At 40.2% G+C, this 71,897-nt stretch overlaps 3 protein-coding genes across 8 annotated transcripts; 1 reads left to right on the top strand and 2 right to left on the bottom strand.

Moving 5' to 3' along the window:
- The first annotated feature begins 8,432 nt into the window (after positions 1–8,432).
- On the top strand, positions 8,433–41,959 carry LOC116320029 (myocyte-specific enhancer factor 2D homolog). 5 transcript variants are annotated; one of them, XM_031739528.2, is made up of 13 exons: positions 8,433–8,618; positions 16,207–16,558; positions 19,951–20,154; positions 20,800–20,937; positions 24,479–24,695; positions 25,615–25,671; positions 26,216–26,397; positions 28,024–28,053; positions 31,504–31,624; positions 31,761–31,941; positions 34,568–34,636; positions 36,066–36,116; positions 36,630–41,959. In XM_031739528.2, the coding sequence occupies exons 2-13, from the start codon at positions 16,505–16,507 to the stop codon at positions 37,105–37,107; spliced, it is 1,782 nt and encodes a 593-aa protein (XP_031595388.1). In that variant the 5' UTR covers positions 8,433–8,618; positions 16,207–16,504; the 3' UTR covers positions 37,108–41,959. The 5 variants fall into 5 exon arrangements, with proteins under 5 accessions (XP_031595388.1, XP_031595390.1, XP_031595389.1 ...); XM_031739530.2 differs by lacking the exon at positions 36,066–36,116; XM_031739529.2 differs by lacking the exon at positions 28,024–28,053.
- A 2,643-nt stretch (positions 41,960–44,602) lies between these two features.
- LOC116320018 (neurofilament medium polypeptide-like) lies at positions 44,603–56,070 on the bottom strand. Its single transcript, XM_031739516.2, has 5 exons — positions 55,920–56,070; positions 51,254–52,060; positions 50,147–50,341; positions 49,811–50,033; positions 44,603–46,065 (listed from the first exon to the last, which is right to left on the bottom strand). Exons 2-5 carry the CDS (start codon positions 51,966–51,968, stop codon positions 45,873–45,875), a joined length of 1,326 nt encoding a protein of 441 aa, XP_031595376.1. The 5' UTR covers positions 51,969–52,060; positions 55,920–56,070; the 3' UTR covers positions 44,603–45,872.
- Positions 56,071–60,789: 4,719 nt separating this feature from the next.
- Positions 60,790–68,976, bottom strand: si:ch211-288g17.3 (origin recognition complex subunit 4). Of its 2 annotated transcripts, none has more exons than XM_031739540.2 (2): positions 68,879–68,976; positions 60,790–65,254 (listed from the first exon to the last, which is right to left on the bottom strand). In XM_031739540.2, the coding sequence occupies exon 2, from the start codon at positions 65,212–65,214 to the stop codon at positions 63,775–63,777; it is 1,440 nt and encodes a 479-aa protein (XP_031595400.1). In that variant the 5' UTR covers positions 65,215–65,254; positions 68,879–68,976; the 3' UTR covers positions 60,790–63,774. The 2 variants fall into 2 exon arrangements, with proteins under 2 accessions (XP_031595400.1, XP_031595399.1); XM_031739539.2 differs by having other exon boundaries at positions 68,814–68,954.
- Between the last annotated feature and the right edge of the window lie 2,921 nt (positions 68,977–71,897).

Raw genomic sequence — 71,897 nt, forward strand, 5'->3', positions numbered from 1 at the left:
TGTGACCTTTGCATTAAGATATTATGTTGTAAGTATAACCATAGAAGATTGCTGAGGCAGTTTGTTATCATCAAGTCTCTGCTCAAGACATAGTCGGTATATGTTGGTCTGGGTTTTTTTTTTTTTTCCAACAATCTGATCAAAGAGTAAACGTAATTATTCTACCAGATGTCAGAGGACCTCACTACTTTTCTGTGGTTACATCACTTATAATATTCAGCAGGTTTTCCTGGATTTCATTCGCTATGCTCCTGCCTGATCCTCTGAAGAGCCACTGGAGTCATGCAGCACTTCCTTCCTTCTCTTTTTTATAAATCAGATTTTTTTTTAACCAGTTTATGTGTGATGGCTTAAAAAGAATATCTGGAACACTGCAGCTGAAAACTAAAGTCTCAGGTCTTCTTTTGGAGACAAGATTAATAGTAAAAAAAAAAGAATGCATACAGCAGAGCACTGTGTTGGTACATGCAGACTGTCAGACTAACATTTTGTTGTAAACATGTTTTTGGCCTTCTAAAAGCATGTGAAATAATCAAGGTGTAAAAGTTATGAATTATTAAAAGATAATGAAGATTTATTCTGGCTGTCCTGTCAGATGCTTTTGCTTTATTTTGGTTTATGTTCATTTGTTTTTGTTTATTTGTTGACAGCTGAGTCCTAATGCTGTGTTTTTTATCTTGTGAAATCACTTCTGAGCTATGAGATTTTTCTTTTTGTAGAGTGGCACATTTATGGGTGCATTTATCAGTGAAAATACATTTATGAAAAACACAAACTCCCTGCAGTAATATAGTGAGGGCAGGCTGGAGGAGCATATTATGTTCAGAGTTACCTAATGGTGTCATTTGTTTGGGCCTCATTACTCAGAGCAGGGAACAGTCCACCATGAGGAGAAAGAGCATGCAGGCAGAAAAAGAAAATCTGAAATGTGCCGGGCTGTCTCTCTCTTTGTCTGAGACCATTTTCAAGTAAAACTGGTTTTTGGGATTTTGTCTTAATACTTTTGTCTCCTGACATCTTGAGTAAATTACTTTTTACTGTTTTTCAATCCAGTTTTTTAGATGTGACAAACACCCTCAAAGTAGACAGTATTTCATGGCACTGACCTTACAGATAAAGTAATTAAAAACTATTAAAATATACACTTACCTGCCTCTTTGTTCGAAACACCTGACTAACTGCGGTGTTAATGCAAATATCTAATCAGCCACATGGCAGCAGTATGATGAATTTAGTCATGTTTGTGTTTGATGAAGATGATCTGTTGAAGTTCAAACAGAACATCCCAATGGGGAAGAAAGGTGATTTAAGTAACTTTGAATGTGGCATGGTTGCTGGGGCCAGATGAGTTTCTCTGAGTATTTTAAAAACTGCTAATCCACTCAGATTTTTCCACACAAATATATCTAGAGTTTACAGAGAATAGTCTGAAAACTTGACTCCAGAAGTCAGAGAAGAATGGCCAGACCCAAATAACCACTGCTTACAACTAGAGTGTGCAGAAGACTATCTTTGAACACACAACCTTGAAGCAGATGGGCTGCAGCAGCAGAAGACCACACCAGGTAGACACTGCTGTCAGCTAAGAAAAGGAAGATGAGGCTACAGTTGATTTCTGCTCTAACTTTTGGATGGCAGGTTCGGGCTTGAGTCCTTTTATATTGTCCTTTATAACCACAGTGCTCCCATCTTCTGATGGCTGCTTCCAGCAGGATAACACGCCAGGTCACAAAATCTCAAACTAGGTTCTTGTACATAACAATGAGTTCACTGTACTCAAATGGCTTCCACAGTCATCAGATCCAATCCAATAGAGCACTATTGAGATGTGGTGGAAAGATTCACATTATGGATGTGCAGTCAACAAATGTGAAACAACTGTGTGATGATGTCATTTCAATATGGACCAAAATCTCAGAGGAATGTTTCCAGCACCTGGTTGAATCTTTATTATGAAGAATTCATACAGTTCTGAAGGCAAAAGGGGCTCCAACCCAGTTTAAGGTGTGCCTATTAAATTGTCAGGTGAGTATATTTAACAAGAAGTGGTACTTAGGGAAAATGAAAGGATCACTGATGTTAGTTTGGTTCATCCTGAAGGGGAAATGAATATCATGGAGTAGCACTGGGACTCGTACCAGATGTTTATTAACAATATATTCCCGTAATAATGAAAAAAGAATTTTTTTCTTACTTTTTTAATAAGTAGGCATGATAACTTTTCACATGTCGATGTGTGATAATAGTATTTAACTTTAATCCTAGCTGATTTAGCTCAATACTAATCACAGCAGATACCTTAAGTACAGTTAAAAAGTAATTGCCTTGTTCCTGATTTCTTCGTTTTTTGCATATTTTTTGCACTTAAATGTTTCACATCACCAAACGATTTTTAATATTAGATAAAGATAACCCAAGTAAAAAGAAAATTTGGTTTTTAAATGATGATTTTATTTATTAAGGGAAAAAACCTATCCAAGCATATCTGGCCCTGTGTCAAAAGTAATTGCCCCTGAAACCTAATGACTGGCTGTGCCACCATTGGCAACAAGAACTGCAATCAAGTGTTTGTAATGACTGACAATGAGTCTTTCACATCTCTGTGGAGGAATTTTGGCCCACTCTTCCTGTTTTAATTCAGCCACATTGGAGAGTTTTCAAGCATGAAGGTTGTGTTTAAGGTCATGCCAAAGCATCTCAATCAGATTTAAGTCCAGACTTTGACTAGACCACTCCAAAACCTTTGTTTTTCTTTTTTGAGCCATTCACAGATGGACTTGCTGGTGTGTTTAGATCATTGTCCTGCTGGAAAACCAAAGTGAATTTGATCTTTAGGGCATGAACTGATGACTGCACTATCTCCTTCAGATTTTTCTGCCAGAGAGCAGAATTCATAGTTCCAGCAATTACAGCAAGTCATCCAGGTCCCGAAGCAGCAAAGCAGCCCAAGACCGTCACACTACCACCACCATGTTTCACTCTTGATATTCAGCGTTAGTGTCATGCCAGGTGTAAAGGGATTCAAACCTTGCAAAAAGTTCAACTTTTTGTCTCATAAGTCCATAGAATATTTTCCCCAAAGTCTTGGGGATCATCAAGATAATTTTTGGCAAGCCTTTCTGTTCTTTTTGGTCAGCAGTAGTTTTCTTCTTTTCTTCTTGGTGCTCTTGGAGTAATTTTGGTAAGCCGGCCACTCCTGTGTGGGTTGTTCCAAGTTTTCTCCATATGTGGCTCTCACTGTGGTTCACTGGTGTCCCAAAGCCTTAGAAATGTACGCCTTCAGGCTGATAGATGTCAATGACTTTTTTTCTCAGCTGTTTCTTAAGATCATGGTATGATGTGTTCCTTTCTGAGATCCTTCCTCACTTTGTCAGACAGGTTCTATTTTAGTGACTTATTGATTCAGTAGGTCTGGCAGTAATCAGGTCTGGGTGTGGCTAAGAAATTGAGCCTTGCTTTCCACAAATGTGGTTAGTCACATTTAATTCATAATTTAACAAGGGGACCAGCTACTTTTTCAAACTGGGCCAGGTAGGCTTGGACATTTTTTCTCCTTGATAAATGAAATAATCATTTAAAAACTGCATTAAGTATTTACTCATGTTATCTTTATCTAATATTGAAAATTGTTTGGTGATGTGAAACATTTAAGTCTGACAAATATGCGAAACACTAAGAAATCAGGAAAGCAAACACTTTTTCACATCATTACATTCTGTATGTCCATGTATGTTTGCACATTTTCCATTTTCCTCAGAAAATATAAAAGAATAAAAGGTGGCTCAAGACTTAAATCTTTATTTTTCTTTGTACTGACAAAATTGATCAAACTGATGGAAAATAAATCTAAAGACACCTACACCATAGTTTTATTTTATTCTATTTCACAACACTATTTTTAAAACGACTTCTTTTTTTGTTTCAGGTGACTAAAATGTTTTCACCCCTAGGTTAAGTTTTGTCACCTATAACAACCTTGGTGTGGTTGCGTGTTGATATTTATATCGGTCTTGTTTTCCATGAAAACAGGCACCTCATATTTCTATGCAACAGAACCAAGAATTGCACCTACTTCTCATCACAGCAATTCAATCTAAATTATAGCGAGTACTAGAGAATACCCTTGTGAATAGCCTCCATGCTGAAATGAGATCATGAAAGAGTAACATGATGGCAGAGTGGAGTGTGTGTGGGAGGGAGAGAGGTGCGTGTATGTGTGCGTGTGGGCGGCGGAGTGGGGCAGACCTGCATGGAGAGCACTTTGGCTTGTTTTTGTCATTACCGCGGTGAGAGTAAAGCACATTTCCAGGCATGCTGATGGGATAAGATGACCCCCTCCGGTAAACTCAGATATATGTATGGAGACGCGCTTGTCAAACAATAGGCTGGCTTGTTATGGTGGCCTTTGCTCAGGTTGCACATGTGAACACTATGGCTTGTTTACAGCGTGTACCGCACTGTGCGCACGCTCAAATATTTGCTGAAAACTCGTGGATTTATAACCACAGATTCGATTTAGGCTCAAGGACACTTGGAGAGCAGAAGCTGGAAGATCAAACAAGCATCCAAACAATTAACCCGCTCTACCAGTGAATGTGCAGCCACTGTAACAAAAAGTTCAAACAGTTAATCTAAGCTTTCCTTAGCTACTATGGGATATTTAATGGATGCCTACATGTTTGGGTTTTTTTTTTTACTTCTTTTGGAGTCCAAAGCCTTTCTACTTCTGAATCTTTCCTTCTCATGCAGCCAGATCTCTCTGCCCTGTGCACTGCATTTCATTTCTTACATCTGTCTCTGGACACTGTTATGCTGCAGACCTTGAGCTTCTACATTATCCAGGTAGCTTCTATGTGCTCCTCAAAAGCTGCAGGTCATCACAGGATTCCTGCAACCCCCTGTCTGCTTTTCTTGGTGGATTTAAGTCCATTAACATGCTGTCTTTTCTCCATCCGACTTGGCATCTCTCATCCTCCTGCGGCACAGCTCTTCTGCTTTTCTCCTTGTCCATAGTGATGGTCAGGTCTGTGCTGGTTCTTGTGAGATCTGTGCGTGATGCTTGTTTGAAGTTTATGGCTTTGAGTTGAACAATTCATCTCAGCCTTTGATACTGTGTTTCTAATCCAAAATGTCGCTTATGAGGCATTTTTCCAAGATGTCAGTTGCTTTATCTCTGTCATCCTCTATTCCCTGTAATCCCTCAGCACTGGGTCTGATACAGCATATGTTCTTAAACTAGGACATGAGTTTGCCTAGAAAGGCAGAGGAAAGAAGACGAAGAAGGATGTGGGCAGCACATTAGTAGAAATGCTGATTTTTTTTACTCTCTAGAGATCAGCATGCACATCAGTGTGATCTGACTTACAGGATGAACCTCACCCACTGGTTTGCCACTGGCAGCATATATATTTGCCAACTGCCATGACTGGGTTAACACATTTGTAGGCCCCAGGGCGAAAATTTGCAAATGAGCTTCTGCTGACCTCCTCCTACCTAGGTTTGGTGTTTATGTGCTGTTTATGTCACCTCTGAATCGCTCCGCCAGTAAAAACGTTACAGATTCTCTTACAGTGCTCGCTTTCGTGTTTTCAGTTCTTTCTTGAGAGCAAAGGTAGAGACCAAGACAGCTTCATCATCATCCAACCAGACACCAGTGCTTGTGTAGAGGTACAATGCAGCGGCACTTCTGTTATATATTTTCAAACGTAGTCCTCTTTTAAAAGGTTCAACAGCAGTAACATGTCAAGAATAGTAGGTTTCTCCTCACCTGTTCTGAAAGACTTACTTAAAGAGCCTGTCAGGATTTTTCATTGACAAGAACAGGATGGATACGGCTGCCAGCAAGCTAACAAGCTGCTGTTGCTTGCTGCCTGCAGAACTCATTTAAATGAAGCTGGGCATGGTAGTAAGCTGTTTTACACCTGTCAAAGACAGCACAGAAGATTTTTACTTTTATGTAACAAAGTGCTTAGTCATTATGATTCAAACCCCATGTGTAACAGAGGCTTTCTCTTTGAAGGTGCCACAGTAAAACAACTAAAATTCAAAAATATAAGCAAAATGCAGGCAACGTGCAAACGTGCAAAGATGTGTAAATCATAATGTAACTGTGCAGGGCATGCGAGAGTCCTTTGCATTTGCAAAGAATGCTCTAATAAGTATTCAGGGCTTTAAATGGAAAGTGGACAGCTGCTGCGCAGGGAGCCCAGGAGGCTTGCATTGCTTAGCAATGACTTTGTGGTAATTTGATTAACTGACATTTAATTCAGAAATATGCATCTCTAAAGAACTGAAATAGCAAGAGCGCTGAGTATTATTGAGGGGCCCTGTGACAGTATAAAAGATGTATGACTTCTGGCTCTGAAAATAAAGCCAATGCTGAAGTGCCTTAGACCTGCATTCTTTTTAGTTGCTCCCAGGGGGCGACACTTGTGGTTGCATAAATACTTATGCAGAGGTCCTCTTAGTTCCCTTCCTCTGTGATCTCAGTAACACAGAACACAGTCAGTTTTGAATCATTTTGAATAAAACATGAAGTCCATTTTGTAGTGGATTTTCCATATGCCCACTGGCTAATGCCTTGTCAATCACAAGTCATTAGCCAATCAGTTTGCAGATCCACTGTGGAGGCTTAATAAATGGACTTCACAAACCAATGGGTGAATCACGATGGCTATGTCCACATCTTATACTGTCTTTTGTTAGAACTCAGTATGAATACATTCACTGCCATGCTTATGTTGTGAAGAAGGTGGAGATTGGCTGGGGGATGACATAGGTACCCAAAGGTCATGAGGCCCCTCAGCCCTCTAATGTGTCAGCTTTGCCCTGTAATACTGTACACCAGAAATTACTCTGCACACAGAAGTCCTTTTCTTTCCAATGGATAATTTAGTATGTGTACACTTCTTACACATTATAAATATGTGCACTAGTGCATGTGTGCTGGGCTATAATATGTAGTCTATATACTCACTGGACACTTTATTAGGCACACCTTGCTTATATTGGGTTGGACCCCCTTTTTACATTCAGAACTTTAATAATTCTTTGTGGCATAGATTCAACAAGGTGCTGGAAACACTCCTCGGAGATTCTGGTCCACATTGATGTGATAGCCTCACACAGCTGCTGCAGATTTGTTGGCTGCATATCCATGATGTGCATCTCCCGTTCCACCACATCCCAACAGGATTGAGATAAAGTGACTGTGGAGACCATTGGAGTACTGTGAATTCATTTTCATGTTCAAGACACCAGTTTGAGATGATTTGAGTTTTGTGACATAGTGTGTTATCCTACTAGAAGCAGCTATCAGAAGATGGGTACATTGTGGCAATGGACATGGATTGACAGTCAGCCACATTACTCGCGCTGTGGTGTATAAATGATGGTTAATGTGCCAAGAAAATATCCCCCACACCTTTACACCACAATCAGCAGCTTGAACAGGTAGGATGGATCCATACTTTCATAGCAAGTTCTGAACCTACCGTCTGAATGTTGCAGCAGAAAATGGTCTAACTGTGAATTGCAGCGCAGATTGTAGCCTGTTTTATGTTTTCAGACCATTCTCTGTAAAATCTAGAGATGGCAGATGGCAGTATTCCAGCATTTCAACAGCCCATCTAGCACCAGCAGCCATCCCACATTTGAAAAAGTCACTTAAATCAAATTTCTTCACCATTCTGATGCCCAATTTCAGCTTCACCAGGTCATCTTGACCATGTGTACATGTTTAAATGCACTCATTTGCTGGCACGTAACTGCCCAATTAGATATCTGTGTTAAGAATCAGTTGAACAGGTGTACCTTATAAAGTGGTCTGTTATATACATATATATATATATATATATATATATATATATATATATATATATATATATATATATATATATATATATATATATATATATATACATATATATCACTGATTTAACCGCGTGTCCCTTTATTTACTCTTAAACAATACGTGGACATTTCACCAGTCTGATATCAAAGCGTCTGGTATACCGTCAGAAAAGAAGCGCTTGAGGTGAAAACAATTTAAGCGGTAAATGCCTCACAACAGTCAACATTTCCCACTTTGACAGCCTTCACATGCCGCAGCAGGCGGTTATTCGCCGCTACCAGGGCCGTGTTGATTGCAGACGTGAAAAACAAATGGGCTAGCGGGTTCTCTTATGGAAAGCAGGCAGGGCACAGTGGGGCTACAGTGACATTTTCCCCACATGCAAAATCATGCAAAAGGTAAATACTGAGGCGGAGGGATACCAACACTATTGCAGAACATGGCCGTCACCTCCGTCATGTCCTCTCCCGCAGACCGACCCACTCGTCTGCAATTGGACGAGAAGTTTGCACGTCAGCTTCCAATTGGACGCGCGTCACGTCAATCACGGGCTAATGTCAATGACGTCGATCGTACACTGGGTACGCTGTGTCGCCTGGGTGGATAGTATAGTTACATCAACATTAAAGGGAATAAAATGCCGCGGATTCATGTAAATAGAGACTTCGCTTCAGCGCTGATAATTAATGTTTCTTAATTAACACTGGTCACCTCTGGAGCGGGTAGTTGCAGGCCTATTTTCGGTGTTTATCAGCAATATTTCAGGGTAAGTGGAGTGATACATTTCCTTCCTGCGTCTTTTTTCCTTCATACGGGTGCAGACCTGCTTGCTTTATTATTTAAATACAACAAAGTAATACGCGAGACTACTGTGTTATATCACACAGATACCCACTCTTCACGTGAACATGAAATATCCGTGATATGATTAAAAGTAGTGCGTACTCCAGCTCGCCCTGCCGAGTTATATGGAGAGAGTGAGGAAGGTAATGGCTGTCGGTCGGACTCGTAACTAGAAAATTGTGAAATGGCCTGTGTAGAGTAACGTTAGCTCGTCCTTTGCTTTGCATGTCGGCTCCGGTAGTTACGGTGTCCTAAACGGCTGTTTTAGGCTTTTAAAAATCACGAACCGAGGATCTGACACCAGGCTTTGCCTCCAACATGTCAGATTAGATCCTGTAGGGTACCTGTCTGCCGTCAGTGGGCCTCAGTATCCAGACTCCCATCTGTCATCATGGTTAGAGGATACAGTTTGGACTCCTGCTCCCACTTTGTTAACAAAAAAGAAAAAAAATCCACTTTAACCTAATGTGGTCTTCGCATACCAGATCTCACACGGTTATTAGTTTAACGCCATTAAGGAGAAAACAGTCCAAGTGCACATAAAGGAGAGCTATTGTTCAAAGCTGTTCACCCTGCTGCTGGATTTTTTTTAGCTCTTCACAGGAGCCTGAGGAAAAAAAATATATTTCACTTTCCTGCACTGGTTTACGTGTGTGCAGAACAAGAACAATGCACATAATATTTAAAAGAGCTAACAATCAGTGGTCAAACTACAATGTCCATGTTTGTATGGTCTTTTTTGTTGCGTTGTTTATTAATACTTAAAAGTAATTCCAGTTAAATTGGGGCTCTGATGTGGTTTAGCAGAGAGGCTGGCCCGTGCAGCCATGATTTTTCTGTGCCCTCCTATGGTAGATACCAGTGCTGCTGGGCTATAAGTAGGCCACTTTGACAGGGTGATCCACCGCTGTGAGTCGTCCCTGCAGATGGATTCATATCAACATCCCTCGGTAGTGCAGCCCCACTGACCATCAGCACAGATTTTACACATAATTTCTCGTTTATCATGATGTGTACTGTATGCTGTGGATTGAGCATAAAATCCTCATGTTTAAATGTTTCAAAATGTCACCTTATTATTTGGATTGCAAATTCTTCCAAGTCCTGGTCCTCTGCTGGCCTGGCAGCAGGATCAACATGCTGGCAGGCCAACAACTTTACTATCTTCAAGTGAAATATCTGATTAAAATGAGGAAAACAACATTGATATAGAAGCATGCTGCCACCTCTGTGTTAGGATTTAAGCTGACAAAGCTGGTAATGGTTGCCAAGATGAACAGAATAAAATAGTTTCTTCACAACAACAAGTCATTAAGACAGCATCGTGCTCTTGGATTATGAGCAGCCTTTGGGCTGTCAGAGTGTAAGCTTTTGTCTCCTAGATGTGGTAAAGATGTGACCAAACAAACAGGTAATGGTGGCACATAAAATTAGGCAATATCCAGTTTTTTTAAAAAACCAGGTTGAAGTGAATCTAGGAATTTTTCCAGTGTTAAATATAATACACAGTGATTGCCGACATGCCAAGTTTTGTCCTTCTGACCTGGCTGAAATAGTCCATCCATGTAAGGATAGTTTTAATTTGTTTCCCTTTGTGTTAAGTGTTCCTTGAACTGAAATCTCATTAAAATTGCAATAATTTTCCACTCAAATAACACCTCATCACATTGAATTTATTAAGGCTTGAGGCAGGTCTAAGCAGTTTGTATGTTTTTGCTTTAGAAGCATAATTTGCTGGAGTAATGAGATTTCTTTATATCTTCTTCCGACTTTATTACTTACATGTCTAATGCTTTTTTTTCTTAAACAGTAATATTAATTGGAAGGTTAGACATTGACTTGTTTGGTAAAGTTCATTTTATAGGAGGACACAGTGTAACACTGTCCTAATGCACAAGGGTTTAAACTGGCAACATATGTGAGTCCTTAGTAATATTTTTTTGCTTTTAAAATGACAGTGTCTTGTTTAATGTCGTTCAAAAAAATCAGCTTTTTTTTTTAATTCGAAAGCTTGTATTCCTAAAACAATTAGGTGGTTAATTGAGGAGTTGATTTATGAAAAAAGGGAGACAGATATGCAAAACACTCCCTGAATTCAGCTCCCTAAATGGTGCTTTTTTTCTTGGTCCTATATGAAACCTAAAGATGCTACGTTAGAAATTACAGAGAGATTTTTCTCCATTACCTGAGATTTTCTATGCAGCACCTTAATAATCAATGTGTTGTTGCCTTATGTTGTCAGGTGGATGCAAAGTCACAAACTGTGAGTGCAAATCAATGCTACCAACCTTTTGGCTGTGGGAGATTGAGCCATTAAGGCCATCAAGTCCTGAACCCTTGTCTGGGAGCCGGGCAAACCCCATTGCTAGTCATGTTTGAGGCTCCGACCATTTATCTCAGGGCTTGGCACATTTCATTGGGCAGTGCGTAATCCGCTAAAGGTCACTGCCACTAATTACACTACTCCAAAACAGGCAGATGCCTACCCTGAGCTTGATTGCGCCACCCTTCATTAGGAGACTATTCAAGGGTTGCATAAGCATCACTTGGATGATTCGAATAACATATGTGCGGCTCTTTTTCTTTTTCTTAACCAGAGTGACCAAATGCCTTTCCTCCTAAGATGATGAGGCACACCTGGTCCAGCTGAAAGTCATTCATTTGCCACTGTCACAGACTTTTTAAATTGTCTTTTAGATCGACTTGCGCCTTTTCTGGCTGATTGGCTTCCTGCGTCTGAGCGAGATTGGTTCGACTGGCTGCAGGGCTCAGTTTTAGCCCAGCGGTGATCTCGTTATCTCAGTGTCCAATCAGTCCTCCAGCCACCTCCTAATTGAGCCATCAGCGCCTTAAGGGGGAAGAGGAGGGATGAACGTGTCAATTACAATAATGAGGGGGCAGCCATGCAGAGGGCAGTCGGGGAGAGGAAGGCTAGACAGAAGCCTTGCAGTGTCGCCCCGTTATGGTCAATTCACGACTAATCAAAGATAATATTGTAGCCTGACAGTGCCAAAGTTAGCAGAGTCAGTAGGGAAGAGCATTTTTTTAAATCATTTTCCCCTCTAGCTGTGGGATATTTCTACATGTCGTGTTGTGGTAATTGTTAGAGCCGCTGAATGATCCATTAACACTGCCGTGGATATAGATTTAATATACAGAAAGCTCGGTCTAAGCACAACTCAAAGCACCTAATGCTCGTGCATCTGTGTGTGTCAAGTAGCTTTTTGGGCTCGAGGGTTATTGGATTAATTGTTAGCCTGTATTTATAAGGTCCTCCATAAAATGTTGTTTAATAAAGGACACCAATACAGGAGGTTATCATTATTATTGCTACGGGCTTTGTGAGCAGAGGACTCGTGCAAAAACATAACATTTTAAGCACTTTTTATGACTTGACAATGATAATAATGCTGATGCTACTCAAAAAACTAGTAGCTACACTCATGAAGGGATTCACAGCTAGTAAGATGAACCTGTGTGTCGATACGGCAGCCACTACTGCTGTTTATACACATAAGGTACTTGGAAAGATTTAGCTCATTAGCAGCTTAATCAATCAGCTCATTAATTGATTGGTAATTACTCTGTGTTTTCCCAGCTTCACAAAGCTGCAGATTTTTGGTGTTGCTGTAAAAGACTTTAAAAGCTCTGATGGTCACACAAAACATGATGATATGAAGATGTCAAATTGGAGGCTGATGTGTCACATTGGTTTGATTGACGTTATGCTGGTTATACCAGTGTTAATTTCCTGTTTTTATATGTGAATTTTCCATGTATTGCTGTAAGTGGCTGTTATCATTTCCATTGCATCAAATAATTATTATTTTTTTTGTCATTACGGGTCTTTTTCAGTATTAGTGCCTAACGAACCATAGAATCTGTTGAGCGATACACTTAAACAAACCATCATTATTCAGTTGGTAATGCTAGTGTTGTGAAGGGGGTTGTATTTTAACTCAAACCACAATCTGTAACGCAACCGGACAACATAGTTAATGCTGTCTAAACCTAACTAGTGAGTGAAAGCGAAAGCAAAAAGCGAGTGCAAACAAGCTGATCATCAAGTGAAAACAAAGCACAAAAGTCAAACATCTGAAATTTCGTAGCTGAGTGTGTGTTAAAAAAAGGGATGCGGCTTGTGATATCTTTATCTATGAGGAATCTGCATTATATCAAGTAACAATTAAACACTTACACTTCTGTATAAGCCAGAATTTAAAAGTGATTGGAATCATTTTTATGCGAGCTGACACGAGTGCGGGGGCACGTCACGGCCTGCTGTGACTAAATGAATGTAAGTGATAGTGAAAATACACTGTATGGCCACACCTGACTCGCTCAGTGAGATTATTATTTTCATCTCCAGAGAAAATTGGTTGGCTGGCGAGCAGAAAAGTCATAATGGATAAATGGAGGGAAAAAAATGATAGCAGCTGCTGTGGGTTCAGGTGGCGGTAGAAGAAATTCAAAGTTGACTGAACAAAGTAAAAAAAAAAAAGACCAGTTTAAACATTTAGACAATCAGGACGTCTTGTATGAATTCATAGGTGCAGCTCTGGTTTGGGTTTTCACCAGTTAATTCTCAGTCTGGACATTTGTTAAAATGTGGGTTATTTTTTTGGTAAGCCCCATGTGCACTCCAGTGGCGTTTTCATTTTTTCCATCTGGCCTAACAACAGTCCCACAGGAAAGCTCGGATGCGGAGGGTCAAGACTGGAGGGAAAACTTAACACAATTGCCACAGAGCCGAGCCCACATGTAGGAAAGAGAATGGGGTTTAGGTAATGTGTTTAGTAAAATGTGAGCTGAAGATAAAATTGGTTGAGGGAAAAAAAGTAGTTTTGTTGTCAATTTTCAGGCCAGTAAGGAGATTAAAGCAGGTTAGTTTTGGGGTCCATTTGAAGTCTTTTCACAGGTGTGATGAAATCCGTTTAGTATATTTTTTTATTACATAAAAGCATAGATTTTAAAATAACAGAGATTGCTGGAACTCGGTCCATTGACGGTCTGTTTTTGTCAGTAAGATCACAAAGAAAAGCAGCACGTTCTGAAATACCAGGATTTTCTGTCCTTCCACTAATAAATAGACAAAACAAATTTTCCTTTCAGCTCAAGGGAGCGCTTGATTTAATGTACCACACCAGGCAGCTCCCATAAATGCAAAGCATCAGCATTGCACCTGACTGAGTTTAATGAAATGTTCTCGCTAAAACTGTGATTAATGTATGATTAATTGTGCATCCCGAATGTAATATAGATTAATTAAAAGCTCTCGCTGCAGATAGGATAAGTGCACCTGTGCAGTATGTGACTGTTAATGACTTTTAACTCATTATCATGCAAAGTAAAAGTGGCAAACTGCTTATGTATTTTACTTTCTAAATATTTGTAAGTACTGCAGCTGTTATAAGATTATGAAGTTTAACCTTTAGCAAAGCTGATTACCCCGGGTATCCCGGGTACAATCGCAAAGTGCCAAGTCACTTCATTCTCAAATCTATATTTTTCTCAAGTAGCAGATTAGAGCTACAGTGGAGTTGTTAAGGATTTCTGCCAAATGTGTGTTTTTAAATGTGTGTGTGAAAGAAAAACTAAAGTACAGTTTTCAGAGCCTTGTAAACCAGCCAGTAAATGTCTTAATTAGCCAATAATAAGCCCAAAGGCCTGCTCTTCAAACTAAAATGACTTTGATTATTTCCATGGTGTCACTGAATAACCCTGAAAGGCTGAATCGTGTGGAAATCATACTGACAATTATCTTGACTGATGTCACGTTTACGTTTTTAGTCCTTTTGAGGGCTGCATTAAATTTGTTTTAAGAATGAATGAATTTATTAATCTACTAATCACAGTTCAATAGATTTTAAAATATTAACCACAGGATCCTTAGTGTTCTGTTTTGTTATGCACTTATAAACCACGAGTCACTAACTACGGGTGACTTCTGATAAATGTAACAGTTATTACTTCATGCATTTTGGGGCTTTCAGTGGAAATTAAAAGCCCATTTTTACCGTTGTTGCAGGCTGCGTGTAGTCATAGTGTTGAATTGGTTGCAAAGAGGTATACAGTGCTGCACCAAAAACCTCCTTGCAAATGCTTTGATCACCTGTATTTTGCGTGGGAAATGCTGACTTGTCAGCTTTTACTTTGAGGGCTAATGCTTATCATTCGGGGCTTGCGCCGCAGTTTTTCAAGTTTCACTACTGCTCCGTGAGTAGTTAACAAATGTTTTTGGACAAGTTTGCAAACTAAGGGTGACCATGGCAACCTGCTATTGACCAAAGCAACCACAAGGAAGTTTTTGGTGCAACACAGTATACCTCTTTGCAACCAATTTCACAATGAGGCTGTTAGCAACACTCTCTAACTGGTTGAGGAATAATCATTTTTTGGCTCTAATAACTAGAGGTCACCAAGGGGTTACTGATCAGTCTATAGGCCTGTGTGACTTGGGTTAACTGTTTGGAAGTAGAAAATCTGTGATGTGGTCTGATCAGTCAAAATTTTATTTATTTATTTTTTGGGGGAAATCATGGGCTCTGCCTCCAGGTCTAAGGGAATAAGGACCATCCAGCTTATTATTAATCAGCGCACAGTTCAAAAGCCGGCATCCATTGTGGCTGGAGGCTTTAGTGCATATTGCATGGGTAACTTGAACACCTGAACTGCTGCAGAGAACATCCATTTTTCAGGGAGGACCTTGCCTATATTAGCAAAACAATGTGCTTTAATTCAGACCATTGAAACCATTAGTTGAATTATAAAGAACCAAAAATAGAGCAAAGCCTATATGTAGCACAATTTTGCCTTCAAAATAACAGCGTGAAATTTGTAACCTTTAAGATAGTACTAACACGTTTAATATGTCATTTGATTAAATATGAAGTTTAAATTATTTACAAATGAGCTCTTTCTGCTTGTATTTACATTTAGCACAGCATCTCAGCCTTTGGAACTGGGGGATGGACATATTTTTTGCTTTAGTGCTTGCTTATATCCACAAATTTTGATTACAATGATTAAAATAAGTCCCTTCCTCATTTTGACCTGCTGAAGTGAATGTGAACAAAACACAAAACATCTGGCCTATCTTAGACCTGATCTGTTAGCTGTTACTTAACACTAAGGGTGACAAAAAATCTCATCATCAAATTCAGTCTCTGGGAACATTTTCTGAGCTTGAACGCCTTTTCATATTTTTTAATGCTTTGCCCGAAGAGATTGAGACAATGGCAGCCGATGAATTTAACCTATCGCAGTGGTGTCGTGTGTCGCTTGGTGCCCCCTGACCTCATAATCAGACAGCATTGTTGCCTCGGTTGTTTTCAGGTTAACTACAGTTGAACAAGTGGGGTTAGTCATTATTTTTTTCAGACAAGTGAATGATAACTTACTGATTTATGAATGCATGATTCCCACCATCAGATATCCATTGTTTTCCTTTCCTCTGTTTGTGTCATACATTAGGAACGTTCCAGTAACGTCTTTGTCTCTACTTTTTACAGGAGAGGAGTGTCGTCATCCTCACCACAGCAGCTGGGGGGGGAAGTTTGTCACTTTAGTCCCCGTTGAACAAATGACGAACTGAGAACCTTCTCAACCTCAAGCATCTCCGCAGCACCCGCTCGTTGAAGGAGTCGACCACGTTGCCTCACCACACTGGACAGAGAAATGTGTCTGTGCGTGTCCTCGAGTGCATGACCTCGTCTCAGTGTTTTCTGGCTGCACTTTCTCTCTCACCTTCCGAGAGACACTTCTGCACTTGACTGACTGCAACATTTGTCTTCACCACAACAAAGCATCATGGGTAGGAAAAAGATTCAGATCCAAAGGATCACCGATGAAAGGAACAAGCAGGTGAGGCTTAATTATCTATTTGGTTGCTCATCTGCTGAAATGAGTCATTGAAGAGACCGGAGATTGACCGTCAGTGCATTTGTCTGTATGTAACACTGTGATACATATCCGATTTTTAAAGCACGCAGCTCCAGCTTGGGCATTAACCTCCAGAGTTAAGACGTTATTTCAAAATAAGGTTCTCGTTTTTGTTACTTTTGGCTCTGACTCTGCATGTGCTGAGATTTGCGCCCGATCTACAAATTCAAATGTCATATTAAAAGCTTATTTTTCTGCTAAATCCACTAAGAAGGAGGACACTTTTTTCCATATAAATGGAGCAGAGCTGTCAGCCAGTTAATTAAGAGCTTTAATCACCCGTCTGGTCAGGAGTTATGTGCAATTTTCTTAGTTCTCATGGTTCTAATTGTGACTGCTTTTCTTACTTGCGTCCTTTGTTTTTTCTCAGCAACACATCGTGTTTGCTTCGTACGCTCCAGTGCACTTTATCAGTGACATTTGGCGCTTGTTGCCTGTCCCTGCTTTGGTTAGTATGATGATATGTAAAACATGAAAAAAAAAAAAAAAAGGATCCGTATGAAAAGAGGAAGGAAAAAATGAGCAATTTCTGAAAAATGTGTTTATTAAAAGTCTCTTCACAAGCTGTTCTAGAGCTTTTGGTCACATGACGTGACTTTTATCAGCTGGGGCAGTTTTTCTTGTAATCATAAAGTCACATCTCAGGCAAATTTGCTTAAAAGTTCAGATAAAAAAACCAAACAAATAGTTTAATCAATGAGTTAATAAAACATAGCCAGTGATAAGCTCACTTACAAGTAAAGTCTGCACATGGTTGTAGATCAGTTTACTACATTTTTTTTATTATAGGTAAAGCAAACGCACCGGGTCACCCCATTTTCGTTTCCTTTGAAAAATCACTTGTGAAGTGTTCTAAAATAGAGCCAATATTAATTTTAATGGTTGACTCAAAAGACGAGAGCCCAGTGAGGCTTTATTTAGAAATCCAGCTGTTTTAGGTATTATTCAATACTGTTTTATAATAGTGTTTTCTTCCGTGAGCTGTTTAATCCAAAAATGGTGTTCTCCAGGCAGTACTTTGTGAGGACTGATCTGATCTTAAACAAAAAAAACTCCATGTTTTATTGCCAGAAGTGGCGAACGTTGTGGTTTGTGTGGTCATAGAAAGGGTCAGCATGCGAAACAAAAAGAAACCAAAAACATGCATACTGTAACATGATAAGGGCTGTTTACTGCTCATAGGCACTGGGACAGTTTTACAGGGTCAACATAGCTGTCTAGATGTCACAGATTTCAAATGGCAGTAAGGTCATTATTTTGGGCTGGCCCCGCACAGCTTTTTGATGTTGTCTGGCGTCCAAATTCAAGTCCTGCAATGAAAGGTCTCAAGTACTAAATCAGGCTGTACCCCAAAATCTGCCTTTTTAGCTCCATTTGCTTCCTTTCTCTTCTCACTGCATGAGGCTGCCACTCCACTTCACAGTAATGATGGTGCTGGATGAGTGATGAGGTGATTCCTGCCAAACAGAATGCTTTGTATGACAACTGAAAACTTCAGTTTTGTTTTCATCACACCACAGAATATTTTGCCTCATGCTCTCAGGCCTCCACGTGCTTTTTTTTTTTCCTTTGGCAATCTTCAAGCACACTCATTTTTTCCACAACTGATGCCTCCGAGACATTTTGCTCGAAGACAAAATTTGAAAATCGCTGCTTTGATTTGTCTTTTCAGAAGATCGTTTCTGCCAGGTCGGACGGTAGCTGTAATTTGAATTCTGTACTTTTAATTTCTTCTCTCTTTAATCTACAAAAATGTTTTAAGTTTTCATGCCCTCCAGCCCAGACTTTGTGGACATAACAGACCCTGAAACCTTTTCAGATAACGTGTGAAAATGGAGAGGCCAATTTCAGAGGCTGGAATTGGCCAAGGCCAGGGCTAGCCATAGAGTGTAAAAAAGATGGACTGATCTGAAATGTGAAGGCAAAACCCAAGTGCCTTAAACTTGGATTCTTTTTAATGGCCAGCAGGGGGGTGACTCCTGGTTGGAAAAAGATGGGAAAATAGGTTTTGTTTCCCGTTGCTCTGAGATGACTTTATGGGCTGAGTCACTGTTTTCGGGTCATGTTAAAAAGAACATGGCGCTGTTTTTGTTAATTATGGTTAATATCGGAGTTATCCAGAATGTCAGTCTGATCCGCCCCTTGCTTGTCACTTCCTATTGTCTGTTGGTGTTGCAGCTGCCGGCTACTGTTGCCTGTGTTGGCAAACCTGTCAGTCAAGATGGCCATCCCTTTAACTTTAGGTCATAACAAAATCTAAAAGGATGTTGTTTTTTTTAAAACAGGAGTCTGTAGGGATTGTCCTGTTTTTGGAGCCTTTCTAAAGCGGCCACTAGAGGAACTGTAGTTATTTGTACTTAACTTCAGCTCTGTTGGTTACCTCCTGGTTAGGTAAAGCTACTTTCACCTGCTCCCTTCTCACATTTAAACACCACATCTCTTCACATCTCTTATTTAGCAGAGTTTGATCCAGATGCCCTTCCTGATGCAAAAGGGGATTTTTGTCTCTGGCTGGAGTTGAATTAGTGACCTTTCTAAATACAGATATTAAATATAAAACAGGTCACCATGAAGCACAAAAATGACCGAGCATTCAATTGCACAACCTATGCACCTCAACACTGACCAACTGATTCAGAGTCAGTTGGGAAACAAATAAAAAAATAACGCAATATAGGAAAAAGTTTATGACCTGCAGTATCTATGCCAAAGTGTGCGTCTCTAGTTCAACTTAGACCACATCTACTGATAGCAGAAGCAGTGAATAAATGTTAGGCTAAAAATATCAACAAATATCAAAACTGTTTGTAAACGTATTCATGTCTATATATATATCAGGGAAAAATGATTATTGACTGTTTATTGTTAGCAACCAGAGTGTCTGAAGGTTATTTATTGTGATGATAATAATTATGAATAATAAACGGCCACAAAAACAAGGATGCTTCAGTATTGATGCTGAAAACTGACTCACTGTGCTTCATTGATGGCTCTTTATTAATGTTGTTATTGCTATTGTTGTCACTGGTACACTGTTATTTGTGTGTGCTTTTACCTAATGTGTCTATCTGCTGTGTGAAATATGTGTTTGTGTTACAGGCAGCTGAAATAGTCACAGGCTTACTTTTTCTTTCTAAAGATTTCATTTTATTTTGCAGGCCTAGACCTGTTTGCGTGTGGTGCACAGAAGACCTGTGTAAAGGTCTTTTATAGGAGTTAAAGCATTAGCAGTGCTTTAACCCTGAGAAACCTCTGGGATTTTTTTACCCTCCCCTCTGCTGTTTTTACAAATCCTTTCGTCTGTATTCTTTCAGGTGACGTTCACAAAGCGAAAGTTTGGTTTGATGAAGAAAGCCTACGAGCTGAGTGTACTGTGTGACTGCGAGATTGCCCTGATCATCTTCAACCATGCGAACAAGCTGTTCCAGTATGCCAGTACTGACATGGACAAGGTCCTGCTCAAATACACAGAGTACAATGAGCCGCATGAGAGCCGGACCAATGCCGATATCATTGAGGTTAGTCAATGCATCCTCAGCATTTGTGCATAAGTGAGTAAGCTAAGGCCTTGATTAGATTTTAAATAATATGGAAACTGTCAGGGCTGAACTGTTGCACCAACTCTTAAAACATAAAGAGCTGTATAATACTGGTAATATCCATCTGTTAAATATGTAGCCATATGCTGCACAAGTGATTTGTTTGTTTGTTTGTTTTTTGGTCTTTTAGCTGTATTGTCATCATTTCACCAGATTTTGATTTATTTGCTGTTTGCTTTTGTGTTTTTGATGTGACAAAACCAACAAGATTAAAAGCTTAGGCCTCTTGAAAAAGGCTTTGTGACAGTTGTTTTAATGCAGTCTCTGAAGAAAGAATTTGAAGTGTTATCTTATCTTTGTGTGATCAGAGGCAATGTAACCGGCGCACCTCAATGTCATTGTCTCACGTCACTGCATTCATTCAGGGGTGTTATAAAGAAAGTAGCTATAATTAATGGAAATTGTGTTTCTGACTTCACAACCTTGATCAAATAATTTTCAGTAGCAGCTGATATCTGATTCTCTTCTACCCACATTTTCTGAAACACTTTAAATGATTAACTCATGAGTCATACTATGATTGCAGTATCACTCACTTCTAAAGCCCAGTTTTTACATTTGCAGACTCTGAGAAAGAAAGGCTTCAACGGCTGTGACAGCCCAGAGCCAGATGGCGAAGACTCGATTGACCAAAGTCCCCTTAATGATGACAAATACCGGAAAACCACAGAGGACCTGGATGTTCTCTTCAAACGCTACGGAGTAAGTTTTGTAAACTTCACATTTAACTCTTCTCTTAATTCATGCAGTTTTTTATATTGCAGTTTGTTCTGCTTATTGGTCAAAAACTTGTCTGTTGTTGTTGTTCTGCTTTGTCTTAAGTACCGACAGGAAACTGCTACTGGTAGGAGGTTCCTCTAACAAGTTGTGTTACACTTTACTGTGACCTTTATAAAAAAATGCAGATATACTTGGTGTTAGAGATGGTGGTATTATTAAGAGCTTTTGTTTGGGGTTTTTTTTTTTTTTGGTGATTGTTTTGAAGCACTTAAGAGTTAGTCTAACTCATTTACTGCCTTCATATTATTCACAAACGAGGACTAAAACTCTACACATCTGTAAAACCACTGCTTTTTGGTTTTTCTGGCCATGCATGCCTTCAGTTCTCTTTATTTTTCTACTGTATGCCGATGATACTCACCTGTACTTTGTGTTTAAAGACTCCAATTAAATAATTGTGCTTTTTACAATAATACCATGTTCATTTATAGTCAATAGATCGGAGTTAAGATCATAACATTTGTACACTGTTTCAGCTGCACGCCAGGAAATTTGCACACAAAGGGCACTTTGAAGACAAAAGAAAGCAGATAGCACTTGATGTCTTTTATTTAAATGACAAAAGATTACTTACTTAGCTGTAAATGAAACACTGAAGTACATCAACATGGCTGCTATTGTTGTGTGATTTTTAATGTACCACACAGTGGAAGCAAAACAGGTAATGAAATGTTGCAGTAATAACTGTAAATCAATCAGGAACTTTGTGTCATTGCATATTTTCAGGTCCACCAGCTTCATATGAGGGAGCTGATGGTGGTCATTGAATAATCTGCTAAAAACTGAGAGAGTGGCATAACACTATTATCTATAAACTCAGACGTCTGTTTATTACCATCAGTAGTAAACTTTGTCCCAGCTACTGTTGGTGCTACCAGAAGACCGTGAGAGTTCTTAAAATATTTTGTTGGCATGATAGAAAACTTTAAGGCTTCACTGGGTGCCACTTGTTCATTTCTCATGGATCCTTAACGCTTTCCCTCCATAAAGATGACATTTGATGAGCTCCCCTGTACCCGTAATAATGTGTTTGACAGCTCAGTATTTATCAATGAACATGTGGTTTGATGACATTAGAATAGTTTCCAGTGGTAGCTGTATAGGCAGAGCTCACTCTCACTAACTTCTGATGCAAACACAGTCATTTCGTTGTATAAGCAGGCTTGAGATATGAAACCACTCAGTTCAGAAAAAAGCTTAAAGGTTGCTCCTAGTCAGCTTTCAAGGGGTAAAGAGTTAAAGAAAACTGATTAATACCCACCATAACTGCATAAATACCTTCTTATTTCCAAATGACCTCTGCTTTCAAAAATTCTTGAAAAAGTTGTTAGTAGGCAGCTCTTAGGGGTAATAAAAGGCAATAATTTCAGTCTGGTCTTACAAAAAGGACAGAAACCACTTTATATAACGCTTTTAAGGACATTTAAATCAGTACAGATTCAGGCAACATTACAGTTTGTATTTTACATTTGGTACAGCTGACCATACTATTCCCCTTAACAGACTTGGAAATGAGGTTGGCCTATGTGGAAAGGAGCTCAGATGGTTTTCATCCTACTTATCAAACAGTATTTATAGTTACTGTGGACAGTTTTACCTCATTTACTATGCCCTCGTGCCATATGGGGTCCTACAGGCTCAATCCTTGGACCTAGGCAAGGCAGCACGGTGGCACGGTGGTTAGCACTGTTGCCGCACAGCAAGAAGGTCCTGAGTTCAATTCCAACATCAGGCCGGGGTCTTTCTGTGTGGAGTTTGCATGTTCTCCCGTGTTTGCGTGGGTTCTCTCCGGTACTCGGCTTCCTCCCACCGTCCAAAGACATGCAACTTGTGGGGATAGGTTAATTGGATAAACCAAATTGCCACTAGGTGTGAAAGTGCGAGCGAATGTGAGTGTGAATGGTTGTCTGTCCTTGTGTGTTGGCCCTGCGACAGACTGGCGACCTGTCCAGGGTGTACCCCGCCTCTCGCCCCATGACAGCTGGGATAGGCTCCAGCGCCCCCCGCGACCCTGAAAAGGAGAAGCGGAAGCGAATGGATGGATGGATGGTATCTGTCTTACCTCTGTAATGCTGATTATTGACATTCGCTTGTCTTATTTAGTACAGAAAAACACAAAAATGTAGCTTGCCTGCATTCCTGCCTTGGTGCCATTAAGGACTGGATGACTTCTAATTCCTTACAACCAAACTGTTATTGGTACTGAACATCTTACTAATAGTGTCATGACCCAACGCAAACTGCTAGAATCTTTTTTTTTAGCTTCTCGGTTTAAACTGTTATTTCAAATCTCACAGCCCAGTCTTTGTATGGGTTAGTATATTACAAAGGTCAGATCAGTACTTCTGAATAATACAGCTGAACACCTTATCCACTCTCTGATTTTCTGCTGATTAGATTATTGCAAGTCATCGTATATATTCTTAAATGATGCAGCAGTTTTGCATCTGTACTTGGTACAAGACTACTCAGAAACACTTGGCGCTGCAAATGCATGACTCCAGTCCTCGTAAAGTTACTTCGGCCTCCCATTCAGTGCAGAATTCAAATTAAGATTTTACTGATTACTGTTAATAGAAAGGGGGACTGCATTCAGTTTTAGCCCAACAAGCTTCCTCTTAAAGTTAGCTCAGCATGATCAGTTCCTCATTTTAAAAAACTTTTAAAAGCCCACACTTATAGATTGGCTTTTATATCGTGGTTTTAATGTGATTTTATCTATTTTTAATTTTTTAATGCTACTTTTTTGTGAAAGTGGAAGAAATAAAGGTTATTATTTTGATGTTCATTAAACAGAGAGCAATGACAGGTTTATATTTGCAGTTTTTTTTTACTCTTTGACAATTATTTTTTTACTTGTTTTTCTTTTCTTTTTAACTTACAATAAGAACTTAAGCAATATTATTTTACAACACTGGAAAAGCACACAAGCCAGTGTGGGTCCTTCAATATTAAAACTTTACCACTTCACAATATTTTATACCGCAATGGTTTTCAGTCGTCTTTACTCCACAATGGTGAAATAAGGAAATGCCTGTAGACCCATATTCTAGTCTTTTTCTGCTCTACATACTGCATAAAGTCTTCACAAATTAATTTCGGTTGGGTTCTATATTATGTGCACCTATTTGGAGCATAACAATACCTCTTAATTTTACCGTATTATAATAAAGATTAAGTATTACAGTGCTTAATTTTTCTTTGAAATTAGATATGACCTTTTACAAATGAGATGAATAAAACTCCGGAGACAAATTTTTCTATTACATGCTGTTATATTTGTAAACGATCGTATAGTTTGTTAGCTGAAGGTGTGACATACACAACCTGCCAGTTTTACCACTTTTTTTTTTATTCCAAAAAAGTAGCGTGAGGCTAAATATAGGTAATGTTCTGATTGTTCCAAAGTAGTGCGGTAATGTCACGCAGTGGGACTAAAAGTGAAGTTTTCTTAATTTCGCAGCAGTCAACAGCTCCGCCTCAGACGTTCTCCATGCCGGTCACCGTCCAGGCGTCCAATCAAAGCACACTGCAGTTCAGCAACCCTGGCAGCGCACTGGTAACTACCTCCTATGTAACATCATCATCGCTCACGGATACCCACCTCCTGTCGCCACAGCAACCGGCTCTTCAGAGAAATACGGTGTCTCCTGGGTTGCCACAGCGACCAGCCAGTGCAGGTGAGCGAGATGAGGAATGGCAAAAAACAGTAAACAGTCTTGAGCGCAGGGATTTTTCTGCTTTTACACGAACATGACTTTTTTAAGATGCTCATGTTTTGTCACAGTGTTTGATCTAAAACAAAAAAAGTTGTCTAAAAAAAAGAAAGATGACAAAAATTATCCATGTTTGTACCGCCGTAGGATTCATTTTGAATTCTTTGTAAACACAAGTAAACGTTGGCCTTTATTAGTTAATAGCAGAGATAATTACAAAATCAAGCAAGGCGACACTTTCAGATAATCAGAGACTATAGCAGACACTGGAAGCATGCAGCTCCATATCATTATGCATAATAAGCTGCTTCATTCCTCGGGGAGAAATGCATGCCGCTCTCCTCTGGACTAATTTGCTCTGTGTGACATTTGCTGCACTTCACTTACACTTTTTTTTTTTTCACATTTATGTTACATATTAGTTGATTAGTTCATGCATGCAGGGGAGACCTGGAGTTAATATTTATTTAGAATATACTCAGTTTAAAGTCCTTTTTTGGATATACTCTTACAGTTTGTGTAATGAAATGCATGGTGATATAATGCATATGCAGCACTGGTTGGTGGTGAAACCTGAGGAGGGAATGAACAAATATATATATAAGTCAATATTTAAGATAAAACAAAGAAACAAATAGAGTATATATAGTATACAGTGTATCCTTGAGCTGGGGTCTTTTTCAAAGTACAAAAAATTAGAATGTCCACTGTGGTAAAATGTTATGTGAGAACAAAAGGCAGTTCTCTCATATTTTGAGGCTTTTGTTGCATTATAAATCACTGAGAACTCCATGTATTACCCTTTCTTCCACTACCAAACCTTAAAGTGATGTTCTTGTTCTTAAGTCCCAACATTTCTATTAATTTAAGCTTTTATCAATAGGCGCTCTTCTTGGAGGCGACCTGAATAATTCAAATGGAGGATGTCCAAGTCCAGTCCGTGAGTATTAAAATATCTGAGCGCTATCCTCCACTTATTTGTTGTTTTTCACCACAGATCGTCCTTCTGTTATCCGGTCTGTATTGGGAGTATTCGTTCCTCCTCTCCTCCTCTGCACCGTCTGTGATTGTATCTCACAGGGATCAGGGGAAGCCACCAGTAACAACAGAAATGCATGGGATTCCCAGCACTTCCTGCGGGGAATGCAGTCAGCCTGGCCTTGTTTCTTTATTTCAAGCCTGCACCAGGAAAACGTTTTCATTTACTTACTTTTTATTGGATTTCTAGATTAAAAATGTCCAATCTTTTATTTAATAGTACTAGAGCACATTTGCCTCAACATATCCAATAATCTGTAACATCAGAGGGCTTTTACTCCTTGGTTCTGTGGGCACGTCTTTTAAAAGCTGTTTAACAAAGAAACCTTTGGGAGGATTATGTAAGCCATCGTTGAGGGGGCACACCGTCTGTACCCCGCCGTCTGCTTTCACCTGTTTGATTTTCCTATTGATTTCTGTCCATTCACACCTCCGTCTCCCCGCAGCTAATGGATACACCAGTGCCAGGGCCTCCCCAGGCCTCCTCACCGTTTCCAACGGCAACAGTCTGGGGAAAGTAGTTCCGGCCAAGTCTCCACCCCCACCTCCGAGCCCCCAGATGGTCAACAGCCGCAAGCCAGACCTCCGAGTCATCACCTCACAGGGCGGAAAGAGCCTCATGCAGATGGTGAGCTTAACTAAGCCGAACTTGTGTTGTCTGGGTCGGTTTCTTTAACGCTTCGATCCTTTGACGAGCAGCATAACGCCTCCTGTCTTCACTAAAGTTACTTGCGATGTTGAAGCAAAGACAAAAGATGAATCTGAAGGATTATTTCAGGACCACGGGAGGATTATTTTCACTTTTTATCTCAGGAAAGTTTTCCAGTGAGTGAGATGGAAAACCATACCAAACTCTGGGAATTCATATTGATGTGTTGAATGAAATTCAAGAATTACACTCAAGATAAACAGTCTGTTATAGAGGAATGCTTGCCATCAGTTTTGTGCTTTAGTAAAGACCTGGGGGAAGAGTTTTTCTGCTCAACACTTCTCATTATTTAGTCTAGGAAAGTGAGTAAAGTCGTGTTGAATCAGCCTACTCCCACCGACACACCGATGAGATTTCTCTTCTCTCTTTTCCTGAACCAAGCGTGCACCCACGTTTCTTGGAGGCATGTTCGGCAGTGTCTGTGCTAACAAAAAACAGTCTTGGTTTCATCAAGGACTTAAAGTTCATTTCAACAGCGAGGTCCATTTAGTAGCTGTCCTGGAGCTTTCTCTCCGATCACACAACATTTCTCTGCACAGTGGACCGGCCACATAATTAAGATGTACACGTTTTCATTGTTTTTAACACTTGAACCACCAGGTCAAATCTGAGGAACTTTGGCTCAGAATAAGATGTATTAAAATACATTGGGTATCAGAGAATCACAGTAATGTATTGAATGCGATGGCCAGTATATCATGGTGGTGCTGTATTGGTGACTTTTCCCATGAGTATCCTCGGGGCTCAACTAGGCGTTGCATAATCCTGACAAATCTTAGAGTAAAGTAAGATAAACGTGGTCCTAAGAACTTAAAAATAAGGGGACTGTACATCTATAAGTTTTTAAAAACATTTCACCTTCTTCAGGTCTAAAACCAAAAAAGTGTAGAGTCTCAGACATTTTAAATCCTAGTGGTCATTGACCCACTATTGATCATGAGTGTCAACACATGACCCAGGGTATGAAAAAAGGCGTGGGTCATTACCACCAAAGGTTTCGGGTGAATCCACCATGAGACCGATAGTTTCTCCGTCCAAGATGTGGATCTGAACTGAAGAAGCCTCTTGGATGAGAGGTACAACATCTTCAAAAAAAACTTAAATAAGTACAGTTGCCTTATTTTCAAGCTTTAAGACTACCCTGCCCTGGATGACTGAAAACCTACAGTTTAAATGTGCACGAACTGCTGGTGTTTTAAGAGCAGAAACCAGCCTCTGCTACCCAGTAGTATTAAACTGTTTTGCTGCTGTACTACTTCACATTTCCTGCAGCTTTTCCTGTTTTTTCTTAGCTGGGTACAAAGTGATAAATATGTTGACACGGTGACGGCTGAGGACGATTGTGTGATCGAAAGCTCCAGATTACTGAGACCAGTCATTACATTTCTAATGACTGTAGGCAGGCAGAGTGATGGCACCGCCACACATTTCATAATCAGACTGCACAGAAGTATGTCATTGTTAAGCAAGTAGTTTTATTGTTGTTCCATATATTTTTTTTAATTACCCCAGAGTTGTAACCCTCTCTGTTACCACCCTTTGCAGACAGAGGATGAGCTGGAATTGGTAAACGAGGTGATTTCCCCCACGTCAGTCACTCGCATGAGTCGATGGCACATTAATAGCATGGATGCAGTTCTCTTACAGGAGTTTCACATTGTTCTGGTCTTGCTCCACTCACATTTCTTGGGATGGTCTTTCAGTTTGTGGTTCCCACCTGACTGCATGTGGTTCAGGGCTCATGGATGTGTTGTTCCAGCATTTCTTTAGTCGTGGGCTCATAAACCTGTCAGTGATCTAGAAATACTCAAGTGATTCAGACCTTCACATGAATCAGTTTTGTTTCAGCAGAAGTGTCATACTGTAATGTGCTCCTGTAAGTTTTTGAACCAGGCCCATTTACTTCATCATACGATGCCACTTTAAAAGCATGGATGTCTTCTCAAGGCACCACGGAGCATGCTCCCTGCTCACTGACACTCACACCGACTCATTCCACCATCCTCCAAAAACTGTGTGAAATACAGACGTTTAAGAACTAACTGGCATTACATTAAAGGCATTTCCTCTGTCACGTATGCATATTTAGCTCTAAAACTCTAGGATTTAAAGATTTTAGGATTGTGCGCCTCTGTATTTATGGTGTTACTGTAACAAATTAATTAATGATTAAGATGACATAAAGCTAATTAGCCATGTTTTTGTGAGGCGATGGCTTCGGCTTTTTAAAAAGGACAATTTTGTGTTGAGATTTGTTGAAAACAAGCTATTATTCCACTGTTTTCTGACTATTCATGGGCAGGATTATTATTTGAGACTAAAAAATTAAAAAAAAAATGTTATAGCAAAATTTTACTTTCATTGAATATTTGTGAGACAGAAAAAATACTTATCCCACTTTTAATAATACTGGGGAAAGAAAACATTGAATTTTCTTGTTATTCTAAAAAATCTGCCTTTGATTTAAGCTGAGTTTACACAGAGAGAGATGATGGTTGCTGCTGATGGTGGTGGTGGCTGCTGCCGTTCCCCCTCTTTCACAATTCCTCCCAAAGTTGACAGGCAAGATTCTCATTTTCCAGAGAAGAGTGATTAATTTTCATCGCTCTCACCTCGCCGCTCCTCCTCACTTCTTCACAAAGGCAGATAATTGAATCCGGCTCCTCTCTCCGGTCTGTCTCTTCTCTCTCTCTGTGTAAATTCAGCGTTACAGTCATAACTCTGTCCGAATGTTTCCTCTCCGGATGATGAGCCTCAGCGTGGAGAAGAGTAATTCCAGACCTGAATTACTGCGTCTTTGGCCTTTTATTCGCAAACCTTTTATTATTTCCTTCTGTTAAAAACCTCCATCTGCTTTTATCTGTGATATAATTCAGCTCAACCTGACTCTGGAGGGTTGTGTTTCTTCACAGATTTGTGTCTTTCAGCGAGTGTACATAATAATAAAACCTCAGGGCAGCAGTTCCACAGATTTAGCAGTGTGACTGTGGCACCTGTGTTGGAGAAACACTGAATATCTTGTCATGTAAATGGGTGACTTGATGTGCAAACACTCATCTCTGTGGCTCCTATAAAACTGAGTGATAGAAACATAAACAGGATGCTTTACCACTCTCGCAGCGTACTGTAAACCTTTACTGACATCCACTGGAGAGTCATGAGATGAGCTCTGCATTGAGGCAAACAGGATCAGCTTCACGATAGCTGCAGATAACGTCACCCGTTTGTAGTTTATTATAGTGAGACTGGAGAGTTTATTCTGAAATTTACCATTTAAAATTACAACACACTGTATCCACAGTAGATGATATTAAAATTGAAATGGGAGATTTTATTTCCTGTTAAATGTTTATGCCATTTTTTTAAATTGAAAGGCCAAAAACACAGTGAGCAACTGTATGTATGAATACGATGGTAAACTGAACGAAGAAACCAAAGAGCCATTTTGGCTGCAAGACCCTGTGATGTACTTTTATCACTTTTGACCTTTTTAAATTAAACAAAATCTTGATTTATCAAGAAAATATGGCAAATAAGTGCAGATGATACAGACTGGGAGGAGTTTCTGCCATGTGAAAAACTAAGTACACCCTTAATGCTTCCTTAGGAAGGTAAGTAGATGCCAGGTGCTGCTAATCAGCTGCACTTGACTAACTGATTGTCAGCAAGTGTGAGCATGAGAGATCTATAAGAGCAGAAGTTTTGACAGTTTTCCTGGTTTGAAGAGTTCAAGGTGCGCTTTAACACAAAGTCGCAATCGTCCCAAGATTTGACATCCCAGCAAATTCAACCCAATTTCAAATCATGCAATCTTTGAATTAACTGCAAAAACCAAAGAGCTGTGTCTCTGCAGGCCTCAGTTAGCATGTTACATGTTAAAGTTCATGACATTAGAAGAAGAAAAAGACAGAATGAGCTTGGCTTGTTTGGGAGGGTTAACATAAGACATCTTCTTCTCTTCAGGAAGAACGGGGCAGCACAGCTTAGGTTTGCAACGCTGCATTTGGACAAACTGCAAGACTGCAAAACAGAATATCAGCACAAACACCCCATACCAGCTGTCAAGCACGGTGGTGGAGGGGTGATGATTTGGGCTCTTTATGCCGGACCTGGGCACCTTGCAGTCACTGAGCCCAGTGAAATCCTCTGTATACCAAAATATTCTGGATGCCTGCAAACTTCAGTGAACTGAAGCAGTCTTGTAATGAAGAATCGGCCAAAATTCATCCACAATGATTTGAGAGACTGATAAAGTCATACAGAAAACTATTACTTCAAAGCTATTCCTGCTAGAAGCGACTGAATCATGGGGTGCACTTATTTTATCACAGAGCTGTATTGACTCCTATTTAAACTTTTTCACATCACTGTGGATGTTTATATCCAGATAAGCCATATTAAACGGTGATTAAACAGTGATTGTATAATTTTTATTGAACATATTCGTATAGGTTTTTAAATAAAAACAAAGAGCACCAAATAGAAGAGTAAAAAAGAAAAAAAATCAGACGAGATTGATCCAAATTTTGCTAAAATATTTTAAATTAATATGTTGATGTTTTTTAAAAATGCATTGATAAAATATTGAATTTTTACAGAGTCTGTGTCTCGTCAGAGTCGATCTGCTTGGGAGGATTTACTTTCACACAATCTTTTATCTAGTTAATTGATCTGATTTACATTTTGGTAATTATCATTAATATTCCTGCAAGCTTAATTTGAATAAAATGTGGCAACTGAGGGTTGAACAACGTGCCTTTAATGTAATTCTATAAATCACCGAGAACAATGAAAGTGTTTTTGATGCATGTCATCAAGAACGTCCCGACAGTAAATCCACATTTAACTCTGAGATTTACTCCATGTGGAACGCCATTATGAATCCAGCCATGTGCACATCGTCATTCCCAGCATGTCAGAGTGTACATTAAACAAAAAATAAGTCTTGACTCCTTTGGGTCACATGTGGAAGTTATGATGCTTTCTGTCCTGCTCTCACTAACACGCTGTGGTCCTCTTTGGCAGAATGCCCAGCGGCTGGCGGCTGGAGCTCAAACTCTCACCACGCCGGTGGTCTCTGTAGCCACACCGAGCCTCCTGGCACAGGGGCTGCCCTTCTCCGCCATGCCCACAGCGTACAACACAGGTGAACTCAACACGAGAGCTTTGGCAGCAGCAATATCCTTTTTAGATGAAACAGAAAGTTTATTTAATTATTCACCCTCATAGCTTAAAGAAGAAATCTATTTTGAATTCCTGCTGTGACCTTTGCCCCCTCTCAGAGTACCAGCTGACCAGCGCGGACATCACTGCTCTACACGCTCTGGCGTCACCAGGAGGCTTGCTGCCCACTGGCGTGTCCACATGGCAGCAGCAGCAGACTGTTTCCCAGCCAAGTCAGCAGCAGCAGCAGCAACAGCAAACACAGCAGCAGCTTAACTTAGCATCACTCAGCAACTTGGTGTAAGTCTGCTCTTCATCTTCATCTTCAGCAGTTGAACCTGCGCTCAGATCCAGAGATGGTGGCAGCTGAGACGTTCCTGTAATGCCTCTCTAACCCTTTTAATGCTGATGATGTACTGAATCTACAGACTCTCCCATTTAGCTTGCATGATATCCATACCATGACCTTTATATGCAAGCAATCCACATCCTTTTTTTAACGATCTGGTCTCTCACCAGCATCTCACCATCTCAGCCTTCTCATAACATCAGTCTGAACGCCGTTCGGCTTTTTCCAGGTTGATTTAAAAAAAAAAAAAAACATTACGTGGAATGAAGAAGTGGTTTTATTTCCTCACAGTGGAAACAAAATGACACAATTATCAGATAATTATTATTATCGAAACCCTTTATCACCCACACGGTTCTCAGTCAACTAAAGCTCCCCTGAATAACCTTGTTAGGCATCGTGTTTATGTACGCTCAACTGACTAGTAAACATCAGGTGGCTCGCTTGGCTGAAAAGGCATTACTTTTCCTGTTAAAGTGTGTCTTTTACTGGAAGTCATGCTCTTGTCATTGGCTGTTATTGGCTGTAAACCACTGAATAAGTCTCTTTGTTTGCCCCTGTTGCGTACAACTTTCCCTGAGCCATGCTGAGACACAAATAAAGAAAAAACACCACGGCATCAAAAACAAATATGATGAAGCCACTTCCAGCCACACTGAAAGCTACACGAATTCCTTATATTGGAAGAAGAATACAGGTCACTGCACCTTTAAACTGTGTGCACAGTGAAATGTAGTACAATGTGTGGTATTATTTACTTAGGTGGTAAATAATTATAAATGGGATTGTGTGTTTTACTTCCTACAGAGACAGAGTGCAACCTTTCATTCTCTGAAAACTTCACTCAACGGAGGGATGCAAAATATCGTTATAAAGGCCAAAAATATACAATTTCATTATGTCAGAGGAATCTTTTAGGGTATTGTCCAGTTAGCTGTGGCGAGTTATTGTTAGCAAACGTCTGTGACATTTTATGCTGTCCAAGATGAAAGATGATCAGTGTGAAAGAATCAGGATAATATCCTCAATCGTGGCTACAAAACTGTGATTGTGCGTTGTACAGGGGTAAAAGTTCAACAGTTTTGTAACCAAAGATAGTGTGGGACAAACTTAGGATGACCCTGCTGCCACAGCCTTTATCTACTCACACGCTTATCAACCAGACAGCACCAAACAAACTTAAATAGAATATATGGAAGCAAAACTTAATTGCCTCAGAAGCAAAATAACACAAAGTCAGATCATTTGCACTAAACTTGGAACGGAAAAAGAAAGGTTAAAAATGAAATCTATTTGAAGTTTGGCAGCAGAAAGTTGTTTGTATGATCTATCATCCAGCTGTTATCAGAGCCAGGCCGGCGTATACAACAGCCATTTGTCTTCATCCCAGTTCAGTCAGCATTAACCTCATAGAGTCTACATTCATCAAACTTGTTCTACCCGAATTAATTAAATCCAGGATTCATAGCGAGGCTTACAATCACCTTATAAAGATGCTAAAACTGTCGAGTGTGTGTAGGCGTTTCATTGCAGACATAACGTTACAGCCTTCTGAGTTGCCCAGAGTCTACAAACTGTCACAATCCTTTAGCTTCATGTAAAAATCATAGCGATGACAAAGAGATGTTTAGATATTTAACCAATCAGCGACAAAGTGGACATGTTGGCGTACTGACAGTGGGTTAGATCTGCGTTAAATCTGAGCTGTTGCAACATCGTAACTCCAAACCTTTCTGATACCCTCCGTAGTAACCTCCCTAAAAAATATAACTACACATCACTCTGATGCCAGAGGCTAAATTAAGCTTCACTGTCGGGGTTATACAGTTTTTACAATTGTCTTAATCCTGCAATCCACTTTTGTTCTCTCCTGAGTGGCTCAGTGTTTCAATTCAGGAGTTTATCAAAATCTTAGTTCTGGGTTACTCAACTTTTCTTGGTGGAGGCACCTTCACTAAATACAGAGTCACAGGTTAGCTGTGTGAGGGTAGGACCTAAATGCACTCTGTCTCTATAGGTTTAATTTAGTTTTGACTTCCCTCAGCTCAGGAGGGAAACACAAAAAGGATTTCAATCCTTGATAAACTCTATTTTGTCAGTCAACCTGAAAATTTATAGGAAGTGATCCAAGAGAAACGGTTTAAAAAATCACCACAGTTCCTCGGTCCTGATGTGAATGGTTCCTCATTTTAGGAAACAAACCTGCCCACATTTGTTTGTCAGCACAACTCTGGCTCGTCCTTTATGAAAACATTCAGTCAGACTTCGCCTCATGTGAAGATGTTAGATCTTCCGCTAGGAACGTAGGAAGAATAATTATACGTAATTTCTATGTAATTCGGGACTTGCATACACAGTGTGATGCTATTTTCAATATGGAGGAAATGCAGTGTGATTTAGAGAAACTGTTATCAAGTTAAGCAGATGGTTTCACTGTTTTTCTCCCTTAATAAGCAGCATCTGGACTGGATTATATCAGTGCGGTGTGGGTGTGACTGAAAAGCTGTGTGAGCTGGGTTGGGGTTTGGTAGCGTGAGCACCAGAGCCTTGAAGTGTGTTCTCTCCTCTCGTCCACAGCATGTGGGGCGTGGACAAACAGAGCAGCGAGCTGTCTAGCCAGGTGTCCAGTCTGGCTGCCAATCTGAGGTGAAAAGCCACTAATAGTGTGTGCGTGTGTGAAATGTCATGACCTTGTCTGTAGGGGGGGCTGTAGTCCACTTTGCACTTGAATGGGATTCTGTCTAAAACACAAACAACACTGGGTGCGTGCTGCCGTAGACAACGTGTCTTCTATTCTTTTTACTAACAACCAGAGCTTATTATTAATTTTGCAAAGACAGAGCAGGAAGAACTCTTCAATAAGAGCTTTTAAGAATATTTAGACTGTAAAAGAAAGGATTGCTCCGTCTATGATAAAGGCCTTGAAGCTACTCCTCATTTCTTTATGTTTTGCTAGGAAAATTGGAAATACATGCAGCAGTTTATTTACACCTGTATGGGAAAAGAGTGCATAAGGCAAAAACCTGTGTGTTTTGTGTGTTCATCATCAATTTTGACATGATCCTCAACATCAAAGAAGGCCCAAACCATGACAGAGCCTCTTCTGTGTTTCACTAAAGAAATTGGAACAAACTCAGTTTTTGTGACAGGCAGCTGGTAACGACGTTCCTAAAAAAATACACTTCTAATTGGTTCTTTGCTAAATTGTCTGTTATGCATTGAAAACAGTTTTTTATGCTTGAATGATTCACAGTTCGGTGTTAAGTGGTTTAACAAACAAACAAAACAAAAAATGCTCAGGTACAAGGATTGGACAGGAAATGAGTGAAAAAACAACCAATTTCCAAAGAAACACTTTGAAGGACCTTCAGAAATCCTAAATAAATAGGAACTACTGTTCAAGAAGTCTTTCTCCTTGGAAGCAAAATATAAAGAAATGAGGGGTGAATTAAGACTTTTGAGGTATTTCGTGGACTTTGCTTAAGCTTTTAGGTCTTGGATTGTTTTCACAGTGTATTTCCAAATTAGGCCAATAGATATTTAGTTAAATAGATCATTTATAAATAAATTATCTTTTTTTTTTTTTATTTAAACATACATGGATACGGTGGCCCTTAAGGATAAAAAAAAAAATCACAAAAAGCTGCAAAAGCTTAAACAACAATTAGACAAAAGGCACAAACATTAAAGTAATAATTCGGACCACATGATTTGCATGCCATCATGTTCGCCACTTTCAAGCTTTGAGGAAAAGAACTTTGTCCAAGATCTTCCTGTTTTTGCATTCGATCCTGTACTCTATTACTTCTTTAGGGCCACCGTCCACACTCAGGTGTTCCGATTAACGCTTGAATTCCTGCATAAAAGCTCCACACGTTTTGTATTTGTAGATCAGAAAACAAGATTTTCTTATGGGTTTTGTTGTGCTTTTGCTTCCAAAACATTATGAACATTATTGCTGTTGTTGAAAAGAAAACGTTGCCCGCAATAATGTTTCACACCTCTCTCCACACATGCCTTCTCGTCCACCTGTTCCCTTTGGTTTGGGCTCCAACATTTTGTTTTCTTCCCACAGTGTTGGCTCTCCGTCCAACCTGCTCTTGGGTAGAGATGAGTGGTTGGGCCGGTACTGTATCACACTTCCTTTTTCCTGTGTGTCTGTGCGCTTTTGGCTGCCTCCCTCTCTTAGCATGTCTGGTGCCGTCTGCAGTCAAACAGGAAAAGAGACTTAGTTCCGGTTTCCGCCATGTTCTCTAACCCGAGATTACTTTGTGTTTTCTCATTCTGGAGTTTCTACACCGTCACAGCTGACTCACTGCAAACCACCCTGTCACTCGAATCATTTCACGCTTGTTCCGCTGTTCTGTTGATCTTTTGGGAGCAGTTGGGATCTTAACTCCTGCTTTTAAAAGGCTCAGAATTGATTGTTTTTATGGAATAATCGAGTGTTGCTTTTCCCTGTCGGTGCTGTGCTTCGTAATGTGGGTTTATGTCTTCACATGAGTGGTTTTCCAGTTTTTCCATATTCCCTTTTGTCAAGTGGCTAATTATTTGTAAATTGTCTCTTGCTTTTTCCCTTTGTTCTGCCCCTTATCTTCCTTCCATTTTTCTTCCTCTGCCTCTGTGACCCCATTCTCAGGCCGGTGACCAACATCCCTCAAGGCGCCATGCTGACCGTCAACACAAACTCCGGCGTGAGCATCAAGTCGGAGCCCGTCTCGCCCGGCCGGGATCGCAGCACCCCTTGCCCTCCTCCGTCTACCACGCCATCCTCGACCTCGGGAGGTACCATCCTGACTGCTCCGCCTCAATACCCCGGCTCCCTGCTGTGCCTGGAGCCCCCGACCGGCCGCTCGCCCGCAGACAGCGTAAGCAGCAACGCCAGCTCCTTCGAAGGCAGCGACCGCGACGACGCTGGAGTGGCCGGAGGTGGCACTGCGGGAGGAGGAGGAGGAGGCGGTGGGGCCGGCGGCGGAGGTGGCAGCTCGGCAGGTCCCACCAGCCGGTCCTTGCCGCCTGACTTCAGCCCGTCGGCCGAGCTCCTCAGGGCGTCAAACGAACAAGACCAGGAGGGAGGAAACATCAAGCGCATGAGATTGGATGCCTGGGTCACATAAAGGCACTAACACCTCCTCTCTGCACCCACAGTGAAGTTTTGGTGACTCCCACAACACGCACCCACACTCATTCTTAGTCCCACCCCCCACCACCACCACCACTGCCCCGACCCCACTGCCATGTGACACTATCATCACACACAGTTATATTACTCAGCTGCGTCACCCAGACTTCAGAGGCTTTGCCAAAAAAAACATAAAAACAAGCATAAAAATCCTGATGGACGGCTCCGAGCTCAGCTGGATATTTTAGCCCCTCGGATGGAGGGACAGTAGATTTTTAAAGCCTTCTTGCTTGAATGGACTCCCACATATTGATAATTTTCTTTTTCTTCTTTGGTAGAAATAAGTTGTTTAAAGTGAAACCACAAAACAAACATTTCTCTTTCACACGGTTTCCGTATCGCCTCCATGTATTTACATCGACCTCCTTTCATTTTAACACAACGTGACTCGTGGCCTGTCGACATTATGGGACTAATGCCGCACGACTCGCCACTTCCTGCTCTCCAGAATCCAGCGTTTATTTAGGCTGCGTGCTGTCGATTCTCCTGTAAGGCACTTCCAAACTGCACTAAAGGAAATAACTTTATCTGGACAAAGACTGAGCGATTCTTGGCACTGACCAAAACAGACTCAAGCAAAGGTCTTTCTAGGTAAGAATATTTCTGCGTCAAAGGATTTTTTTTTTTTTTTTTTTTTTTGCCTCTGCTGCCACGACCTCATGCAACCAGGCAGGCCCCGAGCCCCTCAGGTGGCACTCTGCGGCTGTGTGAGTCGAGCACCTCGCCAGAGTGCCAATATCAACTTCTCTTTGAGATTTAAATAAAAAAGAGAGACAAACAAAAATGCCAAATGCCCCTGTTCTCTATAGGGACATGCTATCGCTCGCACTGTCGTGAAACATTGAGAATTGTATTGGCGGTCACTTTGTTCACAGACTGGGGTGCTCCTCCCGTCCTCTCACCTCATCTCCTCTGGAACTCGGATGGAAATCCAGCCGGTCAGTCAGCTTATTACCAGGAGTAGATGCCATCCAAGTGAAATTCAATAGTAGGAGTTTTTTGAGCCTCTGTTGGCTCTTTTTATTTTTAAAATGATTTTATTTTACTTTTGGAGTAGGGAAGTATTTGGTTCTCTAAGTCCAAGTGTTCTCTATCTGTTGGTATTTTAAAACTCTGTTAGTCGTCCAGAAGTAGGAATTCCGACTTTGTATAAAAATCACTCCTTATACAAAAAAAGCTTTGATGTCCTCTTTAGCTCTCTATAGCTCTCCTTAGCTCTTTGCCGTGTTTCGAAAAAGTGAAAGGAAAAAGACATTTTTCTATATTTCTACCGCTTCAGTTGGCGACAAAGTAAAAATAGCTTTTCGGCTTCAACGACGTGTATGTACATATGAATATATTTGCATAGACTTTGCTAGGTATCCCTAAAAACAAGCAATGTGTTGATTCTCAGTGGATCTGTTTGCATATATGAGTGTGCATTTGATATGTTTTGAGATACAGGTGCAGGGGTTACGCCGCGCTGGGTGGTGCCGGCGGATCGGACGTGTTTCAAGTAAACCTATTTTATTCTAGTGTTGATGGTGTGTGCACTTTCCGTCTCTCACTCACAGAGGCCTGCTTGGTTGTGGTGTCATCATATTCGCTTGCCACAGTTCTTCTTCTTTCGTTTTTTTTGAAGAAAAGAACCCACGATCAAAGAAGGAATCCTACACCGTGACATAAACTTATTATCAGGACACTGCCGTTCACTTCTAGCGTAGAGAGGTAAAATACACTTTGACGGACTCGTGTAAAATCTTTTCCACGTCACGGTAAGCTGACAATTTCTTTTTTTTCCCACCGGGAAAACCAAGTTTGACGTTTAAGTGTAGCTTTTCTTGAACAAATCTGTTTTTCGTTGAACCATTTCAAGTGTGTGTATTGGTGTGTGAACCCAGGCTGTTTATCGCTCTCGATTACTTTACCTCCCCCGGAGACGATGCTCAAAGTGCAGACCGGCTGTTATTTAAACAATCCTACACCTTTCCGTCAGTGTAGGTGAGCAGCGTTTGACGCCGACTCTGGGTTCATGGCGCGAGTCGGAAAAAGACATTGGGGCCGCGTGGGATTTTCTCAAGAGACTGACGCGTCTAGCGGCGGCGTTGCTGAGGTATTTCATCGTCGTCATCATCATCATCATCTTTCCTAGTGTGTGTGGAGGGTAGTTTTTCACTCCACTGATTTCAGGTTAGCGCTGCTTTCCCCTCTCAGTCAGCCACGGTTAGCAATTTAACAGCCAACACTTTCAAAGAGCGCTTATTGGAGAAGTTTTTTTTTAAGGAATAGTTATACAGTGAGTGGGAACGAGGAGATCTGTGCTTTTACTTATGTGGTCAGTATGTACACAAAACACCAGCCAGCACGCCTGATGCTTACCTCTAATGCTGCATTTACAAAAGCGAATTATTTACATTATTTACAGCTGCACATTGAAACGTTAAAATACAAGTTTCCCAAAAATCACTAAAGAAAGTGAATATATGTTATTTTATTATATGTTATAGAGTTTGTCAGAGCAACACAAATCCATTAGAATCAGTCGGGAAGTGATGCAAGCATGAAAGTTGTCAGTTATCTTTAGTGTCTCTTAACCCTATAATGCTCTTAATACAGGAGTTTCTGAGACCTCTATCTCGTTAACATGATCAATACTTGCCATAATTTTAAAATCTTATGGACAAAACTCTTTTTCTTTGTCTAAAATTAACATTGTTGTTAACAAAAAGTTGCCAAAACACCCAATGTATCAAATGCGATACAAAGAAATATATAACAAGTATATAATCAAAATATATCATACACAACATGATATAGCAAAAACATTTTTTGTGGATTTTGTTATAAGGGTTAATGAGAATCACAGTTTCAAAAATATGAATTTTCTGGCTATTTTTTGATGGTTTGGGTCTTACAGGGTTAAAGAGGGTGCCCATTTTTCTCCTTATACACAATATAAGGAGTTCAGTTGTTTGGGCATCTAAGGCATAAGTCAAATTAGATATGTCACCAATCAAAGCATTTTATGTGTATTATTTACACATCAGCCTAACATGCAGTAAATCCCTGCATCAGGACCCGGAGGAGATCAGGAATGATACAGACCCATTCGCCATGGCGACACCTTACAGTGAAAGGTTTGGTTTCCAGATGAACTCTGAGGCTCTCTAAAGGCATGATAGTTATAAATTTAGAATCCTAATATGTATGCATATCACATTTCCATGCTGAACCGACTAAATGTGACCAGCTGTGGCAAATTCCGACGTCAGAGAGAAAAATTCCAAGTGAGAATCTTGAACCGTCTGCAGGCCTGTGTCACCATTTGGATAATTTTTACACTTAAAAATTGGACTTCATATTTGTTCACGTGCTTAAATCCAAATGAAGATTTCAATTAAATTTGTCGTTTTCATCCACCGCTTGTGTAAAAAGCACATAAATAAATTTGGATGTCTCCACCTGACACGTCTTGGTGTTAGCGACCATAAAGTCAGCTCGAGCTCATTTAAAAGGAGCTATGCGTCATCTGCATCCATTTTCACAATACTATAAAAGTATCGAGCTCAGGCATTTACATTACACAACTACAAGCCGCGGCACATCTCAGAGTTGAGATGTGAGATCTCAAAGTTAATGCAGCACTTTTTTTTAGTTAAAATGACAGAGTGAGCTTTAGAGGTGCTGGCAGGCAGAGTGTGACCGCTGGACCGTCGTATCGAGCATCTTCTCCGGCCTACATCCCATCAAGAAATTTCAAGATGTCAAACTATTCCTTTTGAACACTCGGGATGGGTGTCCGCCTTCCTGCAGACAGAGCTAACGATCTCCTCTCGTACCACCCGCTCATTTCCACTTTTAGAAAAACTCACCTTCAGTGGCATCTCTTCGTGTCTGTGGGCGCTGATGTTTGACTGAAATGTGACACCACACCGATTGGCTTTGTTCATGTACAAAATGAAAAAAAAAAAGGTTCTCTGTCCAATCTAGCAGTGTAGTCACAAGACAATCTATATGAGAAATGAAAACCTGCACCCCTGTTACTTGTTGTGTACAATGTTTTTTAGAATCTCACTATTTTTGGATTAATTTGTGCTGGTGACAGTTCCATTGTCTATTATTATTATTATTATTATAATGATATTATTATGGAGCTTTTATTTTATTGCTATTTTTTGTGTAGGATAGCCAACTGTTTTTAATTTCCTCTCTCTTATTTTTCTCTTCCGTATCATAAACATATAGTACTGGTTTCCTTTTTTGAGGCAACTTTGCTGACAATTGCACGATCAGTTATTGTGGTATTAGCAAATGCAATGAAGGAAATACCAGTTAAATGCTGCAGTTTTAATTAAGATACAGAATATATTTATAAAACGGGAAACAACTGAAATTAGTAAAATCCTGAAATTTGAAACATGTAAATGCATGGGATACAGGTAACAACGACATATGTTACATAATGATAAGGACATGCATCAGAGATGAGTTTTAAAGCAACTCAGAATAATGTAGCATATGAAATACTAAAGATGAAATTTATAGCTAATATATTGTGTTGAGCTGGTCTGCTTTGGGTTTTGTTGTAAAGAAAATATTTCTTTTTTTGTTGTTTTTTTTGAGAATGATATACAGTTTGTGTATATTTTCATATACAAAGTATGCACTGATATGTTATTGAAATTCTATACCGCTTTTACAAAAAAGTGTTTGTTGTACCAAAGTATCCAAGTCCCTTGAAACCTTATCCTTTTTGCGTATGTTTTACCGTATTTTATATATTAAATAGACAAACTGAGTGAAATGAATTTGGATCTGTGATTCATTTTTTTTGTTCCTGTGTCGAGGTGGGGTGCTTCTATAATGACTCATCCGGAACATGTGGCGGCACAGCAAGAGGAGCGAAATACCCAGAAGTCTTTGTGAATTCAGTCCATTAGTGCATTCGCGTGTCTCTCTTTTCTTTTTTCCCTCCCCTCTTCATCCTCTGTTCATTGTCACAGTTACAAACACGTGAGATGGAGGTTTGATTCGCACATTCAACAATAACCAGACGGCCAAATTTAGCTCATCTCTCACAACCTCTGAGGAGGTGAGCAGCAGCTGTGCATCAACAACATCTGAGATTTAAGAATGAATAATTGTAGCTTTTCTAAAAAGCTAATATCTTTTAAGGCGCTGTTATTGTATATGGACTTCTACTCATTGTAATTTAAAGGGTTTGCATTGATGTTTCACAGGGGGAAAACTGCTAAAAGCAGAGAAATAAAAGCTGTTTTTAATGCAAACAAGTGTGGCATTAGATAAAAATGGAATTACTGGTAATGTTTTTATATAAGCAATTCTTTTTTTAATTACTGATTTAAGTCTTTTTGAAAGGTAAAAGTTACTCAGTTTAACACCAAAATTGGTTTTAAAAATTAAAATGTAATTATTGGCAGATAAGATCTTTACATTAACAGCTAAATAGAAGTACTTCAACTGCTTGTCAGTGCTAGTCTCTAATCAGCCAATCACATGGCAGTAACAGTGCATTCAAAGGGGTGTAGACGTGGTCAAGGTAACAAGATGAAATTCAAACTGAGTCATGCAGAAGAGCGCATGTGAACGAATGGCACGCTGAATCTTGAAGCAGATGGGCTACAGCAGCAGAAGACCACAATGGGTGCCACTGTTGTCAAATGAGAAAAGGAAACTGAGGCTACAACTCGCCAAGTTTGAAAAACTTTTGTGTAAAAAATAAGATCAAATTGTGTCAGTCCTGCCTTTTATCAACTGCTGAGGCTGCCGGTGTAATGGTGTGGGGATATCTTTAAGCCCCTTAGTAAAAACCTAGTATTGTTTAAAGACCACAGCCTAGCTGAGTATTGTTGCTGGCCATGTCCATCCCTATATGATCACAGTGCTGTCAGTATTTTTAGGGCTGTGGCTACCTGCCTTTTCTAGGATTTTCAGCTTAAATAACCTTGAAATAGGCATAAAATCTTGTTTTTCATCAGCTGGCATTTATATAGTCCTTCTCTACAGGCTGCTTCACACAGTGCTTTAATCTGTACACTTCATGCAGTCTTTGGACTGAGGGAGGAAGTCAGAATACCCAAGTACAGTATTTAACTGTGCTATGTTCTCACTCGCACATGAACATCCTAACAGACGAGTCTTGTTGGTAGTTTAACCTGTGACACACAACATGTTCCAAAGTCCACATTAGAAACTGTTGCTGGACTTTAGATCCGGTCTATAATTTACACTCGACTTCTTGGTCATCGGTTTAAACAAAACGTAGCCACACCTGCGACTTCGTATCAGGACTTACCTGATACGATGTCTGTCAGTTTGGAGCCACCTCCGAGTAAAAGCTCAGTCACTGTCAACAGAAATGTAAACAAACATGTTTTTCACAGCAGGCTGTTCCTGCTGGATCAATCCTCAAAGTAACCGCCTGACCAGACTACAGCCTTAGTAACTTTTATGTCATTTCTATTCATTTACAAAAGAAAATAAATAAAACGCAGAGAGAAAAAAAAACGAGGCTCCCTTCAAGGGTAGTTTCCGATCAGATTGCCAGTTTGTTGGAATTCCTGCACAGGTCACAACAAGCCCGACATGAAAAAAAGTTTCATATGGAATGATGGGTGTGTACATGCACACGCATGACATGACAAAGGCTGGGGAAACCAAAGCAAACATGCCAACCAAGACACATGTCTAAAGAGACAAAGAAGGTGTGTGTGTGAACATTCAAGCAGCTTGTGTCCACCCTTCACTGCTGACAAGCCTTGTATTGTGATTAAGGAAAAGTACATTGTGCAATTTTACTGCAACTCACAAATTAAGGACTCTTTTGGGGGGGGGGGGGTCAGCAGTTACACTGAATCCAGGAGTCCTAACTGTTCATACACAACTGAATAAGAAAGTGGAAAGCTAATAAAGTAGAAGCTGATGTATGATTTCGCTCAAAAATGAAAATGAACCAATAAGTGACTGTTTCCTTACACTTTAGCAAAAAGAAAGTTACACAGATTTAAAGCAGCTTTGTGTTGGCACCACAGTTCTGGGATGTTTGACGGACTCTGTTAGAAAAGGATTGAATCTATTGATTTGAACACATCGTTACACGGATAATGTTAATGATTGATATTAGATGGGCAAGTGGCGGGTTCACAATCCCTCTGATGTCAGACGCAGTAATGGACTTCACCCCTGTGGCACTGACTCAGAGTTCATTCACGTCCGTCGTTTGCTGGTTTCGATGCAGCGTTACTCACGGCCTTCCACGAGCTTCGTCGGGTCACTGCGATCGTGGCCCTGCAGTCTGCTTTTCAGGACTGGGGGCATTTTTTCCAGCTTTACATTCTGATGTTACCGAAACTCAGAACATCGACTCGCCCTTTCCCGGACAGAATTGATGAAATGAGGCATTTTAATCTGAATAATCAGCTGCACTGTTATCATGTTTCATAATAAAGATTTATTGAACTCATTCAGGGGCCCAGATATTGACATTTTCTTTACATATTTACCACTGACAGCATGAGAGGAGGGGGTGGTAAACACAAAACATCCTTTGGACACACACACATAAAAAAGGACAATCCAAAAATAGGATTTCAGTTTGTGCTGCTATGAACAAAGAAGAGCCTTTGATCAAAACAAAGGTGCATTTAACAGGCACAGTTATAAATATTACGTTTAAAAAGCCACAGCTGGCAGCAGCAGTGTGAAAATAAAATAAATGGAAGACAATGATTTCAAAATCTTTTAATTCTCCTCTTATGTCGAGAGTTCAGATATTTTGTTTTAGTTTGTGTATTTTAAAGTTTAAGCCACCAAATATGACCTCAAGTGAAAAAAGAACAAGTAGATATACAAACAAAGTACTACATCAGCAGAAAACATGAGACTACAGAGTTGTAGGTCATTAAGAACGGATCGTCTCATGAGGGCGTCCAAAATGTTAAATCTATGTATTGTCTACATCATCACCTGCTCAAAGCTAAGTTCAAAAACAAGAAAAAAAAAAAAAAAAAAAAGACAACTGTACAGAGTGATCCGTTTTATGATTGGACGGTTGATTAACGGTTTCCCTCCAGATTATCACGCAGCGGTTTCAGGGGTCTGAGCCACTTTAGAGTAGATTGTTCACTTTTTGGCGTGTGAGTGGAAATGATTTTGACACTCCGGTTTTTAACATTTTTAAAGTCACTTTCTTCACCCACAGCATAACTGGAGCTCGTACGTTTGAATTCTTTGTAAACAGAAAGAGGTCAGAGGAAACATTTCGCACTGACAAGTTGTAATCCTTTAGCTTTTCATGAACTCTGAGCGTTTTCTCACATTTATCGCCGCATCATATTTCCTGATGGGGTGCTGGAGTCGCTATTCCTGGGAAAGCACTGATTCAGCTTTTCTGATGTCACTGATTAACAGCCTCGTATAATGAGATGCATCAAGGCTAAATTATACAAAAATATTTTTTTTAAAAAGCATCCTGCTGCAGCTGCTTCACATCAACCTGGTGAAGTAGCCACATGTTCACAACACTGCTGATCAATGATCATAAAACATATTTTTGTAATTTTCTCATCAGCAGATGACTTCTTTATTAAAACGGGGGGGGGGGGGTTAACCAAACGTCCTCTCAACCCCCCCGGAACAGAACGAGCTGTCTGTGAGCAAATATATTACAGGTTTCATTGTCTCTCTCCGCTCCACGCCCTTTTAACCCCACCAGCGCTGCCTGGGTGGAGGAGCCGAGGTGGGCGGCGCCACATCAAAGACGCCGTCTTGTCCCATCGACGAGCACACGAAGTAGAGGTTGGTGCCCAGCATGACCAGTATGGGGAAGAAGGAGAAGCCGAAGCCGAAGCCTCTGGCGCTGCTGCCCAGGGAGAGGCAGAGCCAGTAGATCAGCCTGCAACGAGAGGCAGATGTTTGAAGCACAGTCACCAGCAGCTGGACAGACGACACAATAATGAGAGAAGATCTGATCACTGCCCGCATCAGCCCACACACCCACTCTCTCCTTTCAGCAGGAACATTAGACAGCGCAGCTCCTTTATGCTTTTTCATCTGTTTTTGTATCGAGTGCTTGATGACTCAAAGCTGCACTAAAAAAAAAAATGCTTCTATTAAGCCATTAAAGTGTCCTAATTTTCTGTCATTGTGTTTTCAAGACTGTCTGAGATCTTTTTCAGGGCACAATGTGATGGAGTATTGGAGATTTGAGGCCCTGTTTTTCAGTATGTAGCTCAAAGTGCTGTGGTATAGGAAGAATTAATTATCGTCTCAGAGCTCTCAGCCCGAGTTGCAAACTAAATGCATTAATCATTACAGCAGTTTTTAAATCAGCTGTGGTGGAGGCAGCAGACTGCTTATGAAAAGAAGAACGTAGCCTCTGGTTTGCATTTTTTCTAATGGCCAGCAGGGGGCGATTTCCTGTGGTTAGAAAAAGAAGTCTGGTTATTTAAACGTCATCTCCCTTCATCCACGCCATCCGTAAATCCGACAATCAGAATGGCCGTGAATGCACAACTAAGTGAAAAAACGTAAGGGAAAGGACTGGAGAGATTGGGCTCTGTCTTTTTTTTTTAAAGTACATAATAAACTTGCATTTGCTGAATACAATCTAGAAATCTTTAGGCTACTTTGCTGACCTAGCTTCTTGGGACAAGTTTCCAGTATGATCAGTGGATACCAGGGCAAAGACTTCCTGCTCTATTCACCACCTGCTTTTAACTGTGCATGGTTTTTCAAAGAAATATAAAGGTGTTCCCTGGCTTTTATTCCACACTGTCCATTTATGAATGCTCAGATGTAACAAGTTAACAGAACATTGGCTACAAATGGAAACCAGAGCGCTTCCGATGCCAAATATGTTGCTCCTAATTGTTTATACCAGGGGTGGGGAACTCCAGGCCTCAAGGGCCGGTGGTCATACAGGTTTTAGATATCACCCTGGGTCAACACGGCTGAATCGAATGATTAGTTCATTACCAGATCTCTGGAGAACTTCAAGACATGTTGAGGAGGTAATTTAGCCATTTAAATCAATTGTGTTGGATCAACATCTAAAACCTGCAGGTCACCGGTCCTTGAGGCCAGGAGTTGCCCGCCCCTGGTTTATGCAGATTACCCAAAATATAATGACATGCACAAATGTTAAAAAAAAAAAAAAAAAAAAAATGCAATTTCAGAGTGCAATTTTTGAGAAATAAACCCTGAGGTACCCTTGGCTTATCAGCAGTCTTCAGAGTCCCGCAGCACACTCTTTGAACCAGGGATCGATACGATCAGCTCACTGTTTTTTGTAACCAGGCGGCACTGTGATGTCCCCACTGCAGATGTTTTTCTTTTGCATGCAAGCTTTAAACTGTGGATAAAGTAACTGCAGCAGTACGGGGGATCAGACAGGTTTAGGGCAAATCCCCAGTTGAACCAGATGATGCATGCATCCAGCAGTTACATGCATGACGAGTCCAACAGAGAAACAGCAGGAAGTAACAGGTTACATAACAAGTTACTCACCCTCTCTGTGGTTTAGATAATATATCTATCTATATATTTAGTAAAACTGATCGAGGGGTCATGTTTGTTTCTTCAGCCACTGACTGAACAAAGAGTGAAACTTTATTTAAAAGGCTGTTAAAAAGGCTTTTTTGTCTGATGATTCTTTAAAGTTTGAAAAGGAACTTCATGTTCTTTAGCTTCTCCTCATTTATTCATTTAACTGAGGGCACAAAAACAAATAGTTTGTTTTTTTACAAGTGAAGATGATTATCTGTTCTTGCACAGTATAATTTGAAAGTAATGGTTTCACAGTCTTTACCTCATACGTGTGGAGCTAATGTGCAACCAAATAAAAACCAATTAAAGCATCAAGCACCATTTTAAAGGGATTAGAGTTCACTGTTGTACACTTAAAGATCAGAGGAGTAATCATATTAAAAGCTTTTTAAAAAAAAAAAAAACACTCACTACAGCCTCGCTTTCTGTCTCACAGAAATTTGACCTAGTCAGTGTAGTGAAGTCGTAGTAATGATGGCTCTGAGTCTGAGCACGCTGACTTTGCAGCTTTAGCCGGACTTTTGTCTGCTCAGCACCTTTCCCAGGTTTCACAGAGACGACTGCGACAGTCGAACAGGTTTAACACTTAATCCATTAAAGTTATGTCTGTGATAGAGATCATTTTATAGGGACAATCACAGCTCATGGAGGATAAATCGTATTGACGTACAACAGCTCCTGGATTTTAGTAAAGTAACTGCAACAGTGTTGTCGTCAACCCTCCCCCTTAGCATGAACTGTAATAGGTTTGGTCATTATGACGTGCGGACATCTGGACAAACTTTTAGTTTAGTTTTTGTTTTTTTAAACAATCCTTCAAAAACTGCTGATCATCCCATTATTACTTAGCACCAATTATCAAAAGTTAATGCAATGCATGGTTAAACTCCAATCATACAAGGCTATTATGATCGACACACTGGTTGTGTCAAGCACAATGATGTGACCACCTATACTGGTACTGAGGACATGCCAAACTTGCACTAATTTCCTTAATTTCCTTTTGTCACTCAGACAAAACCTACCCACCAACGCATGTAAAAGACCAGAACTTTAAGGTTATGTACATAACCCCGGTTCTCTGAGTACCATGAGTGAGCCTTTTACCAGACAGCCTCCTTGCTATAGAAGCAGGGAAGAGGTATGACACCATGTCAGCTTATTATACCAGAAGTCCTAGTCCCTCCTGATATTAGTGTTGCTGAGGACATTCAAGTTTCTGATGAGGTCACACAGGAGTGACCATGTTGCACGCAAACAGTGACATCACCACAAACTCATAATTTATCTCAACTATACCTCTGCAGCAGCACTGGTACAGCGATGCAAGCATAGACCAGAAACAAAGAAATGCATGAGATTTTATTTGGAAAGTAATCTTTTCAAGCTGTTAAAGCATCTCCTTCTGTATTTGTTTGGGATTCTTTGAGCTTCTGCACGAATATTTAATTCAATGGTGATAAAAAAGACGATCAGTTCAGTTCAGATGCATCTTCAACAGCACAGAAGCCTTTTTCGGTCTGTTAGGAAGTTGGAAAATTATTCCATCCATAAAATTCCATCTATATCAGCATTTTCTTTACTATTTATCTAATTTGGGCTAAGGGAAGATGAGCCTATACCAGCTGACAATGAGCAAGACTTGACAGACAGATTGCAAGTCTATCACAGCAATACAACCAAAAACTCTCACATTCACACCGCTGGCCAGTATCACAATCACACTTTAACCCAACATTAATATCTCTGGCGCTTGAGTACTCAGACAGCACCAATGCAGGCTTGACACAGAACCCTCCTTATCCAAAAGTCTAATCATTTGTGGGGGGTTTTGCCTGGATTCACAGCATTATTTTATTTTTGTGTTGATTTTTCCCACCTTGAAGCATTCTTTGAATGATGATAATCTTATTTATGTCTTAATTTAACCTTGTTTTACTTAATCATCGCTGTGCTCCATGTTTAGATAGTCTGAAAAGTCTTATGAGAGACGAGTCTTATGAGAGAGTGTCATTCAGTAGGTATAAACTAATCATCATAATATTTTCATCACCGAACTACCTGTTGCTGACAACACGCACACAAACACGTACCTGCCAAAAACAAATACGATGGTGAGCAGCGGCACCAGTTTGATGAGGTCCTGGCTGATGTAGGTTGCCATGACAGCAAGCTGGAGGAAGTAGAAGAGGAAAAGGCCAAGCGATTCGTTGACGTAGTGCCAGTGCACCGCCACTTCTATGTTCAACAGGTTACTCTGAATGAGGGGCTTGACCGCGCTGTAACGAAGCCGGGCGAGGCCCTGCACCACCACGCCTGCAGAGAAAGATCATCGTCACCTCATTTTCTTGTTCTCCATTTTCTTATTTGCATGACAAATTTGTTTTGGTGCATTAGAATTTAAACACAGGAAAACACTAAAGTCTCACCGAGCAGGATGGGCACGCTGGCAAAGAATGCGCAGCGTAGTGTGTACAACACCCTGAGGGGGGCGCTTTCAAGCTTTGGCGAATCAAAAGGTATTAGGGCGTAACCACCCCACACCAGGAAAGGGAAAAGTATTGCTGCAGCCACCATCGCCAAAACCACCCTCAGTTTCTCCTTGCAGATATGCTCACACAGGTCTGAGGAGGAAGAACACAGTTACGGTTTATGATTAGCCAAAGTTAAAGCGCTGAAGTGTGGAAAATCAATATCTGTAACTCTGCAGGAAGGAGACTGTGACAAAAAAGATGACACAACACATCCTGAAGCCACAGCATGATTCACCTAAAGACATAATTATGCGTCATTAATCCCAGTTAAGCACCAAAAAAGGGAGATCTAGGCCGGGTCACCAATGACTTTCTCACTGGGGAAAAATGCGCTCCAGAAAACACGTTAACCTACTTGGAACAGAACCAACATGTGATTAGATCATCAAATTAAAATGGACCTATTATCCTCAATTACTGCTCCATAGTTTTATTCTTTGACTTTAATAGAGTAACTTTGCATAATTCACACTTCCTGATTTATCTTATACTTGGTCTTGATGCAGCCTCTCAGTTCACCCACTGTGTGAAACAAGCTCCTCTTCTGATTGGCAGCCCCTCACGAATAGAAGAGGTGGAGCTTCTGTGCTATTAAGTAGAGCCTCGTGTCTGAGGCAACCATATATATAGTATAATTCAAGATTTTATTGTTGTGAAATTAAAATATTGCGCTTTTTGTAAGGTGTTCTGTGCGTAAAAGCCACAAATAGGCCGTTTCAGCCAATTATTAGGTGGTTGTTATGGAATGCGATGACATCATAATACCTGATATCGAGGTGCCTTAGATGTGCCTGTGTGCCAACTGCGGCTGCTCAACTCATGACTGTGATGGCGTTTTAAATACTTTGAAAACAAAAGTGAAACTATTTTTCAGAATAAGAGCACTCAGAGTAAAACGGTGCTGCCCGATTTCAGCGGTGCAAGAAGTAGGTCCTTATTAATATTAATAAAAAAGTGGGCTGGGTGTAGCAGAGCGGAGTCTGGGTTGGTTGGGATACTCACAGTACTTGTCGTCATTGGTTGTCCACTCCTGGTAAACCTCTACAACGGAGTCGTGCTCCATCTCCGGCTCCACCTCCTTCTCTCTGAGTTGCCCGCTCTCCTCGGGGACCTCTTTCGTGGAGTGATTCAAAATCGTGACTTGTGGCGTGAAACCCGGAGATGATTTTTCCGAGACCCACGTTAATCCCCCTTCGTCTTCCTCCTCATCTTCCTCGTCCTCATCATCTGCGAGGGAGCCGTCCTCTTTATCACCCTGCTTCACCTTAATCTCATCGTCCCTCCACCTCTCCCCCTCGGGCATGCTCTCCCTCCATTTGGTCTTGCTCTTCACATCGCCCTCTTCCTGGCTCTGCTCCTCTGACAGGTCCTGGCTCCCTCTGCTGATCCCCGTGTCCCTCTCTTCAAGCTCCGATCCTCCTTTTTCTGACGAGATTCCATCATCCTGGTCTGTGAGGGCTCTGCGGTTTTTGTCTGCCGACCACGGTAAAGTGCTTGGCTCCAGAAAAGCAGAGCTGGTCACATCATCATCATCATCATCATCATCTTCATCTTCTTCTCCTTCTTCTTCCTCCTCCTCCTCATCTGTAAACTTTCTTTTGTCCTCCAAACTGTTATGTTCTTTTGGCTTTTTACTTACTGCTGTTTGTGGCTCTGCAGATGACCCAGTAGGTGAAAATGACAGCTCCTCACTTGTATTGTTGATTAGGTCAGCCATTCTTGGTGTTTCTTTATTTCCAGTCAATACCAGCTGCACTGCTGAGAATCTGTTGTTACCAGCTCCTAAAAGTCCTCTTTGTTCGCATTTCTCTGTGAGAGAGGGAACAAAACATTATAACGATGCTTGAAGCAGCAGCCTGCTTCAACTTGAGCTTCATAAAAACATCAAAGTTCACTGTTTATCATGGGCGTGTTACCAGATATGGCTCACTCTTTCCTCACACATACCAGCACTGTGCATTAGAGCTGCCACGATTAGTCGACTAGTCACGATTACGTCGACTATCAAAATCGTCGACGACTGATTTAATAGTCGACGCGTCGTTTGAAGCTTTGTAAGATCACAAAAGACGCAGGAATAAGTAGTAGGATTTAAAAGTGTAATAACGGACTGAAACAGAAGATGGCAGCAGTGCATGTACAAGGATGCCAGCTGCCGTTAAACCCCGAAGAAGAAGAAGCTGTGTCCCAGAATTCATAGTGCGGCCCAGCGCAGTTGTCAACAATGGCGGCAGCTAGTTAGTTTTAATATTACTCTTATTATTCTTTCTGGGTCACAAAATAAACGTTTAACATATTTTCAAGCTGTAAGTTTTACGTCCAATCGATGCATGATCTGATTAGTCGACTAATCGCAAAAATAATCGGTGACTAGTCGACTATCAAAATAATCGTTTGTGGCAGCCCTACTGTGCATACAACATGTTACTGCAGCTCTGATTTATGTGACAACCTTAACACATGAATCACTACATGTCTGAGTCGCAAATGCAATAAACGACTAATCCAGAGAGGGTGAACGGGAAAATTATTAGGAGATAATGATGTACACTCAAAGGCCACTTTGTTAGGTACGCCTGTTGAATTTATCTTTAATGCAAATATTTAATCAGCTAATCACATGGCAGCAACTTCACCAGCAACGGCCGCACTGCTTTGAGCTGATAGGAAGGTAACAGTAACTCAAAAAACCACTTGTTACAACCAAGACATGCAGAAGAGGATCTTTGAATACACAGCACAGCACTTGAAGCAGATGGGCTACAGCAGCAGAAGACCACACCAGGTTCCACTGCTTTTAGCTAAGAACAGGAAACTCAGGCTCACTAACGTCACCACAGGAGACTGGAATACCATTGCGTGATCATCACTGTAGTATCCTCCCCACCTGGAGGAGGCAGACCCAGGACACGCTGGAGAGATTACATCTGTTGGCTGGCCTGGGAACATCTTGGTGTTCCCAAGGACAAGCGGGAGGAGGTGGCAGGGCAGAGGGAGGTGCTGCCCCCGCCACCCGGCCCCGGATAAGCTGTCACTTGCCCCTCTGTGGTTAGCATCTGAATCTTCTTCACAAAGTCTTTTTCTGATGATAAGTTTTCTGCTGGTTTAATTTATCTTTATTCCTTTATAAAGATGTTGATCTCATAATGAATCTTTTTGATATTTATTGTATTTCTTGTTGAAAAGTTGAGCGCTTTTTTTTTTAAACTCTCAATTGAACTGTTTTATTGGAACTCTTTCCCCCATAAAGACGACATCTAACGACATCTCCTGCACCCTTAATGACAAGCTTTGACACCTCACTGTATATCAATAAAGATCTGGTTTGATGGGCATTAGAATATAATCTGTGTTTTTCCAAGGGTAGCTGGATAGGCAGAGACAACCCTCACTAACCTCTGATCCACACCCAGTCATTTTGTTCTATAAGCAGGCCTAAAATATGAGAGAAACCACACATAAGTAATGTCTCCGTTTCGGACAAAATACAGCATTAATGATCAGGTCTTCTCAGCACCTCCAATGACATCTTGATGCAAAATCATGCAGGAGATTAATTTGTTCTGCTGATGTCTACCTTCAAAAACGTTGACCATCACTTTTTGCTCGGTTAACTGAGATACTGGGTGGGTGTATCATGGCCTGGTTTGAAGTGATTCTCATCACATCTGCCTGAATGGCCCTTTCCCATGGCTGCTTCTAAGTCTAGGTCCTATTCCACTTCTCCTGCCTATGGTGTACCAGAAGGCTGTTTCCGTCCTTCTTCAGCACATTTTGAGCAGTATTAAGTACTTTTTTGGATCATTCTATGCAGATGACGTTCATTTGTGTGTCTCCTTTAAGCCCCAAGATCTTTCCAAGTTGTATAGTTACTCTTAGATTTAGAATCTATTAAAAGTTTGATGTTTGACAATTTTCTTCAACTTAATGAAGCAAAAACAGAAGCCTTTTTTTTTGTGCCTCAAAAAGATTTGTGTCTAAGGTTATGGAAAATTTAGATCCTCTGCCACGTTAGCTAAATATTCTCTCAGGTGTAACTTCTGACTCAGCCTTTACTTTGAATGCTTAGTTTAAATCTCTGGTTCACTCTCAGATTCTACTTGAGAAATATTACCAAGTTCAGTTTCATTGTGTCACACTCTGAATTGGAAATCGTTATTCACACCTTTATTTCATCACATTTGGATTACTGCAATTCATTGTTCACTTGTCTTAAGAAAGCTTCCTTGAAACTTCTATAGGTTATCTTCTAAATCTCCTAAGTATTCCCACGTCACAACATTGTTAATTCATTTGCCTTGACTCCCCATTACCTTCAGAGTCTACTTTAAGGATCTGGCTTTGACATTTAGAGCTCCGCAGAGACAAGCTTCAGGTTACATCAGTCAACTTTTACATCCTTACATTCCCAGCAAGGTCCTGGAGGTCAAGTGATCAGGGCCTGCATCACACAAGGCTGAGAACTTAAAGGAGAGAGCTTTTATAACAGTGGTCTCCAGATCTGCAATTACATCCTTCTGAGCCTGTGATCAGTGGATTTGATCCCTTTTAACAGGCAGCTAAAAATGCATCTTTTTAAACTTGTATTTGAATCATTTTATAGTTGCTTGAGATTTTTTTCTGAAAATGTCCTATACAAATAACATTTTATTTTGAGTCTCAATTTCTACTGCGACATTCTGTTGGTAGGATCAGAATTTGGCAGAAATGTGAAAGCATGGCTCCATCCTGCCTTGTATCAGCGGTTCAGGCTGCTTGTGATGTAACAATAGAGGGGACATTCTTGTGGTATACTTTGGACCCCTTAGTACCAACCTGAGTACTGTTGCTAACCATCTCTCTTTGAGATCAGTGTACCCATCTGCTGATAGTTGCTTCCAGTAGGATAACATGCCATGTCACAAAGCTGAAATCATCTCAAACTGGTTTCTTGAACATGATAATGAATTCACTGCACTCACAGTTACTAGATCTCAACCTAACAGAGCACCTTTGACATGTGGTGGAACAGGAGACCCATCATGGATGCGCAGCTCACAAATCTGCAGCAACTGTGTGATGCAATCATATCAGTATGAAGCAACATCTCTGAAGAACGTTTCCAGCACTTCTTTGAATCTATGACACTGAGGACTAAAGCAGTTGTCGTGGCATTTCACCACTGTGAGGCCTCAACCTAGAATCAACTGCACCGTCCATTAATCTGATTTGAGCTGTTCAGGATTGAAAATATTGTGCAAAGTCGTCATAAAAAGTTGAAAAAAAAATCTAATGTGTTATCAAATGTTTTGTTTTCTTAAATATTTAAGAAAGTGAGATAGGAGTACTCAAAGCCGTACACGCATTAAAATTTGTGAGGCAGCCGCTGCGATTTCTTAGGAAATACCTCTGCTTCTGGACGATTGCTCCACATTATCGGTATTTCAAAAACAGATCACTGTTGATCAAGTTTAGTGTCCAGAGTTTGCTGTGAAGGCTGGCGGTGTCACAGAGACGTTTTTAGGCCTTTAAATGCCTTGTAGAGTACCTTTAAAAGCCCGTGAAAGCAGCAGTAGCGTCAGCGAGAACTTGTTTAGCAACTCTATATTTAGTACGACTCAGCCCGTGGACTCTTCGCCGCACTGGGTTTTAAAATATATATTTTAAAAAAAGTTAACGGTCGATTTACCTGTTTTTAAATCCGGTCACATCACTGAAACAATCCGTAACTTCGTTTAAAAGTCGCCAGTTTCGCCGTTTCCCGCAAGCGGAAACAAAGTTCCAGACAGGTGAGGCCAGGTGCTCTTCCCCTGTTTAAACAGGGAAACGGAAACAGTGCAGAGGTATCACTCCGCTCGAGAAACGTCACCATAAACATCGCCCTCTCTCAAAGCCTTAATGTATCGGGGTTTTGGCCAGAGTTAGAGTGTTTATCTTTACTAATAATCTTTACTGTCTTTACTAAAAAGTCACGTGTTCAGCTAATCAACTTTTATTCCAGAGCTGAAAGGCTGCAGTTCCTCTAGTGAACACTTGAGGAGCTGTCCTCAGAATGGCTCAATCCCTAAATGTTAACATGCCCAATTTTACAACATAAAAAGCATGTTTACAGCCTCAGATTTACAACAAAAAGTTTCCTTTTTCATAACAAACGCAGTTCCTTTCACAGGCTAATTTATTCACCTGAATACAGGGGCGTGGCCTGTACAGAAACAGAAGGCCAGGAGCCTCCTCTCCATGCCATACATCATAGCAGGTCTCACTACCATCTTAGAAACTTTCACCTTCATTGTTGTAACTATCCTTCTGTTACAAATCACCACTGACACTCGTCTCCACCCACTCCACCCTGGCACTCGGTCCTTCACCTCTCTTGCAAGCTGTCCATTGCATTGCATTAAACCCAGATATTTAAACTGATCCACCTTCACTACTTCTGCTCCTCGCAGCTTCAGCTTTCTATCTGTCGCTCTTTCATGCACACACACATATTCTATCTTGCTTCTACTGACTTCATACCTCCATCTCTCCAGGCTCTTTCCCACCTTCCTCATGCAGTACCACAGTTCCTGTCTTGGCACCCTATTATATGCTTTCTCCACAGTCCTCAAATACCAACACACTCAATGCTCTTTCTCAGCATTAAGTCATACTGCTGCTCATTGATCATCACTGCTTTTCTTAACTCTTTCTCATCTCTTCATTGCATGGTTTTTTGTTGTTGTTTTTTTTGCATGCATCTTCTCACTCTCCAAGACTATTAAACAGACTAGTTAAAAAGTCCACTGCCCTCTCTCCTAGACATCTCTATAACTCCACAGGTTTGTCATCTCAACCAAGCGCTGTTCCACTCTTCTTCCTCTTCATAGTTCCCCTCTCCTTCTCCTTAGTAATCCGCTGCACTTCCTTATTCACTAGCTCTCCTTTGCTTTCTCCTCTCTGTCTCATCAGCACCTCACTGTTCCTTCAATTATGCATAATATATGCATAATTGAACTGAATAATTATGCATTATTATACATAATAATTATGACTGCATAATACTCACTGAGTCAATTTTTAGATGTTGCTTCCTGCTGACAGTATGGAGATATTTGCTCAGAAGCAAAAAAGTATCCTCCCTGCCCCACTTACCCTTAACATAGCCACTTTTTCCCCTTTCTCATCCCCGTCGTGTTCATGGTGCATATCTCAATAAAGTTGTAGTCCTGATAAATCAGCCTCTAGCTAATGTTTCAGAAATGTATCCAACTTCTTCAGTCTGAAAAGTTTTTTGGTTGCTTTGGTCAAACGTTTAGGGCCTCTAAGATGCTGAGGCCCACTGGCCTCATTATTAATCCGGCCATTTCAGTCAACAGTGAACTTATCAATGAACGACAGCGTGCCAGTTTCATTAACAGGCATACAAAACAGAGCCATAAAAAACAGATGTGTGGGTCCTTTGGGTAATCAACCTCTCTGTTTTACTTTATTTTACACTATGGAAGATTGTTCCAAAAATCCTCTGTTTGGGTGTTTTTGTGAACTACAGCCTGGTTTCTATTCGTGAGTCTTGCAGTGAATTACCTCATCCCACAGCCATGAAGTCATCAGGTTGTTTTGCATTTTCTAGTTTAAAATCACAGCTGTTTTTTCATAATAGCCCCACCTGTTCATTATTACTGTCTCCAAATGCACGGTCATCCCTTTGCTCCTCATATTAACAGACTCCACTGCTATCTTAACAGCGTGTGTGTGTAAGTGTGTGTGTGTGTGGATAAACTAATGTTGCAATGGCACACAGATGGAAACCAAAAACAATTATTTTTAAACCCTGTACTTTCCGTTAAAAAGGCTGTATGTCACAAATAAATCTGTTCTCTAAGTTAAGGTTTTATTCTTAAAATGGCAGCTCATAAATAATACTTACATATTTTTCACCTGTAGTTCTTTTTTTTTTACCTTCAGATGGTCCATTTTTTGAGATATCGACTGTAGAAATATGCCTTTTCTTGAATTTAATGTATCTACACAACTATATACATGGATAGCTACCTGCTTAATCCAAAAATCCTTGTTGTACGATCAAAGAATTCCAAGGCACTTTTGTTTTTTAAGTTTACCCTAAAAAAATAAAAACCCTCGAGCACCTTTCAGCTTAAACAATGGCTCTTTTTGTTGTCCTTTCACCAACAGGAATCTCCCACCTCGGGTGAGAGTGGAAAATTCCACCAGTGATTCTCCTAAAGTAGGAATTTTTAAAACCTGGACCAGGTGTAGGAGTCTGTCTGGGTCTGTAATTTATAAACAAACAAGCTTCCCTTTGGGTAAAACGTCCTTGTCGTGTCACCTGTTTGTCTGTGTGTACGGAGAGATGACAGACAAAGGATTACTCTTATGAAAGTCAAAGGTTTGGACACATCCACCCATTTATACAATCATAAATAAATAACTAGTAGAAACTGGAGTATCATTGTGAGTGATGGTGTACTGAGCCAGACTCTTCTTGAACCCCCATTAATCAGTTTTCTGAGGTTCTCCACTCCTGTACAGTCATCTCCAACCAGACACCCCAAAACACGATGAGGTCATAATTCCAGTGCAATCACTTTATAAGCTAAAGTTTCTATGGGAAGATTTTACACTGGGAGAACAAAAAGGTGTTTGCAAAATAGCAGAACACACAATTAACTCAGTATTTTAAAAAGAAATAAACCTCTTTATAGAGAGGCATTCCTGTTATTTGTGATTGATCCTGTCGTGTGTTGCTTTTGTAATTTTGATTTAAATTTGATAAATATTGTGGGCTTTCTGTTAACATTCACAATAGAACATAGAAAACTTTTTTTTTTTTTTAACTTTAAATTGATAGCAGCAACACTTCTCAAAAAAGTTTGGACAGGGCAACAAAAGGCTAAAAAAGTAAGACTAATATTAAGTTGTCAGTAACACCGGGTATACGCAGAAAATCTGAGAGAGGCAGTTTCTCAGAAGTACAGATGGGCAGAGGTTCGTCAGTCTGCACTAAACTACACCTACAAGTTAGAATAATGTTCGTCAGTGTAAAACTGTAAAGACATATAGAATAATACCACAAAAAGATTCTCAGAATTTGGAAAAAGTCTCTTGTGTGCACAAGGCTGAAAATCAGTTTAGGATGTCCATAATATTCAGGCCATCAGGCGGTACTGCATTAAAAAACAGGCATGTCTGTGAACTCAGTTCACCGCGCCATCTACGAATGCAGGTTATAGCTCTATTGTGCAAAGATGCCAAATATGAACGTGATCCAGAAACGCTGCCGTCTTCTCTGAGCCAAAGATCATTTAAACTAGACTGAGGCAAACTGGTCTGTTCTGTGGTCAGGAGAGTCGAAATTTTGGATTCCTTTTCAGAAAACATGGATGGACTAAAGAGGAGAGGAACCATCTGGCTTGCTATCAGCGTTCAGTTCAAAAGCTGCATTTCTGATTGTACAAACGTCATACTGCATCTATTATAACAGCATAGCTTTAAAGTAGAAGCCTGCAGTCCAGACCTTTCACCTTTCACCATTTCATACACCATGAAACGAGAAGTACAACAAAGAAGACCCAGGACAGTCGAGGATCTAGACTCCTGCATCACTCAGTCAGTTCCCAGATTTTTACAGACTGTAGTTAAAAGAAGAGAGGATGCTACAAAGTGGTAAAAAAAAAAAAAAAAAGCCCTGGGCCAATTTTTTGAGATTACCTCAAAATTACCTCGTGTTTTCTTAAAAAGGTAAATTTTCTTAGTTTAAACATTTCATGTTTTCTGGTGAATAAAATATGAGTTTATGAGATTACCAAACCATTCTGTTTGTATTTACATTTACACAGCTTCCCAACTTGTTTAGAAGTTGTGGATTTTTAGGTCAAACACGAGAATAATAAAAGCGTCACGGAGATCTTCCCTTTCAGAGATGAAGCAAAACGATTTGCATCCAGGAAGCGTTCCTTCCCCCAAAACGTTCAAAGCCTTGTTGTTGTCAATTTCACGCAGGAACTATTTTCTTTCCGTCTACATCTGCTAACAGCTGGCTAACAATAGAGCTCAGCAAGGGGGAAGACCATTAACTTTTACATCCTGTGTATATAGTTTGCAGGTGTAGTTTGGTAGGGGGAAACTAATTCCTACAACAAACAGATCAAAATAAGCTCACTGATCTTTTGGAGTAACCAGGCAACGCAACATTACCGAAATTGGGCAACTCAAAAAACGAGTTTTATTTTGGGGTGAACTGGCCCTTTAAATGTAGCAGCCATTGCTTTGTGCCAAGCTGAATATTCTGTCTGCTTCCATAGTTTGGAGTGACTCATCTGTCACTACACATACCACCTTTGCTCCGGCATGACTCAGGTGCATAGTGCACCAGTGCAGTCATAAACAGGACTGGTGAGGGTTGAGCAGCAACCCTCTGTAATAAACAAATAACTGATGAATCTTCCTCTAGTCATGTCAACTGTCTGGAGGCGATGAGCAGCCCAAAAATAAATAAAATAATTAATTAATAAAATAATGCTGATGGATAGAAAACAGACCAAAACATCACACCACGCTTTGGGAAATAAAACGGCAAGATCAACATTTTTATTTTAAACTCGACCATAATCTCACAAATTATTGGCTTCTTGTTTAAAACACACACACACACACAAAATGCAAATTTCCACTTGAAATGATTCGACTTCACAAAGGCAGGTCAAATATTACTGGGATGTGTTTTTTTTTTTTCTTTTTAACCTCCTTCATTCTCCATGATTCACGAAAAGCACAATCCAGCATTTAGAAACTTCAATTCTTATTTGACCCAAACAGAATCAGTATGAACGGTGTACATGTCACACAGCTTTATACAAGGTCGTCCAAAATAAGTCAGGCAGTGTCCGTGAAACCAACCCAACAGCTGGATTTTGATCTCATGACAGTTAAAAAGATTAAACAAAAAAAAAAGTAAAGGCTTCACAGCTACACTAACATTTTGAAAAATTAGTGAAATGATATCTGCAACAAGAGGAAAGTAAAAAAGGCTTAAAATGGTACATGTAGAGGAGGAATGCACGGGATGGTACATTCAAAGCTTTAGCGATTAAGGCAAAAGAAAGATGAAGCTACCGTCGACCGTGGACCTGCGTAGAGGACAAATCATGACATCATTTCAAACATTAGTAACCTCCAGAGGCTGTAAACTCTCCTCTCGGATACACAGGGCCATGCTTGAGAAGTTTTCAGTAAGGTTTTCCTGGTTTAATAAAACTTCAAATAAATAACAAGAAAATAAAGAAATCTTTAAAACAACATCAACATTTGCTTTTTTGCAATGAGACAAATGGCTAATAATTCAATCTTACCTAATAGTTTCTGCTTTATTAAGCATTTCTGTTTGAATAATTTCATATAGATTACAAGAAAGTGGCTGAAACCTGCTACAGCTCATAGGTTTGACCAAAAAAAGGACAAAAAATTAAAAAAGATCATTTTAATTGAAACTCATTATCAAATAACTTTTATTCATCAAGCACATTCTGAGCTGGATTTATAACCACCTTGCAAATATAAACCAATGACATGCTTTCTTTTACCTGTTAGCTGCTACAAGTGACTGGGTGACAAATTAAAGGAAAAAAACCCAAATAAAGTGCAGAAACAAATGTTTTCACAGATGTGCGCTATTGCTATGTCCAGAGGTACTCGGATACTTTTTTAAACCAGGAATTTTCCGTTTTTTGTTTTAAATCCCATCCACACGAGCATCGTTTAAAAACATCATGACACAGTAGCTCACAGATGAGCGTGAAATGACACGCTGACCTTGATCAGAAATTAAGTGCAGACCCTTTAAAGGATTGTTGTATAATCTGCTAACAACAACATCCACACAGGTGGAAATACAACCACAAATGTATGGAAATGTTGGCTAATAACCAGCCTGAGCAAATAATAACATGGAGCACAAAAAAGTAATAAAAAAAACAGGCGATAAGGGTGCAACACCTTTGAGTTTGCAAGAAAAAAAAAATGTTTTCCATGTCCACATGAATCACTGAAAATTTACCCGGAAGGTTTTTTAAAACCTGTTTTCAGGGAGCTGACACGCCTTTTATATGTGGACAAAAGACTAAAACCTGCAGAAAAAGCTCAGCTTTCAAACGTTCCTGTGGTGCACAGGGCCTGCACGACAGTCAATAACAATGCACAGTGGCGTGGACAAAAGTGTCCAGCTAATCCAAGAAATTTGATTTTGAATTCATAAGGATGCACCGCACTTTGTACTGTAAGGAAAAAATATTACATCATTACAGGAAATAAATCAAACATTCACTCTGGCGACTTGAAGCGGAAAAGATCCCCTGAACAAAGCTGTTCTAGTGACCTAACGCCTTTATCTCGTTCTAGGTGTCTGTTTACTAGGCTGCTTGTCAAATTCAGGGTTGCAGAGAAGGCTTTGGACTGTGGGAAGAAACACGAGTACTCAGGGAGAACATGTAAACCCAGCCAGATGATGGAATCAAACCCAGGACCTACTGGTTTTGAGTCTACTGGTCCCATCACCCTTTGTGTGGGTCTTGTCTTTAATTTGTCACCCATCTTTGCATTAAGTTAGTTGCTAACGTTGGTGCAGGCAGTGAGACTGGGCCAAAGTTAACAACTTTGGTTAAACGCAAGACTTTATAAGTCGAGTACAGCTGCAGATTCGGTGATTTTTCACCTATAAACGTTTGTTTTCACATCTTCAAACTGCTTTTTACAAAAATATCCGTCACAGCAACTTCAAGCACACAACAGGGGGGAAAAATATGTATATAAATAAGTTTAAAATGTTTGGCAAATAGCTCACTGTTATCAGATTTATATTGATCTAACTGCATACATTTATCCAGTTAAATGAGATTTGGGGAAACAAACTGAAATCTGCCCATCTTACAATCAAACTTGGTCAGTCATTTGTGGGACTTGGACAGCAGAGCAGTATCAGTGTAGGAGGTGTGAGCAAGCACGCTTAGCTCTGCATTTTTGTGTCAGTTTATGGCATAAATATGGAAAGCAAATCCCTGGAAAACATTTCTTTTCTTTAGGATGAAAGGCTTAACGAGAGACTGCATTGCCGTACAAAAGCTGTTTATAGTTCTTCTTCTCCTCCCTTTCATCTTCCTAACATTTATTTGGACTTTCATCCTGCCTCTAAGTTATTCCCCAGGCGTCCTTCTTACAGTAACAACAAAACAAAATAACACTACATCTGAAAGCTGAATGTAAACTGGAACAATCGGTCTATGAGAATCACTTCCACATGCCGGCTTTAGTAAAAGATTATTAGTACTTGTGTTTACTTGGATGACAGAAATAAAAGTATTGAAGAAAAAAAAGTAGCACGACAAAAACAAGATGGACAAGTTAGTCAGAAAAACAGAGGAGCTGCTGGATATCTAGCCTAGCTGATGGCAAAATGTTAAAAACATGTTTCTGTCGATATAAATGGATTCTATGTTTTAAACAGCAATTACTACAGCAACTTTTCTTTTTGGTCACACCAGGATCGTTCATCAAGCCTGGCTGCTAACATCGAAGTTTACATCCTGATCGATGACAGTTGCTTCCTTATCGCCTGCGTGCTCGATGGCCGGCGTCTCCGTATTGTGCTCCATCTCCTCCTCTGCCAGCTCCGCTTCACTTTCCATCCTAACCGCAGACGAACCGCTCATCGCTTTCGAGTGGTTGGGGAAGGTTTCGCTTCTCGATTTATTTTTGTTGACCGAACCTTTAGGGCGACCCCTTTTCCGCGGGACGTCGCCTTGGCTTTTTGCAGTACTTGGAGGACGGCCCCTTTTTCTCGCAGGTTCATCGCTGGGGTTGTGCGGTGTGAATGGAGCGGCAGGCAGACTCTTGCGTAAATGAGCGCCTTTCTTAGATTCTGACTTGCGAGGCCGACCACGGGCTCGGCGAGGGGGTGGCTGAGATCCCTCTGGGGGATCCACACGAGGGTATTTCCTTGGTCTTCCCAGCGGCTTCCACACTTTTGGCTTTTTCTTCTCCTCAGGTGACGGCAGGGGGTACTTCCTCGGCCTCCCCCTTTTGTTTGGTGGCTTTTGTCGTGACTGACCACGTTTTCTTCCGCTCACAGGCAGGATGTGTACTTTCCGAGGCCGGCCCACTCTACCGTGGACCTTATATGCTGGGGGTTTCTTGTTTAAAGACCCTTTAGGCCGGCCTCGCCCTCTCTTTACAGGCTGGGAGCCATCTGTGCCCAGTTTATTTTGTTCAATACTTTTTCTTGGCCTTCCCCTTCCTCTCAGAGGCGTATTTGAGATGCCATTCGACAAATCTGCCGAGGTGTTATTCACCACCACTTTCCTGAGTCGTCCTCTTCTCTCTGAGTTTAGGCTCTCATTTAGATCTAAGATCCCCACAATGCCAAGCTCGCTCTCTAGCCTCGATTTCTTATTGAGCGAGCCCTTCGGTCGACCTCTTTTCCTGGGCGTTACAGAGCTGCCTTCATCGTCTTCCCCACTTGTTAAACTCTCTGACTTACGCTTTACCGATCCTTTTGGACGTCCCCTTTTTGGCGTATCTGAGCCACCGTTCGGTAAGTCCTCAGCAGGAGCCTCCTCATCTGTTACAGACTTTCGTGGCCGGCCTCTTTTCTTAGGAGAATGCTCTGTCCTGTCTTCATCGCTGGCCTGACTCTTGGACCCTTTGGGCCGGCCTCGACCCCTGTGAATTTGCACCAAATTGTCAGCATGGTCGTCTCCCGATCCCCGCTGCTCTGTCTTTTTTGTGCCAGAGAGCTTCGGACGCCCTCTTCCCCTCTGTGGTTGTGTGGACTCGCTGTTGGAATCAGTTTCTGTTAAGTTAACATCTGTGACAGAAACATTCAGCTTCTTGGAGCCTTGCGGCCTCCCTCTTCCCCTCTTCACTGGACTGTCTACACTGGCCTCCCTTTCATTGCTCACAGGATCTCCTTGTTCTTTAATTTCTTCTTCCATACTGCCGGCTTCAGCGTGGACTACTTCTGTTGGTGTGCACCTGCATATTTAACAAAGAAATTAGTTATAAGTTAATATTGTTTACATTTTACTCATTATTATTCATTACATAACTGGGCGTAATAACATAATAACTACGTGTAGCTACAGAGTCCAGAAAGACCACAGATTGTATATGGAAGATGATAACCACTACCACTATTTAATCTTTTAATTTTTATTATCAGTTTTTTGGAGGGATAAATCCATAGTAAGTGTCTCAGTGGTGGAGTGACTTAGGCAGCTGAGGCCTTTCTGTGTGGAGTTTGCTGTTCTCCCTGTGCCTACGTCGGTTCTCTTCAAGTACTCAAGCTTCCTCCCACAGTCCAAGGACATGTTTTTCAGTTAGTGATGCTAAAATGACAACAGGTGTTAATGGTTATGCCTATCGCTATGACAACCCTGCGTCCACTGTGAAGCCTGCATATAGGCTCCACCCCCACGATTCTGAACTGGATAAGCAGCAGATCAAATTGATGTATAGATAAAATTAATATAAAAAATTTGTGTCCCTGACGAGTGGGCATAATCATTTACTTTTACCTCAAGCTTAAATGCAGTTATAGATATCAATGTAAATAAATGCCTTTCTTGTCTCTGACTGATAACCTCTGAAGCTGACATACAACTATTATGAGCTACTGGCAACTTTTACGATTACTTTCTTGTGCTGACACATGTGACAAAAATAATAAAAATGCTGACTCTGTTCATAAAACTGTACATTACTTACGTTTAATAAGTACTGGTCCTTTTACTTTTTTTTTTTTAAACTTTCATCGTAGCCTCAAAACATTTCTCATTATCACCAAAAAGCATGATTATACACATATAACTTATGACTACACAGAGAAATTTGGTCTGCTTTGTAAGACAGCATGTGAACATTGATGATATTTTTATAATATTGTTATGAAGTCAATAATGTAGTTTGCTTATTTTTTGTTATTTAACTCACACTGCTCTGACACTGGCTTCTTATGGGGATTTTCAAGTCCACCTTAAAAGGGGCATAGCACCTATAGCGGGCAGTATTCAGTCATTCTCATGTTGAGTCAGGGGGAAAAAACTGTTCCCTTCTTATTATGGTACAGTGACAGAAAAAAACATATTCTTTGCCAAATCTACACTTTTCCCAGTCTTCCAAAGTCTCAAATATGTCGCTTTATATTTGACTCAGTACTCAAACATAACATGTGACATATTATCATTGAAACCTTACATACTATTATATGTTAATACTGAAGACTGCTGAGGTCCTCTTTAATCATCATAATTATCAACCATCAAATTACAGAGATCTTAGAGAACACCCAGATCTGCACATTTACATGGATTTAACACATTTACAGGGCAAAACTGGCCGACTCTTTGCCTCGGCTAAGCATCAACTGTGCTCATTCCCTGTAAAGCAGCTGTTCCGATGCCTTTCAGTCAGGACTTTTCCCATTTTAATGAGAGCAGCCTAAGTTATGTGAGGTGGTCAGAGTCACAGTCGTGTTTTTATTGGATCTTTATGCTCGACACCTGCAATGTATTAAGGTTGGGCAACTGGACGAATTTATCGACCATCGACGATAGGCTGAGCCTTCACCGGTCGTTTTTACAAGAGCGATTTATTTATTTATTTGCCCATGAGTAAGTTTGCTAATAGTGTTGGTCGAAGCTAAAGGAAGCAGTCAACAGAAAAAAATAATAGGGCTGTCTTAACGGCACCCTCTTCCAGCTGCGAGCAAATGCACCTTCCTCAGAGTGCGCCCGAGTGCAAACAACGAAAGGCAGTAGCCTATGTTCAGACAAAAACATTTTATTTAAATATACGTCTGCACATGCAGCACATCCCTTTGATTACATCCTCAGGTTTACCTCTTTCGTCCGGTTTAAAACCAAAGAAATCCAAAATTGGCAATATTTATTTATTTATTTTTTTGGCAACTAGTTATTCCATGTTTGGACTTCTTCTGTATTCTAAACGTGCAAATCAGTCTGTGTATGATTACATTGCTCCGACCATCAAAAAGTCACCTGTGCGAATATATCGCCTATCAGCATTTATTGGACTGATGAATGTCGGTTGGAAAAAATTTACATATCGCCCAACCTTACAATGTATTACTAGACATGCTGATCAGAAATGACATGTTCAAGTCCACAAGACTATCTTGGAGTTCCTCAAGGCTCTAATTTTGGGTCCTCTCGCATTTACCATCTACTAACTCAAAAACACAAATTATATATAACCATGTAATTACTTAATTATATGTAACATTATGTAATAACTATATGACTGCATAGGTGATGGGGACGGATTACGAGCCGATAATGACATTCCTTTTAGTGTGAGTCTTAATTATTTCGGGATTAATAAAGTATTTCTGATTCTGATCTGATTAAATAACAACCACCACAAGACCACAGGCTGGAAGCCCTCAGAACTCCAACAAATTAATAGAAATACAAATAAGCAGCCTGTCAATAAATGTGAGCTAAACCAGCTTATCATAAAGAGAAAAATTCTAAACAAAGGTGGCCTCTAAAGTCTCCTGCCATACTTTCTACTGAGCTCGGAAGACTTTATCACAGTTTTGCTTAGAATAAAAACAGCGTAGTGGTTTACACATTCGGCCCACAAACAAAAGATCCGAATAAGGGAGAAGCAGAAAGTGAAAAAGTGAAAAAAGTGCCCACCAAAGAGGTTTGGGGCTTCCAAGCAAGGAAACTCACCAGGACTGTGATAAATGTTTTATTATCAAACGGGCAAAAACAAACGAAAGCAAACAAAAACACAGGAAGTAGCATAAACTAGTACTAACTAAAATGTTACATTTTAAAAAGGCTTGTCTATTCGCAACCACTGAAAAATCCAGCTTAGACCATAAAAACTGTTTATAATAGTAAAGCATTTAAATAATTAACGCGATTAACAGGCATTAACTATTTCAAGGAAATAGCTTAAAAATACTGAAAAATGATTTTAAATGCTTTATATTTTTAATAACGAAAAAAAGCCAACTAAAGTATTCACTACAGTGAATTTGAATAGATTCACTTAACTCGTGCATCAATTTAAAATGACTGAACGAGTCCCTCTGCAGGCGATTTAGCACTTTTAAGGTGGACTGACGGGGAAAATAGGATGCCATGCTCAGCGTCTTATTTATGAGATGGGGTCTGCACGGCTACGTCTATTTTCTGGGTTACAACCTTGCAACGGCGGGAAAGTGTAGCCGTGGTCTGCTGGTGTTGAGGTGTCCCATTAATGACGTGCACAATTAATATCCCTGCATGCAAAAATCGGTTATTTTGTGCTTTAATTGTGCAATTTTTACAGATTAAAACTTATGCAACTTATGGAAAAAAATCACACAGACCCCGTGCATTCTCAGCTATAACTGCAGGGCAATAAATTTAATTGCATTTAAGGGCCTTTAGCAGATGCTATGACTGTGGAGCAGACTGTTTTTCAGGTAATAGCCTGTTTCAAAATCGACGGTGCTGAAAAGAGTAGCTAACGCTGTGAAGCGCACAAAACACTGCCGTCAACGGGCTGCGTAACTCACCTTACATAAATCTCCTGCATGATTTTAGTTTAATTTTCCATAAAATATTGATTCAGCAGACATACCGTAAAGTGAAAGTGCGCGTTTATTGTTGCTGTGATGGCTGTTCAAATTTGCGACCGCTTCCGGCCGTACGTGACATCCACGCGGCTCCGGAGGAAACTACAGCGGAGAATTTCAGTTCCGCGCCGGCTCTCCTAGGGTCCTCAGGGCGACCAGGGTCCCACAATTTTGATTTGATTTTGTTTATACTGCAAGATATATATTATCTTAAAGTCTGTCTTTTATTTTACTTTAATAATTGAGTAAATTCCATAGACAGTATAAAAGGTTTATATTGTATCTTATCATGCATTTTATTTCATATATGGATAAATTACACAGACAGTAAAGAAGATGTTTTATTTTAATTTTACTTTATATATGGATAAAGTACATAGACAGTAAAAATAAATAATTTTTATTGTATGCTTGCCAAAATTTAAAATTGATGTAAAGATAGCAGCAGGGAAATTTTAACCACTGAAAACAATATTTTTATGTATAAGTCAAAATTTTCGGTTATCTCAAAAAGTTGATTTTTTTAACGTAATTTATAAACAAGTTATTAACCCACACTTCAGAGAAAATAACTGGAAATTTCAAGCTATAAAGTCAAATCTTTTAACTTGAAATTATGACTTAGCTCTGCCTGGCTTTTTGGTTTTTTCCCCCTTGCATAAGGGAAGCCCTTCATCAATGTCTAGTGCAGGTTTATCTGTGGAAATATGAAAATCACCACAAAGGGATAAGCTGTGAAGATTTTGGCCAAATATGATGGAAACTACCATGAAGAAAAGAAAGTGAAACAGTAGAAATATTGAGAAACTACCTATAACCGGGTGAAGCTGGCAGAAGGTGATTCTCAGGAGGTTTTGTCACTTTTGTTAGAGTCATATTTCAATTTGGCACATTGGAAAATATAGTGCGAAGTGACACAGGAGGTGAGAGTGTCATAACTGACTGGCAACACAGCTGTCAGGTGTGCTTCAGAAGAGATATTCTGATCCACAGATGATTCCCTACTAAAACCCAACAATGGTTACCAGGCAGGACAGCAGCTGAAATAAAACCGACCAGCTATCACTGACCCACAGGAGAGCTGGTGATGCTGGATGATGCTGCAGGAAGCATCCCCAGACTTTTTCATGTCTGCGACATGTGCTCAGTGTGAACAGGTTTGGGACCAAAGACGAGCCATCTCTGACAGTGCTCAATCAATCGACTCTTTATCTCAAACAAATAACAAGTGTTCATACATATTAAACATGAAATCATTGAAAGTCATCATTTTCACGTGGAAAAAAGAAAAATGTTGACATTTCCCGTTCGAAAAGGAGGCGGCGAAAACAAATGCTTATTAATTCCTAACCCATATTTTATCTCTTTTTAAATTATACAATCTAAAATATAATATGTGCTATTAATAAATATGCCTAACACACAGATTCATGTTGTACTTATATACATTTTATACTATAAATTCTACAATTATTTAACCACCATATTTCATATTTCCAGAAGTATTGCTTTTTATAATATCATTATACACAAGTATTTTTTAATGCATCACCACATAAATATTCAATTCCCTAATCCCTATTGTTGAAGTTTTAGTTTCACTGTTAGTTTAGCGTAGGTGGGAAGATTCAGAAAGTATTTCCATACAAATAAAGCCTCATTTTTTGTGGAAACATTTGCGCAAAACCGCTCTCATTATATTGAGGTAAAATAAGCACATTTCTTGTCTTATCAGTTGTCTGAACCCAATTTTTCACCCTTTCAAAGTCTTTTTAAAAAATTTTTTTACACCAGTTAACCAAGTTGTTTTTCCCCGTAACTTTAAAGTATAAAGAAGGTCTACTCTATTCAACGCCTAGTTTTGCGTTTCATGTTTTACTTCTATACACTTCATAAATATTCATAAGTGCTGTTTTCATTGTCTTCATTAGTAAATGATGGATACTAGTGTGTTGTCTCAGTTTTAATTAAAGTATAAGAGTACTTCACCAGATGGATCCCGGTCTCAAATAGTGACTAACTCAGCTCTGCCCTCTAGAGGCTCATTTGCAAATTTTAGAAAATATTAGCTGGTAATGGTGCACACAGGCATAACACGTTTAAGAACGACTAAAATGCTTTCGCATATTATAGTGTAAGAAAAGTCATTGTGCCAAGCATTAAGCATGTGCGATGGATTTCATCAATGTATCAAAATCTCTGCATCCAGTAACTCGAGTAAGAGGTTTAGAACAAAGTGCTTTATTTTCTGTGGCTCAAAACAAGATCACTATAATAAAACACCTTTTCATTGGAGCTTGAAGTTTGATAATCTATTCAACACCACAATGATATCTAAATGTTTTTAGTTTGTACAAAAAAACCAACTTACACAACAGGACTCGGTAGCTTTACAAGCTTCTTCAGCTAAAAGAGTTAGCTCACATTTTGTTTTTTACTCTTTGCATTACTTAATGCACAGCTGTCTTAAGGTCCCACCACAATATTTGATTCAGGTTGAGGTCTGGACTGCAACGCCTTGATTTTCTTTTTTAGTCATTCTGTAGATTTGCTCCAGTTCTTGGGAACATTATCATATTAAATGAACCAATTTCAGTCCAGCTTTAGCCATTTATAGACCATGTGAAGCCATCTGAGGAGTGCACGGCCTACTCAATGACAAACCAAAATCATGACCCCTCCACCACTGTGCTTGACAGCTGGTATGAGTTGGTGAGTTGATATGCTGCGTATGGTTCTCTCCAAATATGGCTCTGTTCTTCATGGACAAACATCCCTACTTTGGTCTCATCTGGCCAAAGGACATTGCTCCAGTCTGGTGGTTTGTTCAAGCCATGCTGCCATCTTCTTTTTAGAGAGAAGTGTCGTGAAACATTTTCAAACAAGTCAGTCTTTTTCCAAATGAACTGTTATGAACTTTAACATGCTGTGGCCTGTAGTCTTCAAAAAAAAAAAAAGATGCCCACTCCTGAAAAGAATAGGGCATGTTAACACTCACCTGCATGCTCCAGAACAATAAAACTG

The sequence above is a fragment of the Oreochromis aureus genome, linkage group 22, assembly GCF_013358895.1.
Source record: "Oreochromis aureus strain Israel breed Guangdong linkage group 22, ZZ_aureus, whole genome shotgun sequence".
In the NCBI taxonomy this organism is placed as follows: Eukaryota; Metazoa; Chordata; class Actinopteri; order Cichliformes; family Cichlidae; genus Oreochromis; species Oreochromis aureus.

Coding starts and splice junctions, on each gene's coding strand:
- LOC116320018 (XM_031739516.2), bottom strand. CDS start 51,968: ATGGCTGACCTAATCAACAATACAAGTGAGGAGCTGTCATTTTCACCT. Junction 50,034..50,146: donor CAGCGTGCCCATCCTGCTCG/GTGAGACTTTAG, acceptor CTTTCTCTGCAG/GCGTGGTGGTGCAGGGCCTC. Junction 46,066..49,810: donor ATCGTATTTGTTTTTGGCAG/GTACGTGTTTGT, acceptor CTCTCGTTGCAG/GCTGATCTACTGGCTCTGCC.
- LOC116320029 (XM_031739528.2), top strand. CDS start 16,505: ATGGGTAGGAAAAAGATTCAGATCCAAAGGATCACCGATGAAAGGAAC. Junction 16,559..19,950: donor CCGATGAAAGGAACAAGCAG/GTGAGGCTTAAT, acceptor GTATTCTTTCAG/GTGACGTTCACAAAGCGAAA. Junction 31,942..34,567: donor GCATCACTCAGCAACTTGGT/GTAAGTCTGCTC, acceptor TCTCGTCCACAG/CATGTGGGGCGTGGACAAAC.
- si:ch211-288g17.3 (XM_031739539.2), bottom strand. CDS start 68,833: ATGCAGGAGATTTATGTAAG. Junction 65,255..68,813: donor ATGCAGGAGATTTATGTAAG/GTGAGTTACGCA, acceptor TTAAATATGCAG/GTGCACACCAACAGAAGTAG.